The sequence below is a fragment of the Leguminivora glycinivorella genome, chromosome 4 (genome assembly GCF_023078275.1).
Source record: "Leguminivora glycinivorella isolate SPB_JAAS2020 chromosome 4, LegGlyc_1.1, whole genome shotgun sequence".
Taxonomy (NCBI): domain Eukaryota; kingdom Metazoa; phylum Arthropoda; class Insecta; order Lepidoptera; family Tortricidae; genus Leguminivora; species Leguminivora glycinivorella.
Genome location: NC_062974.1, coordinates 5193551 through 5265639, shown reverse-complemented (window position 1 = coordinate 5265639; position 72089 = coordinate 5193551). Strand labels below are relative to the sequence as shown.

The following is a 72089-nucleotide window of genomic DNA, read 5'->3' as shown; positions in this document are numbered from 1 at the left end:
TTCAGTCCCCCCTCAGTTGGGAGGGGGGTATCCACTATGGGACCGGCAAGAAACTCGGCGGGCAACTTCTTTTCAAAACATTACATCTTATAACTAACATGCATTAAATAACAAGATACAATTTAACATGCAAAAGTATTCATCAAAGAATATGAACAGACTAGGTACTCTATGGAAATTAATTTCAATAAATTATATTATTGCTTAATAATACGTCGTTCTTCTTCAGAGAAAACATATCAAATTGTCACAGAAGAAAAAGATAATATGAATCTCAATATCATTAAATATGTAATTTACCTACACAACATAAAATATAAAATATTTGATGTGCTTTCTTATCTGAACTGTGTCCTCTATACATAATACAATTATTTTAATTGCTATTCGTTTTTTGTAGTTTCTGGTTCGGGCCATGCATGTTTGTCTGTCAAATAGTCCTCGACTCTGTAATAAGCCTTTAACATCAATGATTTTTTTAAGTAGTTCTTAAGAGCTGGGAGGGGTAATCTCAAAGCAGTGTCAGGTAACTTATTATAAAAATGAATGCATTGCCCAACAAATGACTTCTGTACTTTACGGACACGAAACTTCTTTATGGCAAGCTTATTTTTGTTTCTAGTGTTATAATTATGGATATCAGAATTCTTAGTGAAACAGTCTAAATTCTTAACAACATAAATTATACTATCATAAATGTATTGGGAAGCTACAGTTAAGATATTAATTTCTTTGAAGAGTTCTCTTACTGATTCACGTGTTCCTAAGTTGTAAATAGAACGAATGGCTCTCTTTTGTAATACAAAGATAGTCTGTATGTCAGCTGCTTTGCCCCAAACCAGAATACCGTATGACATTACACTGTGAAAATAACTATGATACACTAGGCGAGCTGTCTCAACATTAGTCAGTTGCCTGATTCTCCTAACGGCGTATGCGGCTGAACTTAATTTGCTTGCTAGTTTCCTTATATGAGGACTCCATTGTAGATTTTTGTCCAATGTTAAGCCAAGGAACAGTGTTGTATCTACCATCTCTAAGCATTCATCATTCAAAAGTATTTTTGTATCGATTGGTTTAACATTCGGCAGAGAGAATCGAATACATTTGGTTTTCTTAGAATTAAGAAGTAAATTGTTGACAGTAAACCACTGCAGTACATCAGCTAACGTGCTATTAATTACATTGTAATCCGTAGATTTTCGGTCAACATTAAAAAGCAGTGATGTATCATCAGCAAAAAGTACTATTTCACAAAAGTTTTTTACTATACATGGCAAATCATATAAACCAAAAACAGGAATGGACCTAAAATTGAGCCTTGTGGCACTCCTAATTGGACAACAGTCCCGCTAGAGCGAGTTTTGTTAACAACTACTGTTTGTGTTCTATTGCTAAGGTAAGAAGACATAAAGTTTAGGGCATTTATAGACAAACCATAGTGTTCTAATTTCAAAATGAGCGTTCCATGATCCACACAATCAAAGGCTTTTGAAAGATCACAAAATATGCCAATTGCATCACAAGAATTTTCCCAAATATTATATATATGTTTAATGAGTACCGAAGCAGCATCGGTCGTGGAACGGCCCCTTGTGAAACCGAACTGTTTCCTTGTAAGTAATCTATGTCTGTTGAAGTGTCCCAGTAGATCATTTAACATTAGCTTCTCAAAGACTTTACTTAGAACAGGAAGTATTGATATGGGACGGAAATTGGTTATATCACTCGAATCACCCGATTTAAAAAGCGGTATGACTTTGCTACATTTCATAAGATCTGGAAAGGTGCCTTGTGAAATTGAAATATTATATATTACGGCCAAGTAAGGTGCTATTATATCTATGACATGACTAATTACTTTAACTGATGTTCCCCATAAGTCTTCCGTTTTCTTTAAATTGAGTGACTTGAATGTTTTAACAATATTTACAGAGTCTACTTGACTAGTGACATGTGACTCTATGGGAAATCTGTAGCTAATAAACCTACTTTGAATTCACGGAAGCTTCGCGAGATAATTCCTGGTAGCGAAATTGTATCTTTTGTAGTAAACCACATTATCGAATTAGAAATGTTGAAGCTTCTTATTCATGTCATGTGTTTAAGTTTAAGAAATCGTCGTCAAAAGGTGAAAACATATTTTCGTTTTTATCTAGTGCTCCGCACGAAACCATGTTCACGGTTCACTTACAGAATAACTTCGTTCTTATAACTCGGTCCAATGTGTATTTTATGGGAGACGCTTTAGCGAATACAAAATGTTGGTACAATGCTTATTATGCGATAACCAATACGCAACCCTTAAACTGTTCAATCTCAGTGGCAAATGTATGAACTTCTTCAGAATCAGAACATTTCGACAAACACGTTGTAACACAATTATTTCGTACCTACTTAAATAGTAAATACTTACCCCTTATACCATAAACGTTTACTAAAGTCCATCATAGGTACAGTCAGCAGCAGAAGTTCCGTAACGGGCAAGGTGTTCACAATGATCCTAACACGCTCTTATTGTCTTAAAAATTAGATCGTGTTAAGTTCATTTTGAACACCTTGCCCGCTACGGAACTTCTGCTGCTGACTGTACCAATACGTAGGAAACGGACAAACGATTTTTATCGGCTTGATAACTTTAGTGAACGCTTATGAATAAGAGGGTTTGTGTGATTCCCAAAACTCAATCGTACAATTGAGTCATGCAGCCCATTTTAAACCTGTAAGTATCGGTATCATCCATACCCCTAGTCACCTGACCTACACACATGATCAAATGTTATGACACTTATGACTATAGTATAGTACCTATACTGTGGCGTAGGCGCACATCATGTGACTTCGGTCTGTCGTGGGAATGTATAACAGTCACAACCAACTCATACCGGAAATAAACGAATCTACCAAAACCCAATGTAAGAAAGATGTTCTTCTACACGCTAAAAAACGCCTCCGATTTGTGGTGCCAAAACATGCAATATAACAATTATTATCAAGCGAAAGAGTCACAATCACTTAACCAAATGTTTATCCATAGTATGCAGCAAAGTACGTTCTGGAAGTTTCTTTTCGACGCCGACTCTGCAGTGCTCATATTTATAAGTTACTACGAACATTGAAGTATAATGTACTACGTACATAGTAATAGCTCAATGACTACGAATAGCTCTCTTTGAGGAAGAGCGCTAACAAAACAACACATTACTCATATACTTATAATTGGCAAGATGCATGGAGGAGTGGACAGTTTGTCATATTTTTTTTCTTTGACATACTTAACTAATGTTTTATTTAATGTATTATATGTTTGTAATGTATTGACATGTAATTTAAATAGTGTAAAATGAATGTATTATAGCTAATAATCTAACTTAGAGGTATAAGCGCGTGGTGTTTACTGTAAGCTTGTTTGTAAATAAATAAATAAATAAATAAATTAAAATTGAAATTATACACGTACGAAATCCTATGGCATGCCAAACCAGCCAGTCAGTTTAAACTAATTTAATGTTTAATAGGAAAATTTTCGTAGTAGGTAAACTCGACAAAAGGGTAGCGGTGCCAATCGTGCACCTATAGTGAAGAATTGAAGATCATTTTATAGTTTATCTCGTAGCAAAAGGTACACAAATTACAATTTATGAATTGCTTACTAACACATACATGCAGTTGTCAAGTTACACAAGCATGCGTATTGAACGCCTACGAATTATTGTCCAATAAATATGCTCGCCTGTATAATTACTGCGGAATATTTTACAGTCACTTAATAACAGATGTTTCCTTAAATAGGCTAGTTTCCTACTAGTCAAATCAGCTTCTTTTTAAGAACTGTCAAAACGATTTGCTAATATGGAATTACTATGAAATACTGAGGAGTGACGTCACGGTCAATTCATTTACTTTATATCTTTCTCTTTGACTTATTAAATGGAAATTATGTTTAAACATCACTACTGTCCATGTTTTTCTTATAATTATGTGGTGCTTTATTTCGTGCACTGCATAAAATATTTTATTTTAACTGTAGGAAACTAGCCTATTGTAGGTAAACGCTACATAACTGAACTTTGAACTTCATAAGGCATGTATTTTTAACCCCCGACGCAAAAACGGTGTTATAAGTTTGACGTGTCTGTATGTGTGTTTCTCTGTCTGTCTGTCTGTCTGTCTGTGTGTGTGTCTGTCTGTGGCATCGTAGCTCCCGAACGGATGAACCGATTTAGATTTAGTTTTTTTTGTCTGAAAGCTGAGTTAGTCGGGAGTGTTCTTAGCCATGTTTCATGAAAATCGGTCTACTATGTAGCGGTCGGGGGTTTTTTCAAAATTTTAATTTTGTGGTTATTGACTAAATATTTATTCGACTGTGGGATATGGATTCCATTGAGGTGCGGACGATGCGCGATGAGCTGGAATCCTGCCACTGCAATAACACAGTTTCGTTTTCTTTCAACCCCTTAATTCCCAAGCGTGGCAGTGAAACTTGAGCAGTTTCATGTGCTCTGCGTACCCCGTTTAGGTATTACAAGCATGAGTTTATGTACATTATGTTATCTTATGGCTTGCTATACCAATCAAAGTGGCAAATGATAATTAATGACCCTTTCCGTAATCGGGTAAAATACTTGAATTAAAATAGCATTGTTTTTTTCCTCAAATTTAATGTCTGTCTGAGTAAGCGCTATACACTAAAACAGATAAGATTTCACTAAAATATATGTACATACATCGAGTAAGATAGTGACTGTTTGTTTGTTCCCAGAAGTCATCCTGTCATTACAAATCTTTTATCGGATATAACAATAATATGCCTCCCGTGGTCGTACAAACCGACTAATTATGGGCCAGGTAGATTTTAATACATATTAGCAAAACAGAACTCTTTTTCAATTTTAGAGTACAATGGGAGACGATTGCTGACCTTAAAAGTAACCTTTATCACTAAATAATGAATTAATAAATCTAATGAGTATTTATACTGCATGCAGCCGGCAGATCTGTGCGCGTAATAAATTGTTTATAATCAAAGTACCGCCCCCTGGCTAAGTGTTCATTGAATGACCTAAGGCCTTAAACCCATCTGCGAAGTTCCTGTTGTAATAATTAAGGCAAAGATAGAAACTATAAATATTAATATTAACCTCATTTAATTTTTAAGCGATTATAATGACTAGTATAGGTACCATATACCTAATACTTAAATACTTAAATAGGCAGACTGTAAACATTGTGCGGACAAAAAAACAGAACCACAAAGTAGGTACCTAATACCTATACATACCGTCGAAAATAAAAATAAGTTAACGTGTAGAAAATCCCCGGTCGCAGGTATTTGAGTTATTTCCGATCTCCACGATCCGTTTTATATCAACAATGTACTTTCAATTTGGAATTAAAGTGGATCGAGATAAAGCAAAAGTACCCATTAAAAGGTAAATCCCAGGATTTACCTTAGATGATAGGTGATATAATACAAAATTTTTTTCACCAGACATCCCAACTTTTCCAGCAATTTCAGTGCAGCATGGTAGAAATAAAGGAATTCATGCACATATAATGTTTTTTAGGTAGATGATCAATTAAGGCTCATTTTACTGTTATTAATCCTAATTAACTATTATTCCAGCTGACTTCGGACCTTCTTCTTTATTCTTTTAATGCGACAATAATGCATCAACATTGCTGGAAAAGGTACGATGTCTGTTTATCACCTATCACTATATGTCTATCTATTTTGCACTATATCCATAGAACGTCACAGGCATAGCGCAAGCCTGATAATAGTAGATAATAATTTTGAAGAAAAAAAAACCGTCGCCTTTCGGGTTCTGGTGAAAGCTACTTGCGAATGTTGGATTATGTAGAAATGTGTAAGTATTTTTTTAAACTGCTTTTAATGCTTTAATTATTAGATGGCAACACAAATGAATATACGTATAACGTTAAGGTTTGAGGAGTTTCCTCAATTCCTCATGACTAAATAAATGTCACTGTTCTGAACTTAAGTAAATGCATGCTTCTCTTACAAAAATACCAGTCACTATAAGCACACCTCGGACACTGGCGATTAAATATATGAAAGAGGCGCGTTCCTAGCACACAGTCTAAGCTCGTGTAGGTGAACGCGTACTATGCTTGTATGAGTGACATATGACAGGTCGACTGTTCGCGTTTTTGACAGACGGTAACTGTGAGGTAACCGAGAGGGGGTGGGCGGCACTTTCAGCGGGGAGCGGGAGTGGCCATACTGTATGATAATACTCTTTATTATACTGTGCTATAAGTGTGCCGTTCAGATTTGAGGAGTTCCGTTCTGACCATCATCAGCAATTCCACTGCACCAAATATCACTGTTCTGGACGTAAGTGCATGCTGTTCTTATAAAAATACCAAAGTCACTATAAGTGTGCCGTTCAGATTTGAGGAGTTCCATTCTTACCATCATCAGGAGTTCCACTGCACCAAATGTCACTGTTCCGTACGTAAATGCATGCTGTTCCTTTAAAAACACAAAAATCATCATATGTATGCCTTTCAGATTTGAGGAGTTCCCTCGATTTCTTCAGGATCCCATCATCAGAACTGGATTCTGAGAAAAATGGGACCAATCTGTATGCATATACATTCAATCAAAAAAAAATTTTTCAAAATCGGTCTAGTAACGACGGAGATATCGAGGAACAAGCATTAAAAAAAAAAACATACAGACGACTTGATAACCCCTTCCTTTGAGATTTGGAAGGCGGTTAAAAATACAACCATGCTGACACTCCAAAATGTTGTTAACTGAGAGACGTTGTTTTGAATTATAAGATTTATAAGTAAGTACATTAATCCTTTTCTTCTCTTTATCTTGAATCAAGTGCCGTCGTGATTCTGGATAGAGATTAAAATAGAAAATCGCAAATCTAAAAAGGTGTGCTTTAAAATAGCTCTTTAAACTCCTTCATAAAGAACAATTTTAAGCATTCTTCTCAGAATAAATAGATTAGTAAGCAACGAATAGTTCTAGAGTAGATAAGCTCATCTATTAGTTATCTACACATTAGTGGCGTGGCGCCTACCTATCGCTGTCATTTCGGGACTACGTGCCGGCTTGAATGTACTCTGAGCAAAAGAATGGGAATCCGAAGTTTTCAATACGATATGAGTGCAATTCGAGACCGTCTCGATGGTACAGACGGATGACACCCCTTCATTGTTTGTCGGTTTATGTGGGAGGTTGACGTGACAATCTACAGCGAGGCATTTCCTTCAGTAAAACATTGGAATATTTTTTTAAAGAGTTAGGAGTCGAGTACCTTACTTCTGCTGACAAAGTGGGTTGACCAGAATATGTTGCCAATTTCTAGCTGGTCTTAAATAAAATTGGCTTAAGTGTGTCAAATTGGTAACCTCCCCCATTTTGAAGTCTGTTAAAAGCATGTTCCCGAAATGAATTATTTAATGATTTACGTGTAGGTACTTTCTATTTGCTTTGTCATTGTCAGCTATACATATACGTATTTGGGGGGTGGTAAGTAAGGGACAGCATGATGGCATTGATGGGTTTAAATGTTAAATATCAATTCGACACCCTTTACTACTACCATATTCTAACAAAATGGTAGAAATGTTTTGAAATAAACGCAAATTGGAAAAAGTTCTGCGTCGGGCGCCACTCGAACATTCAACAACGGTATCTTATTATCTATCTATAGCCGATAACTTTTTTTTTCTTTTCAGAGATACATTTGTAATTTACAGATTACACCATAGCGTCACAAACTTAGTTTTTATGTACTAGTTATCGCATTCACTCTTCTCAAACATTCTTACATCAAGCACGCTACCCCTAAGGTAAATAAAAATAAATCACAACGCCATTATTTACGCGGAGCCGATAATGTAAACAAATGACGTTCAATACTTTGTCATTACATTACCTAGCATTTTTTTAAGGAGTATCATGAATATATCATGATCAATTGGACGGTGTTATGGAATAGCGAACTAAGCGCCAAAATCCGAAAAAAAAGTTATGAATGCAGTTCGGATATAAATCTGATAATCTATAGTATTGATTATTTCTTTGTTGAAAAATCATGCTTACAGCCTTATTTTAAGGGGTAGAATCAAGCGACACGTTAAAATTTGTATGGCCCTGTGTACTAAGTCGTTACGTAAAAACGAATTGAACGCCAAATTTACTTTTACAAATTATAATAAGCGTATATTCTAAATCGCAAAATCGAGTTAAACGCCATAAAGATGTTATTAATTCGTTTTGGTTTAAAGTTTTGATGATTTATAAACGCAATATCGATTTAACCGCCCTATTGGTGTCGTTTAATTCGTTGTTACATATTTGAAATTGCAGGATATCAAGAGGTTTTGTTATATCATAATTATCTTATGTGTGTAATCCTGGCTAGTACTAATGAATTATTATTAGTTACAATGCCAATTTTGCCATATATATGCTGATTGTTTTGATATTTATTAAAAAAAGTTGATTGCAGAACAAAACTAAATTGTTAGACGGATTAGTCCTAATCATTGTGAAGGAAAACATTGTTGTTAATTTATTTACAATAGCACTATTTACTCAAATATATGGAATTTTATTTTATTCCAGTATTCACTTTACCTCTAACAATTTGCATTAAAGAATCAAGCGACAAAATATGTCTCATAGTACGCTACGGCGAAATAAATTAACGTCATCGCAGTATTAGTTCAATAAAGAATCAAGCGGAAAAACGTTAATAACTTCGAAACTTGAATAGGTATGGTGTTATTTTTTTTATCAATTTAAATTACGAACACTTTTATAGGTTCAATGTCAAAATTAACTTTTTTGCTTCATAAATGAACTTACAACAACTGATTCAAATTTCAAATCTTTCTAGCTCATTTTCTCGATTTCAACTAACTGTCGCTTGATCACTTATTCCATAACACTGTCCAATTGTTTTTAAAGGAGTATCATGAATATCATTGTTTTTAAAAACATAAATAAACTCACGAGTCACGCCACTTACGCCTGTATTCCTAAATGGGGTAGACAGATAACATGAAACTGCTCAACTTTCAGTGTCATTCATGGTAATTAAGACGATACAGGAGGGGTCAATTCTCTATGCAACGCTCTCGACTATTTCCTCCTTGGTTTTTGAAGATAGAGCAGAGATTTTTTCAAAACAGATTATTATTATTTTTATCTGTGTCGGACCGTCTTGATTTTTTTGATATCCTTATTTTTAAAGGCGCAAGCCTTCAAAATTTTCCAAAATCGGCGTTATTGATTATGGCGTAAAAAAAGGGTGTGGTACCTATTCAAAATTGGTGACAATTAGCCAAAAAAACTAAACGGTTCGACATAGATTATTTCATTGTTATTCAGATTCTCAAATTTCGTTACGATTTAATTAAGTTTTCAAGGAGGAAACAGTCGAGAGTGGAACCTCGATTTTAAAGATTTTTTTCGCAATATCTTTTAACTGAGTTGTTCTTAATGGACATTTTTTTTTAATTTCGATAAATCTACTTGACATTAGTATATTAAACTAGAATTCCTAAATTGAAAGGGGGGCTCCTTTCCATTTTAGCATTTTCGCTCATGTAGCGTCTTAAGGGCATGACATAAAAATAAATTGTGATATTACAGTTTGAACTCATATCCCAAAGTCGACTTATGATACATCCACGGGACGAAAGGGAGGTTCTTTTAGTGCGTTTTCATACGGATGTCGGACCCATATCCCATACATTACAGGCGCCATCGTGGATTTTTTCCATTGAAATCCTTCCGACATCCGATATCAGATTGGATAATGTGAAAACGCACTTACACACAATTTACTGTTATGAAAATGTTGGTTTAGAAAAGCTGTTGTGTTTTATATTTCACCCTGGCATTTATTTTAATTCGGGGGGCAACCCAAATATCCGGATATCGGGGATTTTATATCTAGTTCTAATCAAGGTATAAGTGGATATTAGTATCTGATAAAGCCTTTTGTAGATTTTTCAGCTTACATTTAATGGTGCAATTTGGCAAATAAAGATAAGATTTAAATGATATTCTACCTACCGTCAGCGGCGATGATATGAATATGAACCGATATTGGAGATAGACTTCGCAAAATAAATAACCTGTTGACAGACTTCGCAAAATAAATAACCGAAATAAATAACCTGTTGACAGACTTCGCAAAATAAATAACCGAAATTTGATATCTAGAAGCATGTAGCGAATCGGCATTTTTTTATTAAAGTTCAGCAGGGGATTAACGCAGGATGGATGAAATGGCGACAGGTTACAGGCACACGTGCGATCTCCGAATGCCTCTTAGGCTGAAGGGGAAAATGTATAAATCAGGTATCCGACCTGTCGTCCTGTATGGAAGTGAGTCCTGGGCCACCAAGATGAATGGTGAAGGAAGACTGCTTGTGAATTAAATGAGAATGTTGCGATGGATGTGTGGTGTGACAAGACTGGATAGGATTCGGAATGAGTATATAAAAGGAACTAGGAAGCCTGAGAGTAGCGCCAGTGATAGAGAAGGTGAGAGGAAGTAGAATAGCATGGTATGGGCATGTAATGCGGAAGGATGAAAGCAATGTTATAAAACGAGTGGTAAATATGAAGGTGGATGGATACAATGGTAGTGGAAGGCCTAAGAAAAGATGGATGGAATGTGTGAACAATGATATGAGAGTGAAATGTATTAGTATGGAAATGACAGCTGATATAGAGGAATGGAGGAAGGTGATCTGCTGCGCCGACCCCAAATAATGGGAAAAGGGCAATAGGGAATGATGATAATTAAAAACGAGTGATCAGTATCATTAGTAAATATATCCCATCATATAGTAGTATTTATCATTTCATGCGTATTTCAAAAATTATATATTTTTTTTAAATCCTTTAACAACAAAAGAGGAAGCTCATATCATCATCAATCATCATAATATCATGCTTAGAACAACAACCCATACAACCATTTCAGTCGCAAAATCTTCAAATCAGTAACTAACTGTCAAATGTGACATAACGCGTGGTAACGTCGTGCAAACAATGCGACCGTATTGATACAATAACAAAATGTAGTCGTCGTGTGCACTCGTTACGGTAACAAAATGTGTACGAATTTGTGGCTGTCAATGTCACTGTCAGAATGACTTTTAACGACACTTTATTAGTCGACGTTTGCACACATAACGGTAACAACATGTGGACGAATTTGTGGCTGTCATTGTCACTGTCAGAACGGTTTCTGACAGTGACATTGACAGAATTTGTACACACATGTGTAGGTCTGATTACCGAACTGCTCCTAAACCACTGTATCCGCAAATGACAATCTGAAATATGAAGGTTTCTCAAACTGTCTTGTGAAGTTGTGGACTGGTTGCTTTGAATCATTTAAATATGAGCGAATTAAATAATAATAAACGACGACGACCATTTAAGCACTCTTCAACATTTTATAGAAATGTGGGAAAGTTAAGAAAAGTGCAGAATGATAATACAAATAGATAAGCACTTTATATAATTTTTAATTCTTATTGATAAAAATGAAGTGTAGTGTTGCTTTACACAATAAAAGTAGGAATCAAATGAAATAGAGTATTTACTGTGATATTAATAGAATTTCTGTTGCGCAATGATAGTTTTTTTCAGTACAGATGCTGCTTTTTTTAACACAGTAGTGCGAGCAAATCAAGCAATGATTCATTTCTTGTCTGGTCGAAACTCTTAGCTTAGATTTAGGTACTGAAAATCGTCGTACGTGCGAAAAGGACATTCACAACTCGTGTCGATTTAAAACACTCCCTTCGTTCTTGTATTAATTTATCGCTACTCGTATCGATTTTCCTCTTTTCCGCACTCGTATCTACAAGTATTTTGTTTGGGTTACAAAAAAAAACACATTATTTACTCTACTACGTTTTATTTGTGTCTCTTTAACATTACAAATTTGTAGACACTTATCTATAAAAAAATCTTGACAAAAGAAGTACAGATCGCTGAAATTAATGTTGATAGTAATATTAATGACGACTACTTCAACAAGTGTCAATTGCGAAATGCCGCAAAATACTAGTTGATCTATAGAAGACCATAATAATATGATCCCCGATCCTTTACAACCCAGCAGCTCGGTACGCACGTTACAATTTTTTTTTAATCTTCTTTAGTGAGGGCAACTGAGTACGACGGCATATTTAATTGTTTATAAAGTTTGAGGATACCTGGAAAAAAATAATACAAGAAGCCATTTTGAAAATATAATAAATATTCACTGCTTTCGGTCACGCGTGTACGCTGCGACCATTTTGCGACCGTTTGTCGACCGTTTGGTGACCGTTTGGCGACTGTTTTTTACATGGAATATTACCGTCTTAATCCATATTTTAACAACTTTATTGGTTTTCTAGGCATTATTTTTATTATTTCAGTATAGTATATGCACCGGAGCACTAAAACTTCACCAATCAATATACATAACACGCAGACACCGAGTAGTCAATAATATTATTACTGGTTAAACTGAGGTAAATTGATGGCGCGTTGATAAATTTAGACTTATTTTATGAAATCACTCGAGCAATTTAATTGGCCATGGTAATTAGCCCATATTATATTACAAATGCAAACAATATTTATCTTTAACAAATTCTTACGCCATTACATTTTAATGTCAAATGATTTTATTTCTTTTTTACTTTGACGTCTCTGACAGTCGCCATTTGAAAAGAATGAAATGAACGAATGATTTTGGGAAAGTAGTCGCCAAACGGTAACAAAGTGTGCACGCGTGATCATGATGCATGTAACTGCTTTGAAATATCGGGAGCTCGACAAAAATCTTTTTTTTTTAATCAGAAACACCTGATGGAAAGTGCCGATGCAGTCTAGGATGAAGCATGTTTACCCAAAAATTTCTAATTCACTCTTGAACTTGTAGATTTAAAAAGATCCAAATTACAGTGGGCTGGAAATAGACATGCAGGAAGTGAGTTCCTGTTCTCGACTGCTTAGGTCTTCGCATGATAAAGCTAGACGCTAATCATTTAGTGCGAATCAGTGCTAAAGAAACGACGTAAGTACAATATAATAAAGAGTACTTTTTTTTACTCAAGGGTGAAACGCAAGTCCCATAAAGGTAATCGCAGTCAATACCCCAGAGTCTATATAAGATTTTCTTTTACTGCCCGATTGTCCGTGTGTGGATCAGAAGAGCCAAATCATACCAACCTTAGACGGAAAGTTACAGAGCGCTCAAATATCTAGGTCACAGTTCCCCACTAATTTAAGTACTTACTAGATATAATGCTAGCCCTCACACAGCTGAGAGCTAGCACGTAGGACTCCTAACTGGGTCAGGTCGAGAGATTTCGTTGCGACACACATTTTAATTACTGCAAGTCGGGTTACATTACATGTCAACTGAGCTTATCTATTTACTTTATTAAATGTGTTTCTAAGAGAGATTAAGTAAGTACTTAACTATAGGGACAAATGATATTAGGACTATTTTTTTTATGCAATAGGAGGCAAGCGAGCAGACCCGGGTATTCGGGTATTGATTGCCCGGATTTTCTAAGATCTGTATGCGTAGCCGAATGCACAAATGCTCACGATAATATCTCTTTCGTAGCTATCTATTGCTCTTGCGTATTGGCGCGACAGAGCCAGACTACTTTTCTGCAGTGTTTCGATTCCGTTTCGCGTCGCAGAAATGCCATTCGGCTACGAGGCCTGAAAATTTTAGCTACATTTTTCTGTCGCGCAGATGGAAGTGGCTCTTAAAATTAGTGCGATGAGGAAAACTGCAGTAGTACTCAATAGATAATACATGACACCCGCCCTAATCTTTCCTAAATTTCCCGAGTAATAAATTTGCTTTCAACAAATTATTATGTCAGCATCAATAAATTTATCGCACAGCTAAATGTTGCATGTTTATCCGTGTAGCATTATTAACAGATAGAGCCATATACACCGTGTTTCACTTAACACTAAAAACCTGAAAACAGTTTGTTCAGAATCGAGAGTAGAATCGATTGAGCTATATCTTGAAGGGGGTAATATTTTTTTTTTTAATGTGTATTATTAGTTATTTCTTACGTGCCCATTCTATTGTATTCGTAATACAACATTGTGTATATCACATTGTTAGAGGTTGTATACATACCTTTTTCAATATTTAGGGGTATTAATACTGGCTGGTTACTTGCGCGATTATTTTTTCCGCTACGAGTTTGACGTTGTTTGTCAGTTTAATCTTATTTACTTCGCTTCATGCTTTCACTTGTGGATTTGTTAAGTTAATGTATGTTAGTCATTCAACGTTACTTATTAGATATCAGTATTTAGGTACTTAATCCTTCCTTTGCCTTGTACTGGCGTGGATGCGTCCAAACGAAGGCAGTTTTTATTTTACCTAGCTAAAACCTTAGATTACTTAATTCAGCTAATTTGCTACGAGCAAATCTTATAAGCCCTTATCATTAAAAGCCAGAGTTAGCGGTTCCTCACTTATATTCGAACACGCGCCTTGTTCACACATTATCAAATTGCTACACGCGCGAAATTAAAAAAAATGCGTTGCTTGTACCAAGGACCATTTAATACTAGACTGATATAGCCCATACAAAAAAGCGTACCCCTGAAAAAAGCTTAGTTTTTGCTTTAAAACTAGATGGCGTTGTTTCGTAACCCGGGAGTTGAAAAAAACATATTTTCACACATATGTTTACTTGTTTTTATATTATACTATGAATAACTATCAAAAAACTTTATTTTAATATCAAAATATTGGCTCAAAACATAATTTTTACAAATTATATTTTTTGGTCGGCCTCGACGTAGTTGTGATCGCTTCGCTGGCTAAGTTTGTTCGCATGTTGTCTAACTATTGCCAAATAAAATGACTAGATGACGTTGGTGGACTAGGAAAATGTCACATCCGTTTCGTTGTTCATTAATATAATATACCTAGTGATAATAAACCTATATGTTGAGCTCAAATACGTTCAACAAAACGCAATCATTGTGCCAACAGATGTGACATCCAGTGACATCTGACATCCATGTCACATCACAAATGTCATTGTATGATTTATTGAATATTCATAATATATGGATATTAAATATTTTAGAATCGCAGCAGCAATGCGAGTAGAGATACAGAATTAATAACTGTATAAATTAATAATTGTATGACCAATGACCTCATACATAAAATTACCAGTTTAGGTGATAGAAGGCGAATCCAATTTGTAAACATTAAATTTAATGTGCTAAGGAAAAGAATCTTTCCGATTTTCAACGGGACACGGCTGAAGGGGCGAGCTGGTTTCGACTGCGCCCATGCATCTCAATTGTCCAGAAAGTTCATTCGAAGATCATTTTGCTTATAATAATCTGAGTAATCACAGTGAATGGTTTGACAGTATTTCAGCTAACATGTAGAGAGACTTGCTAGCTTCGTCGGTCAGGCTTCGTCTTGGACACAACGCCGATAGTTAGGCCGCCAGGTGTGGCACTTTGGATTACGTTTTTATAATAAATTAATGATAGTTTGTATTGTTTTGGTAATATATTTTCTACTCGTATACTATACTCGTTTGGTACTCGTATAAACCTAAACTGAGATAATAAATGAATAAAAGGAAATAATTAGTGAAACTCTGATATAAGTAATAATTAATGAGACTAAATGCGTTTTCACATTATCCGATCCGATATCGGATGTAGGACTGATACCCCATACATTACAGGCGCTATCTTGGATTTTTTCCATTTAAATCCTTCCGACATCCGATATCGGATCGGATAATGTGAAAACGGACTAAGACAATAGATACCTTGTTAGTGTTATATACCTATGCCTATGTATATCCCACCAAAAACATTCTGTAAAAAATAGCCGTCTCGATGGAGCTGCTTGTTTATCTCTAAAAAGTAATGAAATCTACATAAAGTTCCTTACTGCGATTTCTTTATTATTATAGTTAACTAGCCTTTGCCCGCGGCTTCGCTCGCGTTAAATTCGAAAATCTCTCCACAAACTTCCATCCTCCATTCTAAGGAAGTGGGGGATATAAAAAGAGACAAAAAGTAGCCTATGTCACTTTCCATCCAGTCAACTATCTCCACTTAAAAAATCACGTCAATACGTCGCTCCGTTTTGCCGTGAAAGATGGACAAACAAACAGACACACACACTTTCCCATTTATAATATTAGTATGGATGTTGTATGACTTGGCCGTTGAAGTGTAGCGGTGCTGGCGACAGATTGGTGCAATGGTGTCATGGAGCACCTGGTTATAAACTTCTTTATACCCTTGTGTATAAAGAAGTTTATAAGTTTCATATTCGATGGTCCGAGCTAAGGTTCGTAAAGCCATGAAGCCGAGCTGATAATCATTGACGCTAAACGCCGATCGAAACGCAGTCTGAAGTGGGTGATAAACGTACGATACGAGCAGGTATGCGTACTTATGGCTCGACCACCTTTTTCGATTGTGTGTCACCGTAAGTACGCGTAAAAACCGCTGCGCATAGTAGTCGACCATCCAACGCGTACTTGCTCGTACGCCTATCACCCACTTGACGTCGCGCCAACACTTTATGGAAAAAGCGGGTTTTCGACAACTAAGTACCAATAAGATTTTAGACATTCAAAAATCTTCAATAATACTCAACTGTTTCGGTCGCACTCGTTCAAATATAGGATAGGATTGGTATGAGCGAGACGGTCAGGAGATTGATTGTCAACATGATATCTATCATAAACACCGTTCGAAATGGCCTCATTAAAATCTAAATTTTAAATATATTGAAAGTAATATTACTAATCATTGACGTCACGCTCAAAATGAAAGAGATAGAAAATTTGACAGTATGGTACTCTTTTGCATGATTGTCATAATTCAAAATAAGAACGATGGTTTGCGTTGTAAACAGGGACTGAAACATGACACGGGCCCCTAGCGTCATCTATATACTTTTCACTGTATCACTTGTAATGCCGTTGAACTACCGCGTGCGTATTTTAAAAAAAAAAAACGACATTTTTATTCAAATGACACTCTTAGTGACATCTAGTGACATAGATTTACGGCTGCCAACGGGGTACGGTATTTAGTATGGACTCTGCTGGTCCTTTATAATCGTCCTTGCTTGTACAGTCGGTATACAAATAAATGCCCGATCCGCACCATACGAGTTCTATGCAATCATATGCTGCCTTATGAGTTGCGATGCATGTAAGTTTTTTTTGTTGTTTTTTTTATGTTTTAATATGTATATAGGCATCGAGGTCGCTAAGCTTTGAAGGGACTGGCGATTTAGTGTTACAGAAATACGCTTCAGGCATATTGTTGACTGGCTTGTCATATCTGCACGGGAAGCATGGTCGCGCGATAGACGATAAAATATCAGGCCGTCCCTATCGCACTTACAAATAGTGCGATAGGGACGGCCTGCTATTTTATCGTCTATCGCGCGACCATGCTTCCCGTGCTGGTATTGCAACCAAGAACGATTTAATACCGGAACAGACAAAGTCCATACAAAAAAGCGTACCCCTGAAATGTATGGCTTTTAGGCTTAAAACTAGATGGCGTGTTCGCAGCCTGGAAGTGGCCAAAATCATATTTTCCCCAAATATTTTTGCGTATTTTTATGTTTTATGAGAACAAATGACATATATCTTTATTTTAAAATCATGACATCACGTCAATACACAATTTGAAAAAAAAAATTGCAGGCACCATCAGTGTAGTTATGATAGTATTTAATAGGTGGCGCTAAAAAATCGAGGTACGCTTCTTAAGAAGCGCTTCTTCTTCTTGCTTCTTTTGAAGTATTTAAATCCTGTATAAACAATCCTTGTGCAACAGATAGTAAGTAAGTAATCATTTATTGTCAGATTGTGCAAATCAGTTTACAGATGTTACAATATTAATAAACAATTATAGCTTGTGTCACAATCAACCGTTTTACGGTATACAATATACATAATTATTCCTATAACTAAATAAAATTTAACTTAAATAATAAAAACAGTCAGGTACATTATTATATAGGAACTACATACTTACTAAGGAATTGGTTCGGGAAACGCCGGGGCAAGTTAACATGTTGCATACTCTTCCACCAAGACAATGCTCTCAGGCATACGTCCTGTGTGACAATTTTCTGAATTCGAACGCGTGAGACTCAAAAATCGGTCCCCTGGCCGCCTCCAGTCTTTAAATCAGATCAGCTTCGTCCATGTCATCAAATCATAATATTGCATTATCATCGCATTTATTTTATGTACGTTACACATCAACTTAATCGCAAATCTATAAATATCAAATCGAAAAATCGAAATTATCTTGCAATGGTAAGTAATTTTGATTGTCTTCGAAAATTAAAGTTTTAGTAAAAATGATTCAACGAACTGAGCCTTGTGTAAGCTTATTATTTTATAAACCAACTATTATTTTTGTATTCATAATAGGTATTATTTAAAACCTGTCTGTGTGGTGACGGGTTAAGAATTTCACCACCCCTTTCTTCTCGTGGGTGTCGTAGAAGGCGACTATGGGATATGATATGGGTTAAATTGTGGCGTAGCTAGGCGAGAGGCTGGCAACCTGTCACTGCAATGTCACAGTTTCGTTTTCTTTCAACGCCTTATTTGCCAAGAGTGGAACTGAAGCTGTAGTAGTTTCATGTGTTCTGCCTACCCCTTTATGAGATACAGGCGTGATTGTATGTATGTATGTATTATTTAAAAAAGTATTAAAGAAACACAAGGATGATAAGTGGGATAATCAATTAATCATATCATATCAGTCGGTTGTAAAAGGCTACAAGTAGGTACCAACGCACTTTTACGGTTCGATTCGAACTTTGAGATAGATACGTCGAGTTCTAAATAGTCCGTATCGTACGATACGGATAGGATATGTCAGTGTCAAAATAGTATTTTATACAATCGTGATATAATACAAAGCTTTTCAGTCGAGTACCAAGTTTAGGCCACGAAGCTTGCTGAGTGGCCTAATAGTACGGTACGAGAGTGAAAAGCTTAATCATATCACTATTGTATACAATACTTTTTCTATGAGTCATCATTTTCATAATCAATAGACGAAAATATCATTCAAAATTAATGTTAATAGCGTCGTTCACCGTTGTATCAACGTCGAATTCTCTGATTGGTCGATAACGCGATAGATTAAAAAAAATGTGTTTTAGATGCAGAAAAATTTGCCAGGTATCGCAAATTAGTATAGAACTTGTATTTAACGTTCTATTTTTGAATTTTTTTCAGTTAATTAAAGTGAAGTGTAATGAAATATTATAGTTGACTAAGTGTCAAAGACCACTGAAATGTCGGCACATATAGTTTAGTCTGTGGTGTTCTAATTGACAGATCAAAGTCGACGAGTAGAAAAATGACCTTATTATGTACATGTCATATCCTATCCACATCGCGTCCAGAGCTAATATTTTACGCATCTTAAATTACAAATTGCCCTTGCGTGTGTTACAAATATTATAACAGCTTCCTTTCAATTGAGAAAAATAATACTTAACAATATTGTCTAATAGTTATGCAATAATAAGTATATTTATTAAAACATAAAACGAATAAGTACAAAATGCCCATACAGTAAAGAATATTGAGAAAACTGGACCTATATTTTCATATGTGCGCCATGTGGTTCGTTAACAGTATCCTATGCTTTTTGAGCAAATACGGACCTTTTCTTAGAATTTCTGGCCAGACCTTTTTGCATTTAAATTACTATATGAACCCTTCTGAGGAAAATCACATATTAAAAACCAATCAAAATTCAAATATCGCTATCTATTAGCCTCAACGTCAGCAAACCGCGTTCAGCAACATCAGCCATCGCCTCTGTCCACAAGCAAATCTGAACCCTTATCGAAGAAAGGCGTTGCTACGTCACCGCGCAGTGGTGGGGCTAAGAAATGCTATACTTATATTCGTGATCGCGCGCGCATCGGGCACACGTTACTCGCTTCTCGCGCGAAACACATCACAAAAAATAAACAAAAAAAAATGTGTAATATGTGCACTCGTGACGTCACCGCGGACAGTGCGCCCCCGCCGCCGCCGCCCAAGACAAGTAACAGTTTGGAACGGATGAAGAGGAAGCATGGGATAGTCACGGACCCCGAAAACGAGGAGAAGCAGAAAGAGGTGGCGTACCAACCTGACCTGCTGGCGGTCTCCACGCAGTACTCTAAAGTGGCCTACGACATCTTCAAGTCGACGATGGTCCGCGTGCAAGAAACGAAGGCTTATGTGTAAGTTTTTATATTGTTACTGAGGGCTGGGGCCCATTTCGCGAAGCTACTAGATACAATTTACAAGTGGTTGTCAATGTCTAATATGACAGGTTGGAAAGAGACTTCCGCTTGTAACTTGTAACTTTCAGTTTTGAGAAATGGGCCCCTGGTGTAACGCGTTGACACGTTTTACAGCGGCGCGTCCGTCGATTATTGTTTAGTTTCTGTATTTATCAGTTGTTTTTTTACAGAAACTCTTTTTTAGGTACTATACTTCTGATAAAGGTAGACCAAATAAAAACAATAAAAATACTACAAAAATATTTGACGTAGGTCATGTAGTCATGATTCATTACATTAAATTTCAGCTATATACTCTTTCAAATCCATTGCTTATAAATAATTCATCGAGCTCTACATAATTATCATCAGGGATTTACATATTAGTTATATACATATTTGTTAGATGTCGATGTATTCAGCTACTACGTAAAAAAATCACGTGTTTGTTTGACCGAGATTGTATTCAATGACATTAATATTTAATACAACTCAAAATAACTTAGTGTTATTCATGTTTACAATGCCAAATGTCGCGAACAACACTGCATATTTTCGTGGAATACTTAGGAACGTGGCGCCAAATAAACCGCTTAATAAACAAATAAATACATTTTTTTTACTTATTTATATAAGACATTGAAAAAATACGGTAAATACAAAAAGTTTGTGTAACAAACAGACTATTTGTCGTTGTAGTTTCTATAACCAAACCCAAATTTCTTACCAAATAACAATTCGCAAATATGTTTCATTTTTTCTAAGTAGTGTATTCAGAAACAACATTTTCTTGTATTGAGATACTTGCCAAAAGTAATCCCATCAATCTACGCTTCAAAATATTATGGAATGGACTAAGATAACATTTCAGAGATAAGAGATTCATCCAAAGAGATATTGTCGCAAAATATATCTGTATCATGTGATCTGACCGCTATTAGCAGCAGGTTTTACTTTGCTTTTTGTTTTATCAAAGTTTTGTTTATTTTACTTTTAATAATTGATCACTTAGCAACCGCTTATCGGACATACATACATATTATACCTACCTACCGTAGCTGACCAAGCTATTAGCGTGTTATAGGCAGAAACACAATATGTGCTAGTAGACACGTGTCTCACACAAATGTAGGATTTCACAAGCAGAACGAGGTGACATAAATAAATATATGTTTAAATTAAAGAAAAATGGAAAATTCACTCCTCGGGCAGGACTCGAACCTGCGACCTCTGGCCTTGCCGAGATGACCCCGGTATGTAATATCGCTCGCAGACGTTTCTGCATGATAAAACATAAATAAATAAATATATCTATATAACAGACCCTTTAGCACAACTGACCTTGTCGCGCGAGTCCATACATCCAGCGCGACTTCATGTACGGACTTGCGCGCGACAAGGCAAGTTGTGCTAGAGGGTCTGATATAACTGAATAGAGAAAACTTTTTTTAACTGTGCCCTGACGGCTATGCTAACTATGCTCTACGGCTCCCTGGGGATTTCACCGGGTGAAGTCGCTGTGCGAATTAAGGAAGGCATTATATGATGCGGATACGCAATAATGTGTTATCCCACATGCAATTCGCAATATGATGTCAATTCAAAAATTTGACGATTAAAGTTGACATTTTATTGCAAGATTCATGTGGAATAACACATTATTGCGTATCAACATTCCTAGTTTTCTTGCAATTTATTTTATGTTACGTTTATAACGTTTCTAATTTCTAGGAAGTGTTCGAGTGTTTTTACATCTATTAGTACATTATGTATTACGAACTTTCGGAATGCGCTTTAAGTATATATAGTTCTATTTACATAATAGTAAATTTTGCACATGAAAAATGATAGACAGCATTTACCAAAATAAAAATTTAAATGATCATTGCATGCTTATGGCAGTATCTAACTTCCTGCAATTATTTTTCGCTCTTCTATTCGTATTTTATTATATGATAACATTGAAAAGAAGTTACAGTAGCTAAGGTACCTAGTACCCATGCTAATAGTCTACCTTGGCCATGGTAGGCTCGCCACCTGTCACGCCACATCTAATACTTATAATCTGAAACATCCTATCGCATAGATACTTCACTACTTGATAACGTCATAGTGACCCTGACTGTTACTAACACGATATTATAGGTATTCTGAGCTTGTGACCGGATCTCGACTTTCCAAATTAGACACTAATGATTCGCGAGGTCACTAGATTTTAACTTTACTCACGAAAGTCGACGGAAATGTTGACATTGATGAATATTTGAGGACATTTTAGGAAGTGGCAATTTTGAAACACAAACACAGATAAATATAGTCCACATAACTACTTCCGACTGTAGGTGTTTGGCGAAAAATTACATAATTACAACAACAACAAGTCATGCGGTCACACCCCCGTTGCCGTTATCGTCTATTTTTATCAAAGATTGTGACGATGTCATCATTTCTTACGTAACAAGCTGAAGAAAACGCTCGAAAACCGTAACTTACAAGCACATGTCACGTGTGATCGTTCTCACGTGCTGGTCATTCCTCTATTGCTCTTTCTACAATCTGACACCTAGATACATACCAATGCCTACATAGGTTACATACTATCTATTGTAATTGGGTCTTCGAGCTGTAATGACCCCTATTGAACAAACACTAATGTAAAAATATTACGACGTACTTAAATATTTCATTAGACTGGAGACAAATATAGCCCAGGCCATTAGCACACTTTAAAGCATTTCTGTTTATAGCGCGGCAAGGAAAATATTTACTTCCTTAAGTCTTCTTGAAAATAAAAGCATAATTTTCCTACTTTTACGGAAGTGAGTCATCAAATACGTTCGTAAATTGGATGTCACCCAAGACTCCTAAGTCACATGTCCAGGTACACCTGAACGTGGCTGGGGGCACGTACTTTCATGAGAACAAATACTGTTTATACTGTTCAGGCTCGATCTTGTAAACTAAAAACTTCAGTAATTAACTACAAGGAAAAATGCACTTTAGTCTTAAGTGCCGAAGTTGGTAATGAATTGGCGTGAGATACGGTAGTGATTAAACTGTTGAACGCGTGCGAATATCGTGGGAGAATAGTGATAATTTATACCTACATAATTCATTTAAATTTAAATGTTACAAAACAATAATGTTTAAATAAACTATGACGTGCTGAATATGACGTATACAACTATACAGTTATACATCAGCACAACAGGGCCTCTAGCCAAAACATACAATCGTTGACGCTCCGTTCCAACTAGGTATACGCTATTGGTAACGTCAATACATAAAAGCGACAGAGAAAGATATAAAGCCAAATTTTTCCAAAGCAGGAAAAAAAAAGATATCTACGAAATGTTACATGGCGTCGACGATTACACGCTTGGCTAGAGGATCAGATTTGTGTGGAAAAGTTACAAGTGTGTTATCACTAGAGTGATAATGTCTTTCACGATTTGCAATCACATACGGCGGTCACGTACGCAAATAGTTTGCGTATTTCTAACGCAACGGCACGATATTGCGTTAACTATTGTTAAATAAACATTATACAGATAAAGAAGAGTGTATCTCCATTGTTTTACGAATTGATTATCTTCGGAAAAAAGGTTCATACTTAAATTATCTGAAAACCAAAACGGTGACATTTATCTTTTCGGACACGTTAAGTTGTCATACAGGTTCATTCATGCAACTGTATTGTGCTGAAAAAGATGTTATTCCAGAATAAAAATAATCTGCCACGTGTGTTTTACGTATTTGACCTAATTCTAATATAGGTTAACCTACAAATTCATGGTCGGTAGACACTTTTATTGGCCGGCAATTTCTACCAACAATCAAAACAAAAGTTAGATAACACAGAGATTGGAACTTTTCGCGAACATTCTTATGGAAATATCCCAGTCAATATTTTAAGTGACTCATAATATTATCTTATAAAACATCCAGTCTAATCTGGAATATATTCAGAAAAAGATGACTTTTGCAAACCACTTCAGCGAGTTTTTTTTAAACGCTCAATCGTCAAACGTTTACATATACGAGTATATAATTGTTAATTGATCATATAATAGTGATTGATTGTATATTAACACTTCAAAGATAGAATCTTATATCTAAATTTATTAATTAGCGTAAATTATGATGAATCACAAAACTTCCTGCCCCGCACAGCTAAACTGTGGAATGAATTGTCGCCTGCGGTATATCCGGACCGATACGACCTTCAAATCTTCAAGAAAAGAGCGTACACCCATCTTAAAGGCCGGCAACGCACCTCCAACACCTCTGGTGTTTCGGGTGTCCATGGGCGGCGATGATCGCTTACCATCAGGCGACCTGTCTGCTCGTTTGCCTCCTATCCCATAAAAAAAAATCAGAAATCATTCGTGTCACGTGTGACGTATTTAATTATCAATGTATCGTCAGCGGCAGGTAGTTATTGAATGATCGGAGATGGAGATCGATAATGATATATCATCTCCACTCGTTTCCTAAGGCCGTTTTCACATTATCCGATCCGATATCGGGTGTCGGACCGACATCCTACACCCGATAAACGCTTCCGATAGTGTCGGATGTCGGTCCGATAAAACGCATTGTTCCAAATCAATGAAGTATGATTTTGTATCAAAAAATATTTTTAATCTTTTTTATATTTAATAATTATACGCACTACATTGCAAATATTTTATTGTAAAATTTAAATAACGATCATAAAAATACTCAAGAGTGGCAGCTAAAATAAATAATTTTACATTTAACTATATCTACTAAAAGATGAAAAAATACTAAAAGATGAAAAAATAGTATCCGCAATTCGGACCGATGAATACCAATCTTTTTTTTTTCAACAGAAATTCATCATTAACAACTGTTTAATAGACGCCATTTTTGTCACGCACACTACTACAAACGTATACCTACATTATATACGCACACATACAAATATTATCGGCCGACAGCTGGCGGGGGGTCCGGCATGCCAAAAATGTCGGAAGCGTCCTGCCGATATCGGCAGTTCGATGGTGCCTCGGACAAAAACTATCGTAGGATAGTGCGATCTGGATTAAATCCGCAATTTTTGCGTTTTATATCGTTTTTTTAGGGTTCCGTAGCCAAAATGGCAAAAACGGAACCCTTATAGTTTCGTCATGTCCGTCTGTCCGTCTGTCCGTCTGTCCGTCTGTCCGTCTGTCACAGCCGATTTACTCGGAAACTATAAGTACTACAGTGATGAAATTTGATGGGAATATGTGTTGTATGAACCGCTACAAAATTATGACACTAAATAGTAAAAAAAAAGAATTGGGGGTGGGGCCCCCATACATGTAACTGAGGGATGAAAATTTTTTTTTCGATGTACATACCCGTGTGGGGTATCAATGGAAAGGTCTTTTAAAATGATATAAAGTTTTCTAAAAAACATTTTTCTTAAAGTGAACGGTTTTTGAGATATCAGCTCTCAAAGTCGTAAAAAGTATGTCCCCCCCCCTCTATTTTTATAACTACGGGGTATAAAATTCTAAAAAAAATAGAGGTGATGCATGCTAATTAACTCTTTCAACGATTTTTGGTTTGATCAAAGTATCTCTTATAGTTTTTGAGATAGGTTGATTTAACTGTAATTTTGGTTAAGTTATTGGTTTATTATATTTGCTGCTACGGAACCCTTTGTGCGCGAGCCCGACTCGCACTTGGCCGGTTTAGTAATAATGATCTATCAAATACATAAATAAAGACCTGGAAGCGCATAAATCTTACATTTTACATCCTTCCTACATCCGATATCGGATCGGATAATGTGAAAACGGCCTAAGCGCCATAACTTTTTATTATCCCATACCTATGCATCGTACCCCAATTAATAATGAAATCATGGCAAAATAACTTAACAATACGGGCAGACGAAATCTAACTGATGATTAAAATAAATCTTCACAAAATAGGTTTGCAGGTGGTTCGGATCCGACCACTTATTTACTAATACTGGAATCGCAATAATGTTAAAATTGATATATGTTATGTATGTATTTTGTGACAACCCCAAATTACAAGATTGGCTATTGTCTATTGAAATATAGACAAAACCATTATTTGTATTAATGTTTGTAAAGTTATCTGTAGGTGGTGGTTGTATGGTGTATCTAAATTCCTGCAATTGTGTCTTGAAATATTCCATTGGTCGTTAATAACTTTAAGGTATATAGTTGTTTTTATAACATCCGTTTGATATCGGTCAATGTCTCAGGTAGATAAAAATAATGCAAAATCTATCCATTAAAACCATCCATAGATAACATGGATTAAGTGAAAATAACAAACAATTGCATAAATCAAACGTTCAGGAAAATGCCGTGAGCTTATCATTCGGCGTATTATCAGGCCTACGGCCTATAGTACGTTGCTTCTGGAAAGTTATGTATGAAAATGTTGGCATAATTAATGGAAGATTTTTTTTTATTGGGATATGTACATTATAGGCCGAAGTTATTTTTCATCAACCCTCCCCATCCCTCCCCCCTCTGCGTCACTCCTCTTCCCCCCCTTAAATAGCCGAAAATGCGGTTTTTCACGATTTCTGTCAAAACCGTTGAAGATACAGAAAAAGCGTGTAGTAACAAAGTAATCCTTAATAAATTTACTACAAATCATTCATTGATACTTTGGTTCTAGCATTTATAGTTTTCGCGAGATCCATCACGAAAGTTGGTCATTTGCTGCAATTTTCTTTAGTGAATGTTAAGTTTTCTCCCAAATTGCTTACGAAATCTGTTTGATATTACTAAAATATTATAAACTGAAAATGAATTTCAGGGGGAAAAATCGCTACCATGGGTGGAACTTGAACTCACGGCTTCTAGATTGATACTCCAGAGCTCTACCAACAGCTACCAAAAGCTCATCCCCAGTCATCGATATACTATATGGATCAATGGTACTCTTAGCGACTACTACCGTGAAAATATTACGTCTTAAATAGTTACTGGAATTCCACGACATATTGGAAATTCCACCCATGGTAGTGATCTTTCCCCCTTAATTTTATTTTAGTCATGAGTTACAATATTTTAGTCATATCAAACAAATTTCGACGATTTCGTAAGCATTTTGGGCAAAAACTTAACATTCATTAAAGAAAATTGCAGCAAAGGACCAACTTTCGTGACGGATCACGCGAAAACTATAAGTGCTAGAACCAAAGTGTTAATGAATGATTTGCAGTAAATTTATTAAGGATTACTTCGTTCCTACGCGCTTTTTCTGTATCTTCTACAGTTTTGTCAGAAATCTAGAAAAACCGCATTTTCGGCACTTTAAGGGAGGGTAGAGGAGTGACGCAGAGGGGGGAGGAGTGGGGAGGGTTGATGAAAAATAACTTCGGTCTATAACGTACATATTTCAATTAAAAAAAACCTTCCATTAATTATGCCGTAATTTTAGCTAATTTCCCTCTACTACTACGTCGCTCGCGGTCGCGCGTTAAGTACTTACCTACACTACACGCCAGCAGTTGCCTCGAGGTAACAAGTGGCCGAAAGGCGCCAGTCGGGACCCCTTTCTTTCCCATAAACTTTTTGGTCAGAATTTTGTTAGTCATAAGTTGTTATTCATATATTTTGTGGTCATAAACATCACTAGTCATAATTTTTGTTACGAATAATGCTTAATGGTACTAACATTAACAACCCATAATATTGGATGCCATAACCTTAAAAGTCATAAAGTTGATGAGTATAAAATTGAAAGGCATAACAATAATTATCCAGAAATATTACTAGGCATATTTTTTGAAGCCCTACTGATTGTTCTGCATACAGTTTTAAGGCATAAACCTCATAAGTCATAATCTTTGTTACGAATAACGTTTAATAGTTCTAACGTTAACAACCCATATTATAGAATACTATAATCTTAGAATCAAGAAAGTTGATGAATATAACATTTAAAACGGATCCCTTTGTTAGCCAGATTATCATTAGTTATAATTCTGAAACGGTTTCATTAGGGTCACCTATAGATAGGTTAGGTTAGGTTTGTTTTATGGCAATCCTGAAAAGTTACGCGTTTTTGAGAAAAACCAAATTATGACTAACGAAAATGTGGACAATCGATACATTATACCTTATGACTTTATTGGTAGTCCGCATTTACCTCGCGTCCATTAGAACGGAAATAGGACCCCTGCCCCCTTCTATTCGTTGACGAAGCCGAATACTACAAAAATCAGCATGCAAAGGAAGAAATGGCGGGAAAATCAGTGAGCTCATTGAGTATTTTAATCCTCATTTCTCAGCTAGGTTCGCTAGTTACCTTGTGTCATTCAGAGCAAAAATAGGAGCCCCGCATAGCGAGGCTCCGTCGAATCGCTGGCCGGGCCTAATATTCTTAAAAGCAACATGAAAAAATTAAACACATAACATGTAAAAGACGAAATGGCGGGAAAATCAGTGAGCCCAACGAGAAAATTTTCATTTCTCGGGTAGGTTCGTTAGTTACCTTGTGTCATTCAGAGCAGAAATAGGAGCCCCGCATGGCGGGGCTCCGTCGAATCGCTGGCGGGGCCTAATATTCTCAAAAGCGACATGAAAAAATTAAACACATAACATGTAAAAGACGAAATGGCGGGAAAATCAGTGAGCCCAACGAGAAAATTTTCATTTCTCGGGTAGGTTCGTTAGTTACCTTGTGTTCCTTATAATGAAAAATAATGTAGATCCCATTGAATGTTATGATTAAAGTTAATGTGGACAGTAATCATTATTACTTGCGAAAATATACTTTACGACAATTATGACAAACATGTTTATTGCTTTCAACATTATGTCCATAATACAAAATGCAATTTGATTATTATGCCAAACAATGTTTATGACTAACAATAATGATGACTTGCAAAAATCGGACCTCCAATTTCTGACATTCAACTTTATGACTAATGATAATATGACTATTAAAAATTATGACTAACAACGTTATGGATTGTAAAAATCGGACTAAAAAAATTATGGGAACCAATAGAGACCCGCGCCAGTCGCGTGGCACGTACCGACAACAAAATATATTCATATATTCTTCTGAGTTTTACGAAGTAACTTATTATTATTACTTAAATAAAGCGTAGGCATTTGTCATTTTGCGGGCAAGTGAAGGATCTGTTACGTTAGTAACTTAATAGTAATCTGCGGTATTATCTGTGAGCGCTCAATCTATGCGTATCAGCTATCTGTGCTGGAAAATACTGGTGCAAACCAATTCGAGGTAGCATGTGCCAGTTTTCTGATTGATTTTGATTCACTCTAAATTTTCATAGCCAATCACATACTCGTATTTGACCTAGTTCTTGGTCTGTGGTATGTGATAATGTGACTAACTAACTATTCTGTACGATAAAAGTAAACTAATAAGTATGAAATGAGAAGTCTTATATCTTTCACATCAACAGATAAGCTAATCACAATAGTTCAATTAGGTACTATAAATTTATTAAAAACAGTGCCACAAAATTTATAACTAATTTTTTTTGAATTTGAACACCACCTTCATTGCTCCATCTGTAACATAAATCAACCATTCTCTCGGCGGTTAGGTTAAATTAAATTAAAGAAAATAGTTACATAAAGGTTAATAAAAATTTACCAAAAATTCAAATATTATAATGTTTCTGATAGAACTAGTCCTATCTTTATCAATGAAAGATAGAATTGCAATTCGATATAAATACAATGCACATAATTATTACACCATTATATTGCAACGTCATATCGTGCGAATCAGCTATCACGGTCAGATAGGAATATTTATAGAACAACTGCATACACATAGGTATCTGTGCTTAATCAAGGCAACATTGATAATCATAGGATATGACGATGGTACCGTTAGGTAGCTATAAATACTAAAACTGAGCGACCGAACTGAGGACAAGGACGTTCCTATCTGTCTTGTCTTTCAGACAAGGACTTAACGAATGATATATGATATCAATGATCAGGGATATGACCGATTTATCTGTTGCCATTCTTTAGTATTTCACAACATTTTCAAAGTCCTAAACTAATGTTTGTAAGGTGTCATGTGTTCCATGTACCTATGTTATTATAACAAGTTTAACTTGACCATAGATCGAAATAAAGTATTACATAAATATATAATATATAATTAGTTATTAAACAGAATAATTCTGTTCAATAACTAATTATGCTAATTTAATTTTGCCATTTGACGACATCTATAAATCGTTCGATTACTCGGGATGTATTATAAATTCATACGCAATATTATCCATTTCCGATATACCTACCTAATATGACTCAAAAAGCTTTTTTACTAAAACGCTATTGCTACAATATGATAAATCTCATTAACATTGATCACGGGTAAAGACCGGTTAAGAGGGGGTCGTACGAAATCCTCGAAAAGTGCATTCGGCGTTTAACAAATGCTGCTCACATTTCTAAATTAAATGAAATAAAATAAATGTAGTTATTATCTTAAAGAGTGTGTCTACAACTTTTGACTATTCACAACCTCCAATTATTAACGGTGTAATAACTAAACCCACACAAAGTTGACCTAAAATGAGAAAAACGTATGTCGCCGTTTAGTAAACTTTGTTAAAAAAATTCAATACTTTAGTTATAACATTAAGTGATTCTAAAAGCCAGATAAATGGACTAGAAGTTTTGAGGTTTTTTATATTTTTCCTCTCAAAGGCAACAAAGAAATTTTACCTTAAATTTAAACTATCGTAAAATTTCCATACATTCGCCATTGCTGTCAGAATTCTCCTTTCGATTAGACGCCCTGAGCGGCTCATCGGAGGCAGACGTGTCGCCGGTCGCTCCGCGTTGACGTTTAAATTTGACAAATATTTTGACAGAAAATAGTGTACGTACACGAAAAACCATACCAGTGTAAAACTGTGCTCAAAATAAATAGGGTAAATCAATAATGTCAGGTAGAGATCCAATCTCATTTAAAGTTTAAAGGTGCATGGCTTGTGCATAAAAAATAAATAAAAATATATCACATTATTAAAGAAAATAACGAACACAACCGAATGAGTATAAATGATTTCATTCTAGTTCGGTTAAATTGAAAAAAGTTTCATGTTTTCTTTTACTCATCGGAATACATTTTCATTACGCTGGTATTAACAGTACGTCATTTTAAAAATATATATGACAGCACCTACGTCAAATTTTGTCAACCAAACTTCACAGGTTGTATGTAAACAATTACAATTTAATTTATTCATACATATATTCAGATACTTATTAACTGATTCTTACTTAGAATAGAAAAAAGGGGAATGCGAGCGGGTATAGGTTTAGTGGTTCTAGTTCAAATTTAATTGTATATATAAAAAAATGTCTCAATTTCATTAAAGATTTACTCTGTGCATACCACGAACACGTAACCGTAAGTTGAAAACAATAATAATTATAAAGTACCTAAATATATTGTTGTTTAGAAAGTTAACGCTCGTTTTGAATGGTACTTCTCCACTCAACTAGACTAGACCAAATATTCATGGAACAGTCACCAGCCTAATTATATGACTATGAACGGGCGTGCAAAAATATCTAATTTTCTATAAGGGACCATAAGTATATGACTACATATTCCCGGCAAAAATTTGTGATGCTCCGTGACCGGCAAAAACATCGTCTCTCTTTCTAGCGTCTCGCGAGCGTAGCGTCGGGCCAACTGTATGGAAAAAGACGCCGCGTCTGCGCGGCTTAGCCATACAGTTGGCCCGACGCTACGATTGCTAGACGGCAGATGTGGGGAGTGTCCTTATCCGCAGAAATATCTGTATGATCGTGTAGCTTAAAAATATTTGATTCCTTATAAATAAAAATCTAAATTACACTCTCACTCGCATAAATATCTATCCATTGTTAAAGCAAATATATATCTTACGGGCTAGAAATCATTAATATGTAATTAAAGTGCAATAACAAACCCTACCTTAGTTGCCTTAGAGCGGTAAATTGTATGAGGTGATTTGACATCTCACGAAACACGTGAAGTATTGTCAGTGCATATGTCTGTCTCATCTGTTGATAAACTATGACAAGTAAACTTATTACAAATCTGATATCAGAAGCCTTTTTACAAGCTTTTATTCAACTTGCCTTGTTAGTATTTATCTTAGTTTGGGCCAAAACGTAGAAGCTAAATTTGACCCGCTTTCCGATTTGCGATTGAGCTGAAATTTTGCACACTTATGTAAATCACGTGACAATGCAATATTCTGGTATCATGGAGGTGATCTGATGATGGAGCAGAAAGGTGGTCAGAGGAACTCTGTTATGAAACGTCGTATCCCCATTGAGTAAGTGGTATTTAGAGACATCTCGGAGAGCAATAGATGATTTTTGAAAGAAAGGTACAGTCGGCTAAGGTAAAGCCTGTGCCAAAAATGATTTTTTTGCAAAAACTTATTATAAATTGGGAGGTGAATTTTTATATTATTTTATATAAGAAAAACCGGCCAAGAGCGCATCGGACCACGGTCAGTGTAGGGTTCCGTTCCGTACTTTCCGACATTTTACATATTGACAATTTAATAAATACCGTAATTTGGGGTGAATAGGGTTCCCGGGGTATATAATGCTATTATATTTAAATAATATATTTTATGATTTATGTAAATAATATATTTACAGACATGAAAATGTCTGTCAAAGTAGGCATTCAAATTTATTGGATTTTTTACTCATTTTAACTTCATTTTTGTGTGAAATTTTGCTAAGAATTTGTTCATTATCCTTTTGAATGTAGTGTATACCTATACTTCTAAAGTTTATGTTTAACAGAAAATCATAAGACATATTTTCATTTTTATAATGGTTTTCATGAAGAAAGCGATGCAACTGTGTTGGGGAACTTTTACGGGATGAACAAATATCCGCGGCCTGAGGGGTGAATAGGATCAATAATGGGGGAAACGGGTCGTAAAGGGGTGAATAGGTTTACGAAGGGGGTGATTAGGGTCGGAAGAGGGTGAATTGGGATGTGTAGTCAATGGTTGTCAAATTGTATAAAAGATATATAACTTACCTAAAGTGATGTTTTTATGAATGACCTCTCTGTATATGGACGCAATTTATACGTCAATGTATTGCTTCGTAGTTAGACTAGATACAATAAATTAACATTTAGAAATGTTAATCACACTTCTGTCAACCACAAGTCAACGTTTCTACTTAAGTCCACAAAAATCACCCATGGTTGCTATAATATAAACGGATTACTTTAAAATAAAAATCATAAGTATGAAACTATACATCTAGGGAAGAAATAAAATTATTTTATTGAATAATTTTTGATTTGTTATTTTCAAGTTTATATAAATAATAAATTCTCAATTCGCTCAAAGGTTGGAAGAGATCCCTTATATACCTATAAGTTCTAAGTTCGCCTTTGTACACCATAACTATACTGTATTTTTATGTCCTAACTTGTCTTATGTACAATAAAGTGTTCACATACATACATACATAAATTGAAATAGATATCATACACGAAAGAAAAAACGATAAGGCCCACTGGTGGCCGAGCCGGGAATCGAACCCGGGTCTTCAGCTTACGCAGCTAACGTCATTACCACTAGGCCACCCGCCCGCCGTGTGGTACCCGACGAAATTTCTCTAGTGTATGTTATCTCTGATAGGCACATTTTGACCACCTCGTATATTATTATTATTATTATTATTATTTATTTATTCATAATAAACAATTACACTTATGCTGTACAATTAATGCGCCAAACGGGAATAACCAGTTTGTTGGCGCTGCGCTCAGTTCTAACTTTAATCCTTACTGGTTGATAGGTAACTGTTTACATGTTGTGTCTTATGAATATATGAATCTTTAAGGCCCTTTTGCACCAACCACTTAACTGAGGGTTAGTGGGCTGTCAACTGTCAAATTCCATGTAAAATGGTGGGTTAACCCTCAGGTTAACCCTCCATATTCGTTGGTGCAAGTGGCACTTAGAGGATTAGGGTATAGCGAGAGAGATGGCGGATTCGATTCCCGGCTCAGCCACCAGGAGGCCTTGTCGTTCTTACTTCCGTGCGTGATATCTATTTCAATGCATAAGTATGAAAACGGTTATGACTTTATTTTCAAGTAAGTAATTTTTGCTGATAAACTTTTTTTTTGGCATTCAATTTTGTAAGGTATGCTCCCAGCCGAAGATCAGCGCTGATGAAGAGGCACCAAAGAAAACACGTCCGTTCCATACAAGATTTATTAGCAGAGAGCGAAAATATAACCTATCCACAATCAGTCGGCGCCTAATTACTAAACTACCCACATTTGTCACAAATTTATTTCAAAAATACTTAAGTCATTATCAGTTTGCCGTTAATATTTGTGGGATATTAAATTGGACCAGGAGTGATATTTAAAAAAAACTATACATTTATAACCTTTTGAATTTTGGAATTCGGTTAAAAAATCCGGCCAAATGAGAATCTATTTTCGCACAATTGTAAAATTAAATTATCTTTACTACGAACGCTGTAAAGAGTTCGAAACGTCGGGATGTATTTTAAATTCATTATACGCGATTTAATCCGTTTCCATAGTTTTATTTCATGAGTAACTATCGCGGTAACCGAAGACAATATTATCTTTACTAGTTACCTCCAAAATACTAAATGAAATGACATCTATTGCGACTTAAGTAGTTTGCATAAATTAGTTACCCAATTCACCTAGGATGGCGCTGTACTTTGGGCTACTTAGTACATCATTTTCTGAAGATTTTGGGTTCATGGGGTCGGAACGGGTATGAACTAACTTAATTTGTGGTGAATAGGGCCAAAACCGACTTTTGAACGTCGATAGCAGTTTTTTTATATGTGCCATGATAATTTTTTACACAAAAAATCTTCCAGCGGTGTGAACTCCGGGTTGTCTTTGAAAATATGTCGTTTTATTTAGTAATTTTCGCTCACCCTAACGTTGGGGTGAATGGGGTCGGGAAGGGGTGAATAGGGAAAAGTGCTAGGGTTGACTTTTTTGGATTACGAACAAAACCTGACCTGTCACGAGCATATTATATTTATTTTATCAAAAAATAAGGAACTAATATGTTATGAGTAGTCGGTAATGTATTAATAAAATAAATTTATCGAAATCTAGACATATGATAACCCTAAACCAACCTTTATAGTTATATGGTGCTCTGACGCAGTGAACAAGTAAGTACGGTCGTGGGCAGTGCGGATAACGTGTCAAAATATAAGCATAGTTTGTTGCTATTTTTCATGTTTAAATAACTTCTAAACTAACGTAGTGGGTATTAAAGTAAAAGGTTCACAGTGAACATTAGCTTGCCAGACATGTGTTTAGCTATACCATTGTATTGAGTGTTGTATCATAAAGTCAAACTAGGCATTTATTACTAATTATTTACTATGTGGGGTGTCTTTGATCACTTGCATGGGGTAACATTGACCATAATGACACATAGTTGATTATTGTCTGATTATGTCACGGTACTTGTTGAGACTGATAATTTGATCTCTTCTTGTGATAAATATTGAAACAATTGCAAATAAAGTTGGTTTTTCGAAGATGGTAATTTTTATTTTTAATCAAAGTAACCCCAAAATAGCGTTAAAGAGTTGTAATATTTGACTCTGCGAACCGTTTTTTATCTTTTCTTGAGATAAAATACTTTTGTAAGGGATTACATTCGATTACCATTAAAAAAATACATAGGGTATCAAAGTAACCCCAATGTCAGTTTAAGTTTGATAACATCGTTTTTTTTGCGTACATTATTTTGTTACCTTTCTATATTTTTAGCAGGAAAAGATTAAAAAAGTTGATGGTCCCATTTTTTCTTTCTTTGTTACGTTACATTGACCAATTATGGAATTTATACTTCTCTAACTTCTACATTTAATGGGTAAAAATACCCATTAAATGTAGAAGCTAGAAAGTTTAAATTCCCAAATTGGTCAATGTAACCCCAGTTTACGGCAGACACCGTGAACCTTTTCTAATAATTCTCTTTTTATTTGAAAGAAAAATCGTTACGATACTAAAATATGCAATCTGAGATAAAAAAATGCTTTTCATATAGTTACAAACTTAGTTCAGAATTTTTTTCTGTAAAACTTTTATAAATTGTTCTACCTATCAAGTTCAAAATAATTTTCCTAGAAAGTCTTAATAAAGTTCTGCTTTTGAGATTTTTTCATATTTGAGAAAACAGCCCTTATTGCCTGAAATTCGGCGACATTGATATTTGCTTTTTCGTATTTTGATGGTATTTTGACTGCACTGTTGTATTTTTTGCCATGCTAATTTGAACCTTATCTCTGAGCGATGTTTTTTAATTTTCAGTCACGTCACAGATGTTTATGACATAACATCTAGGTATTTAGCCATTTAAAAGAAACTACAAGTGGCTTTACAGACGTGGCGACTGCAACTGGTACAGGGCCTAAGCCATAATTAAAAATTATATTGTGATTTTATATGTATTTGTGTTTTATTTAATGCTAAGTATGAGTTTCAACATTTTCAACTCAAGAAACTGAAATTAAGAGAAGAGACTAGGAAATTGGGTAAGATCAAGAGTCTGATGCAGATAGCGATGGCGGTATTGGATATGATAAGATATGCGTCGATATTCCCTGTCTTCCTTTGGGTCTCTGACTTGACTGCTGCTAGCTGTACTCTATTCATTAGGTTTTTATTTTATACACATGCTTTATTTTTGTATAAACTAAATGATAAAAAAACGAAGCTAAAACGACCAAAAAGAATAAAGAAAATATCTGATAGTCTTTAATACAACCCGCATATACGTAATGCACAGCTCAGGCCTCTGAAGACCTGCAGGGCAATCATGGTCGCGCGATAAATGATAAAACATCGGACCGTCCCTATCGCACTTACAAATAAAGCGATAGGGCTGATGTTTTATCATTTAGCACGCGACCATAATTGTTTGCCTGGAGGTATCGGCCTTCACACACGTCTTTGAAAAATGTTTGCGGGGATAGGCAGGCTGACGATTTTTAATCTAAGTATAGAAAAGTAACGCAAAATGAAGTGCAAAGTAATTTGAAATACACCTAGGTAAACAATCAACTGAGTAAGGGCCCATTTAGACGGTTCGAGAACTCGCATACGAGTTTTATTACATTGCGGCATTTGATGGCTGTGCAAAATTGTATGTACCCTCAACAGCCCACAATGTAAGTAAAATCGCATGCGAGTTCGCACGCCGTCTAAATCGGCCTTAAGGAACGTTATCTACATATTTAGGTAAATTAAAGTCACATGAGACATGGACAGAGAAGGAAAGCTAGATGACGCGTATTTTTTCTCTGTCTTCTTGTATGCTACCTTTTTTACAGTTTTAATTTCTCAAAGGAGGTCAGTAGTTGACTACAAACTCAAAATAACACTCTTGAAAAAAATTAAGGGTCACTGACCTTTCACAGTAAATTGAGGTAGTGTGAGTGAAGGGTGTTTGTGTGTGTAATGGGGTAATTTGACAGATTCTGAAAATTCTCCCTGCTCTACCCCCTCTTAACACCAAACCGTTGTTTGAGTGATTGATGAATGAACGACGGATGAGAATGAATCGAAGGTCGTCAGATGTGTTTTCACGCGTCATTTATTTATAAGATATTCAACGTAATGATTTACTTAAGAGAACCATTCAATTATTTGCTGCAGTAATCATAGCAATTGGCTCGAACGAATGATATCTCTATCGTTAATTCGCATTGAACTTTCATTGGATTTTATACCAAGGTTTTATTTATTTGCACACTCAAGGTTCTTCATAGCGTCCGTATGCGTTATTTTATGCACAAGCAATCGTTTTTAGATAAATTAAACTGAAGAACAAAGGAAAATTTACACCTCCGATAGGAATCAAACCTGCGACCTTCTGGATCACCGATCTGGTGATTTTTCAATTTTTCTGGAAGTTTAAAATTTGTAGTATCATCGCTCGCTCTGCATGATGAAATACGATATAATTACGATACAAGTGCGTAAAAAAGGAAGTTCGAAACACGACCGAAGGGAGTGTTTTAAATCGACACGAGTTCCGAATTTCCTTTTCGTACGTGTATCGTACGACGTTTTTCAGTACAGATGAGCCTCCGAAGTTTCGACCTGGCATATAAATGAACCACTTCTCGCACTAGTGCGTAAAAAAAACACCATCTGTACTGAAAAATACCTTTTAAGAATTTGAAATAGTATTTTTCACTTGTAAATAAGAAACTTGTATGACAAACTCGACAATTAGTAGTAGCTGAAATAGCCCACGCCTACACGTTGGCAAGAAGCGTGGTAGGTATGACTAGTACCTTCCCTTCAACACTTAGCTATGTTTTTAATGCAAATCTACAGAGGTGTTGAGATTGTTGCTACGTAGACTATATTTATTAAACTAAAGCTTTAGAACTACGCACGATGCTAAAATTGTCTTCCGCGCTTTACATTTATATAAACTTCAGCAATTAAATATTACATTTCGTGTTTATTGCCACTGTTACTTATCGTAAATATAAAGGAACAGTAAATGTGGAATAAGATATGGGTGTACTAATGCAACGAGGTTATGCATTTTACACTGTTATAATGTTTCTAGTACTTTCGTAGCAACAGCAACCAAGAATATTTGGCAGAACTTCAGTTTTCAGCCTCTTCTTTCATTTTCAAATCGGGTTCATACAATTCAGTTCCTTTATTTTTTATTGCGTAAAAGTAAAATTTAATATGCAATGAAAAATTTCATTCAAAATATACTCAAACTTCTCTTTATAGTCGAGTTAGTTTTCACGAAATTCAACTTAGGTACTTTGCTAGCTTAACAGTTTACAACTCTATCAAGTAGTCTATCAACACTTTTATGGTCGCAAAAGCAATAACGCTACCGAGCATGTTTGTTTTGCATTTTTTCCATATTTACTATGCCAAGTACTAAAAATACATATACATAGTTATCGTAAAATATGTAACTATAACTACCTATACTTTGTACATGTAGTAGCAACCGAATTATTAATAAACTTTTATGGCTGTATGTATATTTACTTTTATTGTACAGGTCCATTGATTATCGAGTTTGCATTATTGCGTTAAAACTTGATTTCTACTAAGGAAAATTATTTAAATAAATATTTTAATTTAGGTATACCTATATGTATAACGTATCCACTTACTTATCAACCATCTGTTTAATTGTTTAACTAATCATTTACCACGAAATCATTTCTCTTCACTTACCATCTCATAAATCGCTGTCACAACATACCTTGGTAAGCACTGCAAGTTAAATTAAACCTTTTTAAAATCCACTAATGGCCAGGTTACTCGATAAATCATCGCAGTTATTTTAAGTACAAAATACACCGAAAACTTTAATTGGGGAACATAAAGTAACCGGTAAGATTGAATCACAGTCAAGCGAGGGACTTTTCTTTGGCCTTATATGGAAGTGGAATATCGACCCCGGGAATTTTTCTTGATGATAAATAATGATAAGAAGTTGCAATCTTGACAGATATAAATCTCAGGAATTTCTTTAAATACTTCCATAGGCATAGGCACATTACAAGTAAATGTGCCGTTCTCAGATAAAATAAGTAGGTACTTAGTGTGTAATATTGCCACGCATAAGGACATTAAGGACGCTCTACAGCCTGGCAAAAAAATAGTAAAAAATAAAAAATGATAAAATATATCTTGACCCGAAGGGAAGTAAGAAATGCACATTCACAAAATATAAAAGATCAAAAAAGAGTTTTACTACTTATTTCTAAAAAGGAGTGTTTACATAAAATATGTGAAACTTTTGATTCACATGTGGACAATGTCGCAATCCCATGCTGAACAGCTGTTTCTGTCAGCTGTGTAAACTGACACGTCAAGTTTGCACATCGGCGCACGTCATTTGTTTGTCGGCTTCGGATTACGTCGAGACTTGTACTACTGACGTTAGACGTTGTAAAATGGTCGCTCTGCGCATACATTTCACTGCCAAAACCGTGTGTACTTACACAAAAATATCACTGCAAAACTTTCATTATGACATGAATTGTCACAAAGAGGGATGAAAATGAATAAAAACATTTCTCTGGAGAACTTTTTGTATGTTCAATACCTAATATCATATCGTCCTTAGAAAAAGTAGAGAATACTTTTTCCATAAAAATATAGATTCAAACATTTCAAACCCCATTCCTAAAATTTTGATTTAAAACTCCTATACAATTTGAACTATAAAACTCCCGTGAGACTCATACATATTTAGAAATATTTTAAGCGGGTTACTCACGTATTAAGTCGATATAGCGTTCGACATGTTTCGATCCAATTTTCGAGGATCTTTCTCAAGAGTAGCGACCCCGCCTTTACGTGTCGAGAGCGCGACGCTTACCGCTATATCGACTTAATACGTGAGTAAGCCGCTTAAAATATTTCTAAACTCCTATACACTTATCATATTCAAAAATCACAGCGCCAAATAACGTGAAACACCAAGGATGATTCTAGAATTTCTAGAAAATAACAAATGACAGACGCACAGTGCAAAATGTAACATGATGGACACCACTGTGACACCACTGATATTCTACACCTAAGCTGAGGTTAAACATTTGTTAGCTAAATGCAATATCTGCCTGTCAGGAGTCAAGGAACTCTATATGTATATGTCAATGCGGAGTGTTGAAACTGTTGAAGCAACTACATTGTTATTTATTCATTAATTCGTAATTCTGATCTTTTGTGCGATATATATTTTTAAGAAAATATGATATCCATTTAGAAGGTTTGGGTTTCCATTTCATAGAGTTTAGTACTTACAATGTATAAAGATCTACACAGGAAAGTTCGATTATCGTAGTTACGTAGGTACGGTACGTGCAAAATATTGGTAGCCTTAAGTTTGGTTCGCAGTTGAAAAAGTGAGACATTCTCTCTTGGTCTCGATCTGAGCATCTATCATATCCTATCATATATGTATTAATTACGTATTCTAAGACGTCAAAAAATTATGGTAGAGCCTCTAAGGTAACAACCTGGGTGGCTTCTCACATAATTAGTTTAAAACCCGACTGCATGTATCTTTTAACGTTGTAAGTCACATTCCTGCGGTTCGCAGAGGGGCCGGCGCAGGATCGTAAAACAAGCCGGGCCAGGCCCCGTAGCCGAATGGCATTTCTCCGACGCCAAACGAAAGCGATACGCCGCTGGCTCTGTCGCGCCAATACGCAAGCGCGATAGAGATAGATATCTACTAGCGCTTCGTTTCGTGAGCGTTTCGTGAGCGTTTGTGCCATTCGGCTAGCCACCCTGTAGCCAAGAGTACAATTTGCAAACGATAGCCAACGGGCTCTGTCGCACCTATATGCCAAAGAGAGAGATTAACTACTACGATACAAAGCGTCAACGATTGCATGTGAACTAACTTATTTCAGTTCTACGCGATACCTTATCATTTGCGACTGGGCAGAATTACGTAAACATGCACTTGGAGTTAGATCTCAATGATCTCATTAACTATTTCTTAGTACAAGGTAGTCTGGTCATACAAATATTTATTCTTAGATTTTAAAATTACTTTAATTGGCATCAGATAATTTACATTAATTTATGCATAGTGTCATACCAAACTTAATTAGCAACAATTTTGATACCACATATTGCAAAATATCAAATATCTTTATTTTGCATAAAATATGGTACACAAGGTGGACTTATTATAATTTAGGACATGCATATTTCACCAGCAGCTGGCATGCAAAAACACAAACATAATATATACAACTCTAGTTTTCTAAGCGAGGCTAAAATTTGTAGGTACATGTCAATTCTTATAATTCCCATGCTAATAAATATTCAATATGTCATACTTAAACTAATTTCAAATTACAATTGTCCTAGTCTAAACTAAAAGGTTTAGTTTTTGACATAATTTCATGAGTTTGACCTTTTCACTGGCGAGGCTTCCATATAAGTACCAACTTATATTGATACTATTTACCATGATGAGTAATGATAAGCTCCAAGAATAGACCCCTTATGTGTCATATTGGATTAGTAGGACACTTTCAGTCAAATTCCGACATTCGCGAGAGGAAACGGAATGGCGCTCTGCTACATGAGACTTCTAATTCCAAGTAAATGAGAACTGGCAGCCTTGTTACTTCCTTCTCGGGAAGCATGGTCGCGCGATAGACGATAAAATATCAGGCCGTCCCTATCGCACTTACAAATAGTGCGATAGGGACGGCCTGCTATTTTATCACTTATCGCGCGACCATAATTGCCTGCCTTGTCTATTTATAATTTCACCGTTGTATTGCGGTTAAAGTTGTACTGCTTTGCTTATAAGGCCGAAAGTTTGATTCGCGGCAGCGTCATATGTCTGACAGTCATAGTATTAGCCAGAGGGCCGGTTTTAGAATATCGAACTCAAGATTTTCCATCTCAAATATCTCAATATCCCGTGGAAAATTGCGAGATGCCATTTTTGAAATACGAGCGCTAGAAATTAGGGATCCTGTGGACTTGTTTATGATATAATTGAATATATTAATTAGTGGAATTTAAATTGACAGTAGTGCATGAATATTAGATGTTAATATTGCGGGTGAATTTAAAATCTTCCCTAGGTCGTCTACTCACCTCAAATCAAATTGCTTATTCATCTAATTATTAGACTAAAATTTCCAAGCACTGACCTATATAATACCTAAATATTGAGTTACAATAAAATTTGAAAACATGAGCAATACGTAGTAGTCGCAACGCAAACGCATATACGCAATTACCTACGTTTATTAAACTTAGCCGGTGTATAAGCAAGTAGTTTCTTGGTCATATAACGTGCACTTTATACGCTAGGTTCAAGATAATAAATTAAGCTTATCTTTAAACATCGTAGGGCATTCTCATCGTGTAATCTGCCTAAAGTGCATATAAGAAAATGTGTTTATGTGACGACAGTTTCTTTCGTAGCTGATAAGCTAGTAAACTTTTAAATGAAGTGTCTACATTAACCGCCCCTAAGAGCACTATGCGTTAATAGGATTATACTGATACGGTCGGTTATAAGTAATCTCAGTGCATGGAACCAATAAACTTACAGATTTTATTATCGTTGACCGACATATACCTATAACGTTCGTAGGTAAAAAGTACCACATTTTACCACAGTAGAGCTTGGTAGGTATTTTATACGTCCTTATGCTTAAGCGGCAATGTAATATGTATACCTTTTGCTTGAGAACGGCACATCTATTCTGTAACGTAAATAAATATTAACAGGAGAGGCTGAAACATTGTCGTTTACTGGGTCATGTAATCAATGTAATCATCCTAATCGGGCCATACAACGACCATTCATCACGCACCGAGGCCACAATCTTGATTAGGTATCAGGCCTGCAATTCATAAACTTTACCGATCACTTCATATCACTGTCTAGTATAGTACTTCCAAATCAACATATTTAAGAAAACAGAAAAGATTATTTTTAGCATCCTGTAGTTAGGTGGCATCACGACCACAGGAGTTACTTCAATTTTATCACCACTCGCTTGCATTTTACAAATAGGTCAGCCCATATTCATTAGTTTCATTACAAATAAATCATTTAGATAAAGACTCACAACTATACTGACAAATGAAAACACTTTGTGAATAGTTTACTACGTGATCGCAGGTTCGAGAAACATGCTCTAGAATTCTAGATACTTTGGCAAAGGGATGATTGCATTTCTAGTTTTAAATCTTGTAGATATATCTCAATAAACTTTTTTGTAACAACAAAAGGACACAGTTTTAGGATAGAGTTTGTTTATTTAATATCTTTTTTTCAACTTCGGTTCTGTATTTTTATCAAGACGTTGTATGAGTTCTATATTTATTTAGCCTTATAGAGGTAAAAATCCAATAAAATTTAAACTTGCCACACACGTTCACTGCAGTCCCTTTTGAAGTTCAAGATCGATTGAATCGTAAATCGCTTTCTCGGTAAACGACTGCAAGTAAAAAGTTAAGAGTCTGTTGAATTAATCAAACTTTGTTTAATATTCATGGGAAAACTTCAATGTATTCAGTTTTTTATCATTTTATAGTCTTGAGATTTTATCCTTGAAATTTTTTCCGTCACGTTCTTTAAAATCTGGAGAGATGTATAAAATGTAAATAACTAATTAGGTATTTTTTTTAGTTGTATTTCAGAAACTGCACCAATGCTGCAAAGATTCATTTTACGACATCGTCATACATGCAACCTCTTTACTCATAATGAACACTAATCATATTCTCGTAAAGTCCATGTGATATTGAAGATAAAGCTATACATATGTATAATAGTCGTTCCGTAGCTGATATGGTGTTAATGACGAGTTAATAGACTTTGATAACGGTCGTTGGCTTTTGACTGTCACGCGCTGTCGTAACCCGTAATTAAACATCACTCGAACGATTGGCTGAATGCCAGTGCCAAAGTCAACGATGACGTAGGTACCTACTGTACAGACTTTCTTTCGATTTAAAAAAGAAAGTCGGTTTATATTTTGTTCAGGTTATTACAGTATTAACGAAACGTCACCAGCCAGCCTAATCGTATTTATGCGTACCTATTTACCTATAGCTTATCGATATAATATTTTTATAATTAATTAACAATTATAACCTAACCACAAAATTAAAATTTTGACAAACCGCGACATAGTGGTGGACCGTTTTTCATGAAACTTGGCTAAGAACACTCCCGACTAACTCAGCTTTCAAACAAAAAGAAACTAAATCTAAATTGGTTCATCCGTTCGGGAGCTACGATGCCACAGACAGACAGACAGACACGTCAAACTTATAACACCCCGTCGTTTTTGCGACGGGGGTTAAAAATATAAGTAGGTAAAGCGAGTTACTTAATCATTGCACGACGAATCACAATGAATGATCTACACTAATTTAGCATTTCATTCATGAATTGATTTACATACGTCATTGCAGTTATTTTGGCAATAATCTACAATAGTCGTCCCCTGCCTTATCAGGCTTCGCTTCCAGCCACGTGCGTTTCGGCACGTCGACCACTGGCTGTTTGATAACAACCTTTGCCAATTGTGAAAAAAAAAGAATTGCATTTTTTTCTTGGTTGAGTCATAGAAAGTTATCTTTATCTTAAGATATAATGCCAATGATTCATTACTTGCCAAAGTGTATGTCAGGCCTCAAAAGTACAATTTCATTGAGTGGTCTCCATACAGATGACCGTGACTAGATAAGCCTTCGAAACTCTTTGCTGACTGTGATCATAATTATCATACCAGTATTGACAGAATTTAGAAAATCGTGTACCTACATTTTATGTGTGACAAAATCATCAGCGAGTCTTCGGCAATACTTATCTTATTTATTTCTTACATTTTTACCAGTATGTGAATTATGTTAATGATTTTTTTATCACGTTTTCTGTTTAATGTATTTAGTAACTCAATAGCTGTTTACTGACTTGTCATTTGACGCCTCCTGTTATTGACAGAAGAAATCCTAACAACTACTAAATAAATATTAGCATTCCTTACCTGTTATGTAGCAAAACAACACAGTACGTGCTTCCGAACCGTGTTCAGACAATCATAAGTATTTGTTGTTTATTTGCTCTTTGTATCAATACGCCAGGATCTGAAAGACGACTTACAAATGTGTCTAGACATATGTACCAAGTTGTAATTGTCATATCGATGTATTGCCTATGCATAAATTAGTACAAAGTATTTAAGTATTAAATGAAGTGCCTATTTATTACTCTATTAATTAATGTAAAGAGCCAAGTTCCAACTATAATAATCTTTAATCTAGCTTGGAGGTCTAAGCCTTCTACGCGACGCTATATATTCTAATTCAGTATTTTAACAAAGTAAAAATCTAGTAAGTAACCTAGCTGTCACGCTTGGACTTGAAACATCGCCATAACTTGCAATAATCAGCGATATCGTGCTATTCGTGCTGTAGCTACACTACACGACGCCGCTACACGTGTAGGCTACGTAGTGGAACCAACCAATTATAATCTCTAGGCAAGCGTAGACTGTAGGATAATGTGCACTTGTTGCAGTTATAGTAGCACGATGCCAATAAAGTTTATGATGGACTTGGTTTTATAGAATGATTAAAACACTCGTTAAATATATGGCAGGGTCGATGTATCTAGTAATTGAAGAGCTTGGTCGTATATCTTTACTGTGTACTTACGTGTAAATAAGTGAGTCGTGCGGTATTCTGTAAATATGTACGCGCTGACAGCTACCTTATTTGTTATTTATATGAAAATCAAGGGCATTCACCCTACCTAATGTACATATTTAAATTGTACAGTCATCTGATTTAATATGTTACTCTTCCAAGGCCGCAAAAATATGTGACTGTCTTATAGCTCCACAAATACGTGTCAAATATTTTTGCAACCATCAATGTGTCACATATTGTAATGTTCACATTAACTTTAAATGATTTAAGTGAGTATTTCGTGAATTTGATGCTGTGAATTTATATTATTAAGTGAGGGCTCTCACCGGGTCACCCTTAAATCTCTGCGCGCGGAACGCTGCAAATAGAGCAATATGGCGGGAAACCATTAAAAAGGCAGCACAACGACCCCAATGACCACGACTACTCTGACAAGAGTATACGACTAAGAAGAAGAAGAAGAATTTATATTTCTTTAATATTGTCCACAGGATCCTGACGCGAACATCACAACCCTTCCACCTGGCGCTAGCAGCGCTAGTGGTCCTGGCCTGGCTGGCGCGGCCCGGCAGCACGGGCAATCTGCGCGGCTGGCGCGCGCTCTACGTCATCGCCGTGGCCATCCACCTCGGCTCGCAAGTCTGGATGACGTTAGTCTCCGGTGAGTGTGCACTAGAGACAAATCCTTGATAGTATACACTTGATATTATCTGACGCAAACAGAACCGTTCCACGTGGCATGGGCAACCTGCGGGCGCCGGGCTCCGGTCAGTTAATGGAAGAGACAAATAATGATATAAGTGATAGGATAGGAGCCGTAGTTGGTGGTGTCCTGATGCAGCTGTGATGTGACCGTGGCTTGAGCGCCATCGCCGTCGTGTAGCACGTCACATTGGTTATTGTATATTGGGATTGGCCGCGTGCGTCATCAGTTGATGAGTTTGGGGGTCAAAGATCGCTTCTTTGATTCTAAACTGACGGTCTCAAAGTCTCAACTGATGCAAGATTGTATCAGGGTACGTAGCCAAATGCTCAAACGCAATCTTTGTTTCGTAGCTATCTATGTCTATCGCTCGGTGTCCTGCCGTTTCGCCAAAAAATGTTTCGTCAAATTTCATTTCCCAATAATCATATCGCAATAGTTTCATTTCCCAAAGTATTGTTTGGCAAAGGTATGTTTCGCAATGAATTTGTTTGGTCAAATTATCATTTGGCACAATTTTACTTAGTCAAATTTTATTTAGACAAAACTTTATTTCGCAAACGTTTTTAATGGCAAAACTTATATCCCAAAAACATGTTTGGTCAAAATTTCACATCGCAAATTTCGAAAATATTTAGGCATTTGCATTTTCATTTCTACGGGATTAATTTAATTTACCGAAGATTTTTTTGCCAAATTTAACTTAAAATTGTCAAATGATAATTTCAGTTTTATTACCAAGGCTTCAGTTGGACAAGAAAAGTTTGCTCAACTTTATTGTTGTCAAATTAATTACTGGACAAAATTATTTTGTCAACTATTTTTTTGTCAAAAAATGTTTCTACAAATTACACCATGCAAAACCACGTTTGACAATAAATATTACAAGGCATAAATGTAATGTAATAATTTTATTAGTATTGTAACAGAAAACTCGTGCGCGACAGGGTCAGTTTAGGTGCGACGACGAGCGAAGCGAGGAGGAGCGTGTTAGGTTGACAGTGAGCAAACTGGAAATGGCTTTTTAAAGTAATTAAAAATTAATAGAACATAATGGCCTTGAAAACATAAGGTTTCTTTTTAATAAAATGTATCCGGACATGTAAGTGAAAATGTCATCCTTGACATTTGCAGCAGGAGGAAAAAAAGTACGACATACACATTATTTCACACAAATCTTGGACACAAGTATAAAATCAACAAACAAATTTCTAGTGCGCCATTTAATTACAATATATTGGGAAATGGAAATTTTGCCTAACAATACCTTTGACTATATAATATTTGGTAAAATGAAATTTGACCAAGTAAATATTTTGGGAAACAAATACTTGCCAAAAAAAGTTTTGCTAAATGTCAATTTGCGATAAGTTGTTTTGCCAAACGTTTATTTGGGAAATGATAATTTGGGAATAATAGTTTGGGATGTGAAACTTTGGGAAACGTTTTTTGGCGAATCGTCAGTAAACCCTATCGCTCTTGCGTATTGGGCTATTGGTGGGGGCGGGACAGAGCTAGACTGCATTTCTGTCGGCGTCTGGCGTCGACGATTGCCGTTCGGCTACGCGCTACGCCTGCTGGACGCGTAGAAAGGATCTCATAGGTACTTACTATTTATACGTAGAGTCACAGTGTATATTTGTTTTTCTGCGTGATTCCCCCGATTGCGTAGATTGCTTTTCTCTGACTTTCTAAATCTGATATGATATTAAAGATGTGAAATGACGCATCTGGTAAACCCGTGGTACCTTTATGAGAAGTTTAATCTTAATATTTGGTAGTAACATTTTAAATTAACAACTATAATCACCGTGTATCCATGCCGATTAAAACGTGACAAAATATAAAACATTTAAAAATGAATTAGGTAAGTACATCTACAATAAGAATCCGAATTGATCCAATTAAGCCCGATCGTGCCAAAAGTCTCGTAGCCGATTTAAATGTAGGTATTTATGTAAAACCTCTGGAAACAGCCCTTAACTTCTATAGGATGATTAGGATGTAATATCTTGTAAAATATCCCTAAATTACCACTTTCTCCTTTTTAAGCACATAGTTACGTTTATTTTTTCGTGATTTCGTGATCAAAAGATCCATCACGAAGCTTAGTATAAGAGTTGGAATAATTGTAGGTAATCGCCAATTTGAACTTAAATATTACATTTATGAAAATCGTGTCATGACTTTTCGTTAGCGTTCTACGTCTGTCACTCAGTACTCGTTTCAACGTGCGAGTCATAATTTTCATATCGATACATTGAATGATGAGTATGACGTATGAAACACGATCTGTTTTCGTGGTCTGCGATCAATTGGATTCGCAAATTGGCAACGGCAGGGCGTCGACTGAGGGGGACTCTTCCGGGTCCTATTGATATGACCTTCATTGTTATTGCGAACAAATGACGTTTTGTTATTGTAATGGCATGTTGAACTCATATCGGAAAACAAAAAAGTACTAGACTATATTTATGACTAAATGCGTCACGCCAGAGGGCGCTACTAGTCGAGGAATTCACTCGATTAGGGCCGAGTTACGAAGGTGTTAATCTCAGTAGTGGTTCAAGCGAAGGCACGCACCTAAATATACCAGTAGAAAAAACTGCAGACAATGGATTTTTAATCTTAAATCTATAATCATACCCATATATGTTTAGCCATATACTCGTACTTCATATGTGCTCGGGTACACCCAGTGAAATCTATAAATGTCCAATAAAGTATAATACCCACTAATAAATGTTGAAGATTGCACTGATACGCAAATACATGATGATAGGCTTTTATTAGTTCCGTTTTCTTATAAAATAGATAAGGTTTGTTTTTCATAAATTACTTATATAATTTCGCATCATTGACGTTTTGTTTTTCAGAACTTGAACTGAAACAAACATGTTTACCTATTTATTTTGAGTGTTTTACCTATTATTGCCCATTATCTATTATAGTAGGTGCACTTTACCTATTGAAATGTCTATCGCAATAAGGTTCATTCGATAACCGTGGTTAATACCAGGTGATTATTGTGACATTTTTAAAGATTTTTAAGAATTTAACAATTGCGCAAGAAGTAAATAATGACATTGATACGTAATATACTCGATAATTAGATTTAAACGAAAGTTTACCTCTTGCCTACTTTGTAACTGGTAATACTGGTATATATTGTAAGAGAGACGGCCTATTGGTGAAGGGCATCCATACATTTAAACCACACTTCCAGCCAGTCAGCAAACATAAAAATGCTGTAAAAGGTTTCATTCCGTAAGTGAAACCTCTTACAATATACACTTACGAAGGTATTGCGCCAGAGCAAAATATAAGTTGTCATACATTTTCAATATTTAAGGTTCCCAAGGGATAAGTATTTTTGTTGCCACATGGACTTCTTTATTTATATTACCCTCACGTTTTTGTACGTCCATTTAACTCGTTAGGTAGGTACTCGTGGTACAAAGTGGTCTGACGGGCGCGTGGGAACTGCGAAAACGATTACTCGGAACCAATTTGCACGACGAATTCGGCCCTTTTATTTCATTCGAGTGACGTAATCGGAATTCTTCGGTACGTTAAGAATCGATTATTTCTTGATTTAAAGCAATTAGCATAAATTAAGTAAGTTTCGGGGGATATGAGTAGTTTTAGCAAAACTGCACTTTTAATAAAATAAAAAAATGCCAGCAGTAATTTTTTTTACCGGATTCATGATACCTAATAAGAGCTTAACTATTGAGATCCAATACAATGATAGTGGCACAGTATAATAAAGAGTACTATCGTACAGTATGGCCACTCCCGCTCCCCGCTGAAAGTGCCGCCCACCCCCTCTCGGTTACTTCACAGTTACCGCCTGTCAAAAACGCGAACAGTCGACCTGTCATATCTCAGTCATACAAGCATGGTACGCGTTCACCTACACGAGCTTAGAATGTGTGCTAGGAACGCACCTCTTTCATATAGGTATTTGATCGCCAGTGTCCGAGATGTGATAGTGGTACCACAGTATATTAAAGAGTACTATCGTACAGTATGGCCACTCCCGCTCCCCGCTGAAAGTGCCGCCCACCCCCTCTCGGTTACCTCACAGTTACCACCTGTCAAAAACGCGAACAGTCGACCTGTCATATTTCACTCATACAAGCATAGTACTCGTTCACCTATACGAGCTTAGACTGTGTGCTAGGAACGCGCCTCTTTCATATATTTGATCGCCAGTGTCCGAGGTGTGGTAGTGGTACAGACACCCGTAGCGGGCTGTGTCACAACTCACAATTATAACGATAGCTATATATCATCACTGTGACAATTTAGACGGTACGAGTACTCGCATACGAGTTTTATTACATTGCGGTATTTGATGGCGGTGCAAAATTGTATGTAACCTCACAGCCCGCAATGTCAATAAAATCGCATGCGAATTCGCACGCCGTCTAAATCAGGTCTTAGAATGAGCAAGGCGTAACCTACAATTTACCTCTAGAAGACAACAATAATTTTCGGTTTGCCTTTTACAATTTTAGATTAATTATAAACCCTCCATCCGATCATAATTCATAGCACTAAATGTGTTGAAGACAATATAAACTCTGTTTCCTTGTTCTGCAGGCATTGTGCTATACTTCAACCTGCCCCGGCACGAGTTCGGGCGCGTGCAGACGACGCTGTTCCCCGTGTACTACGCCTTCAATGCCTGCGTGAGCCTCGTCGCTCTGCTCGCCTACTTCCGCACGCAGACCATCACGCGGTTCGAGACCACTAGCTGGATACAGGTGAGCTGAGGGTTAATACTTTTTATTCAATGCCGTTACCTTTTATTCACCAAGTAGATCTTCATCAGGCAGTGGTCCCACCGCGAGCTAGTAGTAGCTCATATTACCTTACTAGCTCGCGGTGGGACCAGTGCCTCATGCTATTGAGCTAGGCTAGACTATATAAACAGTGCCAGATAGGGCGACAACGGTTTTCATGGCTGTATATATAGCCAATATGAGAGAGACCAACGCAACTACTAACTTGGGAGTGGAAAATGTAATGTACCAGTAGGGAATAGATTCCATGCTGATTAACCTTAGCTGGTTTTATTGCGAGCGCTTTAAACACAGCTTCATAAAACAAATAAGATATGCGGATCTCCATTTTTTCAAAGGACCATTTATTTAAATCGTGGCATTTTGCTTAACCCTGCGATTCTGACTTCCGACAGTTTCAACTTTACGAGTCGGAACTCTTGGAAGTTAGATTAATCGAACTCACTCTTTTACCGCTTACCCGTTAAATTAAAAATGCATTGCATATTAAATGCCAAATTAAATCTGCATTACCTTTTCAAACACAAGGTCTAAAACGTATCATATTCAGAGATAAGGCGACAATTAAACCGAGTCCTTTCACCTCACCGCCATTGGCCTTAATTTGCTGACCGATAAAACTGATCAACTGTATTGAAAACTTTCAGTTCTGTTATTTAAAAATATTAAAATTGTCACAAATGTATCGCAGATGTAAAGACTTAACTTGGCTGATTGATAGAGAATATCATTTGGCATTAAGTACGCCATTTATTAATTGTATATCACAGTCCAATAAGTTGAAATAATCTGTGGCCAAGGGTAAGCCCATTTTTGATTTTTTTTAAACTGACGATTCTAACGAATTCTTAGGTATAGTTAAATGAATTTTACAAGACTGAAGTGGATTTTCCAACACATCGACACAAAAAGAAACAAATAAGGATGAACTTTATAAACACATTAAAAAAATCTCGTATTTGCAAAACATCGCGACAACATAAATGTTGTACTTTTAGAAATCCACATATAAAATTATTTTGGCTGTATCACGTCACGTGCATGATACAACTGAGCTTTACATTTTTTTTAAATTGGCTGCTGTACAACGTTTTTTTACGAATTTATAATTTACTCTAGTCAGCTGCTGATGAGAGCAAACATAATACATTTTATTATTAGCAAATTATAAATCTTTTTAAAATAAAATATTGTAGCTGATTGATATATATTTAAATAGATTGACTGATTATTTCAATGGTATTATAACATAACTTAACATAAAATAGGTAAACAAAACTTAGGGAATACAATTTATTACGCGAGTTGTTTTGCACAAATAAAAGTGCACGAATCAGCCGCGTGCCCGTCGGAACACAAAGACGATAACGGAAACGGTGATATATCGCCTGGGAGATTGCTTTCTCGCTGATGACGTCACAGTATAGGTAATAAAACATCTTCAGTATCACGTACGAAACTTTCCGGTGTAAAACTTAAGTCTTTTAATACAAAACAACACTATTTTTGTGCATTGAAAGCTCATTAACCGACCTTAGGGCCTATGCTCTGGGTAAATCATTTTGAAATGAATGACCTTTCATAAGGTTGCATGTAGTCGTCTTGGCAAATTCGCGCTTTTCCAAGGTTTACCTTGTGATATAAGAATGTGCAATGATGACTTGCATCTCATTGCATTTAATATTTTAATGATGTAATGATTGGTTTGTTAGCATTCGCAATGATTCATGATTCTTTCTATTATCATTGCCAGTGATCAAAGAATGTACTCATTTAGCCTTGGCGTTCGTAATCATATTACATTAATCACAGACTTAGATAAACTATATTTGTTGAATGCAATTAACAATAGTTTTTAAACCTTCAAATCTTCAAGAAAAGAGCGTACACCCATCTTAAAGGCCGGCAACGCACCTCCAACACCTCTGGTGTTTCGGGTGTCCATGGGCGGCGGTGATCGCTTACCATCAGGCGACCTGTCTGCTCGTTTGCCTCCTATCCCACAAAAAAAAAAATTGTTTAACCACCGGCAATTATCCTTTTTTTTAACTACTCAATGTTAATTTAATTTAAGATTACACAAGTGGTGTTTGCCTATAATTAGTTGTGCAATAAGCTTAAAATGCTAAGGCATGTATACCTAACCATGTATCATTGTAACCGCTGTTGGCAGACCTTAATAAATAAAAATAAAAATAAAATAAAATCATATTTTGAAGACTTATAGGTAATATTTGCTAAATTAATTGATAAGGCATTACAGCAACAGATCTATTCGTGGGTTTCTTTATCTAGATTATCACCCCCATGGTCCGTAAATACTGTTCGGTGTCATCCATTTGTCTTCTAGTAGGTGTTTGAATTCTTGCACAGTTGGTATACCTCTACTGCGTTCAAAATCTCCCATCCACCATTTCACCACCACTATATGTTAAACCTAGTGGAAGGTAATAACCAGACATCGTAACTTTTCCAACAATTTCGGTCCAGCATGGTAGAAATAAAGGAATTCATGCATGTATTTTCTAAGGAAATTCAATACAGGAAAGATTTGCGCTTTGGTCATGTCATATCCAAACTCAATGCAGATTAGATGCACGGTGCTACAAATGTGCCAAAAAGCACCCAGGCGAATCCTGCAATGTTGCTCCAGAGAACTATTCCAGCTGTAGGTATATTCCTTTAAATCGACAATGCTGCACCAAAATTGATGGAGAAGTTACGATGACTGGTTAATACCCACAAGTTTTTATAGGTTTACTTACATAAATTTCTTATTGCTTGTTTCAGTTCGCGCTGCTGACGGCGGTGTTCGCGATAGAGGCGTACGTGCGCCTGCGCCTCGTGAGCCCCATGCTGCGCGCCAAGCACATCAAGACCTCCATGGAGGAGGCTGCCGGAGGCGGCCAGGAGGTTGGTATCCATATTAATTTTATAAATGGGGAAGTGTGTGTGTGTCTGTTTGTTTCTCCCTCTTTAACGGCAAAACGGAGCGACTAATTGACGTGATTTCTTTTTGTGGTGATAGTTGAAGGGTAGGAGAGTGGCATTCAAAAGAATCCAGCTTCAGAAATTTTTGCTTAAGTCGATTTCAACTGTAGAAAGGTGTGTCAAATAATTTCTTCCACTTTAGAAAATACATACTAATACCTTTCTCTAATTTGATATTTGCCATTTGATATTTGCCAGTCGCTTTTCGGTGAAGGAAAAACATCGTGAGGAAACCGGACTAATTCCAATAAGGTCTAGTTACCCGTCGGGTTGGAAGGTCAGATGGCAGTCGCTTTCGTAAAAACTAGTGCCTACGCCACATCTTGGGATTAGTTGTCAAAGCGGACCCTAGGCTCCCATGAGCCGTGGTAAATGCCGGGATAACGCAAGGAGGATGATGATGATGATGACCTTTCTCTAATTTATAGTCATTAGATAAAAGCAAACAACCTAGTCAGTAGGCTTAATTAAATGGACATAGAGCATAATAAATAAACATATTAAACATAGGTGCAAAGTACCTATAATCTACTTGGGTTCATCACATAGCAACCAATGATGAAATCAGCGACAAGTTTAGTAAATAAATTAAACTATTAAAACCGTATGTTAATTACTGAGTATTGGCAATATTTACACGTGCCAGTGAAATGGCGATTCAGCGCCATGACAGGTGCATTATTGTGTAAGCAATGAATAGGTATTGTGGCAACGGATGAGTAATATCGGGCTCGAGTTACAGTATCATCGAATTATGTGGGCGGTTTCTGAGAGCCACCCTATTAGTTCATATACCTAACCCGTGAGCTATTAAATTAGTGAACTCTGAATACTTTGTTATTCTTAGTTACATAGGAGATACGCAATATCCATAAATCATCTGAAATAGACGCTAAGGCCAGTAGGAGTAGGAGTAGTAGTGATAGTTTGATCCAATTCCATATATCTCCAGAGTATGGTTGTCTCAAACCTATCACACAACTTAGGGCCAGTTGCACCAAACCGTCTGTCACCATTAAAGCGTTCGATAAACATTGAATGAAAGCTCCATATACCTCTGCTGCGTGACGTTGATATGTATGTGGTTGATACAACAGGACCTTATTCAAAAACTTTATGCTAACATCCGCGTGTGTTTGTTCCAGGTTGGTCGCCTGATCCTCGGCGAGCTCGCGCACTGTCCGCGCTACCTCCGCGTCCTCAAGGCGTTCCGCGCGTACCACTCCACCATCGCCGTCGGCACCATGCTGACGCTCGGCTGCTCGCTATACTCCACCATGGTGATCGTCGATACCATGTGCCGCTAGTCCTGGACGCTGTGATGACAGTCACAGACACCCACGGATGAAAGCACGAGACAACCTGCTAGTTTAAGTACGGGGCAACACTATGTATAAAATGTTTTTTAAAGCTGACTCAATTGACAAAACCAATGGTAACATGCGAACAGCGCAGTATTGGTCAGATTTTTTTATAGTGTTGCTCAGTAGCTAAATAAATTTATCTGTTACTATAATCAGATGTAAAATGATAAATCAAGTAGTTTTGATCGGATTTTCGAATGTAAAATCTAGTCAAAATCTACCTCAAAAACCACAACTAATAACATATCTATAACTACACAAATGTTATACGTTTTCATCATAATAAAAAGATAATGTAGTTATTACAACGAAATCAGTATTCCTATTAATAATATTGTTAATTATCTAAAAAGCTGTATAATTAAAGCTTAAAATCGGTTAAAAATAAAAATCTTATTACTGCCAAGCGATGCTTGTGAATTTGCCAATTATTATTTCGGTAGTTTTTAGTAGGTATAGGTATTTAATTTACAATTGTATTATTTAAGATTAATTTGTATTTAATTAAAATAATGCAAAGTAGGTAGGGGCTCGGGCTGTGAAGTCTATATTTTTTAGATAGGAAATTGACGAATTTGTGTGATGTAGAAAAGATACTCTGGAAGCGCTGGTCGCTCGTAGTTCGAAAAAAGTGTGAAACTTTAGTTCCAAATTGTATAGGCTTAAGGCTCATACACTGTGGTTGTGAATTTGAACGTTTACATTTATGTAGCTCATTTTAAAATATACTTTTCACGAGCTACAAAAATGTAGACGTAAACAGACATTTAGGTAGTCTACCTACGGATCTTGCCAAGGTCTGAACGACCTATTGTATTAAGAATTTGCAGCCGGAGCCATCGGAGCTGCTTGATGTTGAAACTCTAGTTGTTCGCTCTCTAATTTCCTGCAAAGGTACTGCCATGAATAATTTTAAGTGTAGTGTACATATATGTATTAAATAATGTTTTGGCGAAACTGTAGTGTTGCCAGCGTTGCGACGATCCTAGTGCGCAGGAAGTTAGGGCTGCAACTACGCGCGATGGCGCCAAAAGCAGTCACTATTTCGATTTTGCACTGTCTCAGTAAAGCTGTTCATGATGTTCATGGATTTACGAGGTGTATATAAGCGCGATGTGATACAGGAGCAAGAATCTTGGCGTTGACTGCGTGTGTTTGGCGCTTTGCGCGATATTTTGTGCAGAATGCGACAGAAAGGTCTAGTCGTGCGAGAGTGTCACAAATTACTCGCACGTCGATTGTGATGCGCTGAGCATTTGTATGAAAGTGATTAATAGACCTTCCCGTAGCTATCAAGCAGCATAAAGAATTAACAGGGGGTTTATTTAATTCCATGCTTACTTCTAAAAGTAGAGCTACTCGTCATTTTGTCTCGGTGTGAGAAAAATAAGCGTTTGCTCTACATTTATAAATAAGCATTAGCCTTATTACTGTTGTAATTTATAGTTAGTCTAAGTTTATCAGAGCTATAAAACTTTGAATGCTAACGATAGATAATAAAAAGATGATATTAAACCTTTAAGTCATGTACATACTAGACGAAATGCATCAATAAAATATATAGTATCCTCAGTTCCAATCATAAAGAACCGATTAGATCTATTACCCCTAGGAGGCTCTCTGTGACCCCGGCCGGATTATCGAAGATCCACAACTTTTATCTGGATTCAACGCAATAGTTTTCAATTCCAGAATATATTAACTGTATTAGACAGGAATAAAGTACATATCATTAATTGCCAATAGTGTTTAATGCTTGATATTTTTGCATTTGAATTATTTTGTTACGTTGTGATGATATTTCGTGAAACTGAAAACGACTCTTGCTCGGGCTTTACTACGGGCCGGCCGTTAAAGGAGTGGATCTAATTTGTTCTTTAATATTTTATTTTTAACAATGATCTGAATGTTAGAATGTAAGTTTTGTTATTTATTTGGAAGAATGAAAAAAACTATTCAAATACAAACCTATAAAGAACTTGCCGTGTTATTTATTTTGAGTAACATAACCCCATAAATTCACAAGAAGACTCAAATAAGTTTGTTTTTTATCGTATACCTACGCAGATAGATTATATATGTATATCTTTATAGAGAAAAAGTAATAGCCCATTCTCAAAGCAAGCATCCTAGATGCTATTGCGTATGGCCCTGAAATCGCTCTTACCGCAACTACCCTTTACAAACTGTGGTGATCTTTCTCTTTTACTCAAGTTAAGGAGTTAGGCACCTAATTAGTAAAATTACATAAGTTGTAATACAGTAACTGAGAAAAGTGTCTGCAAAAGTATGGTATTATCAATATTAGCCACACAAAGATACTACGAAGATACTACGTATATATTAGCCTACCCCCACCTACAGATAACGAAATTGTAAGTTACAATGCACGGACGAGAAGTTTCCAAAGTTGCAGAACTTTCCTCGTGAGAATTTTCGGTAACTTCTGAGAATGTTCTCGAGAACTAGAATTTATCAGAAACTTCGTAGTTTATACCATGATTTCGTCGGGGTCAGCAAGTCAAGACGTAGTCCCGTGGTAGTGCGCTGGCTTCGTATGCCGATGTTCTCAGGTTCGATCCTGACAGCGATCTTTTTGTTTTTTGACGTGATAACGTCTAATAACTCGTTACTACGGGCTGCATGCACGAAAAAGATGACGTCATTGTCCCGTTCCCCAAGGCCAGCAAGCGAGAGCGCGGCACGAAAGGTGGTTTGTGTATGGACCATTTTCAGCCACACGCTAGCCGTTCCGCCGGCGTAACAAGTGGCAGAGGAGAGGGCCGCGAAACGCCCGCCTGTATAGTCGCGCAGCACGTACTGCTTTTCTGAGTATTACGTAATACGTAGTAAGTTCCGTAGTCAACTAGGAACCCTTATAGTTTCGCCATGTTTGTCTGTCTGTCCGTCCGTCCGTCCGTCCGTCCGTCCGTCCGTCCGTCCGTCCGTCCGTCCGTCCGTCCGTCCGTCCGTCCGTCCGTCCGTCCGTCCGTCCGCGGATAATCTCAGTAACCGTTAGCACTAGAAAGCTGAAATTTGGTACCAATATGTACATCAATCACGCCAACAAAGTGCAAAAATAAAAAATGGAAAAAAATGTTTTATTAGGGTTCCCCCCTACATGTAAATGGTGGATATTAGTGAAAACATACATACATATAATCACGCCTATATCCCCTGCGAGGTAGACAGAGCTTGCATTTATGTGACTACACTACAAAGTACGTATATGTATTTTATACCTACCTGCCTAAAGTCTAGGGAAGGTAAAAAAGTAAATGACCATTTTATAAAAGTAAATCATAAAATTCATAAAATATTTTTGCATTTTATTTCATTGGGCCGACCGACCGGCGCGGCGACCCTAAGTGCGTTTTCACATTATCCGATCCGATATCGGATGTCGGACCGATATCCCATACATTACAGGCGCCATCTTGGATTTTTTCTATTGAAACCCTTCCGACATCCGATATCGGATCGGATAAATTTAATGTGAAAATTAACGGCCTAACGTATTAATCACACCGGCCGCAGTCATCGCGCCTAGCCTAGCATAAAAGATACACGTGAACTCAAAGTGAAGTGAAATGTTATTGTGATTTTCATGTGTGTTCAATACAATTGAGGCAATATAGATAAGTAATTCTTGGATTTGAATATCTCATCGTTTAATCTATACCTCAGAATATATAATAGTACAAGTACAGAAGGCCCACTGCTTTGATGTTCACGAAATGCCGCCTTTTGAATGCCTACAAAATTCTAACAAAGAAACGAGCCGCACGTGCGCAGCGTCGGACGATAGGGTTGCCTATGAATTAAAACGATTTAATACTCAGATAAAATGCTATTATATTCAAGTCTTGGGTACTTTCTAGGTCCGTATTTATATATTATTGTTGAAATCCCAACATCACAAGCCTTATTGAACTTTTCTGTGTGACTTAAGCAATAGTAGATCTGTGTAATATTGTCCTATTTTATTCATGATGTTTATTTAACTAAGCATTATAAGCCATTCACTTTAAAAGAAGCTTTAAAAAACTCGCGACGTAAAGTAACAATAGAAAGTGGGAACGTGAGTTCCGTGAAAACGCACCGCGCGCCACTCATTATTAGGCCGCGAACTCGCGGCCGCCAGCATGTACTTTGTAGCGCGGCGATAGAATCGCGGAGTGAGCCGCCCCTGTCTATACTACTTTAATGTTTGACGTTATCACGTCAAACTACCGTCCGTAAACCGACTTTACAGACAACCAACTTATTTTTTATATTTTGACATGACCAAAGACAGGCATCAAGAAATAATCGTTCGGTACCTAATTTAAAAAAACCGGCCAAGAGCGTGTCGGGCCACGCTCAGTGTAGGGTTCCGTAGTTTTTCGTATTTTTCTCAAAAACTACTAAACCCATCAAGTTCAAAACAATTTTCCTAGAAAGTCTTTATAAAGTTCTACTTTTGTGATTTTTTTCATATTTTTTAAACATATGGTTCAAAAGTTAGAGGGGGGGGGACGCACTTTTTTTTCCTTTAGGAGCGATTATTTCCGAAAATATTAATATCATCAAAAAACGATCTTAGTAAACCCTTATTCATTTTTCAATACCTATCCAACAATATATCACACGTTGGGGTTGGAATTTAAAAAAATATCAGCCCCCACTTTACATGTAGGGGGGGTACCCTAATAAAACATTTTTTCCATTTTTTATTTTTGCACTTTGTTGGCGTGATTGATGTACATATTGGTACCAAATTTCAGCTTTCTAGTGCTAACGGGTACTGAGATTATCCGCGGACGGACGGACGGACGGACGGACGGACAGACAGACATGGCGAAACTATAAGGGTTCCTAGTTGACTACGGAACCCTAAAAATCAGGACTAAAACTGTGAAGTCTGAAAGTCGAAATGTTCCCTGAAGTATAGTGAGAATTTAAGCAACTTATTGGTAACTTATCACTTATCAACAAAATAGATAACTGTAATAGACAATATTATGTGTATAATAACATATAGTTTTATATTATGCCCATTGAAACTTTATTTCAAGTATATTCTCTCGTTTAAACAATAAATTTCATGTTGCAGAAATGTTCTGCGAACATTCTAAAGAATGTTTCCGCTTTTTGGGAATGTTCTGCAATTTCTACATTCCTAAATTTGTAACATATTATCATATTTCGCCATAGGGATCGACTAGGAATATTCGCAATACTTACCTACCACAAAATTAAGAACAAGTAGAACCACACTCCCCTACCAAAGTTAGTCAAGTTTATAATAGCCCACAGTTTAGATATCTATTAGGTCTATCGTTTAGTGAAGAGAAATAGTTAGTTAGTATAGGGGGCAAAGTTGTATTTTAACGCCGAGTGTGGAATTGAAAAACGAGCAAGTGAAAGGATTCTATAGTTGAACCACGAGCGAAGCGAGTGATTCAAGAATAGAATCCTGAACTTGCGAGTTTTTTAACACACGAGAAGTAAAATACATTTGCACCCGAGTGTAACACAAAACTTTTCCCCTCACTATAGCGAGGAAACTACAACGCAAAAAATGCGTTTATCACTGCTTGCAGTAGTTCCACGGGTGGTAAGTCATCTTTATTACTAGATTCACCAACTTTTATCAATTTTAGCAGTTATTTTGACTTTATTCAAGGTCAAATTACTTTACCCACTAGTGGATAAAATGCGTTTTTACCCGCTGGTATTAAAGGACAAAACACGTGTTTCCGAGCTAGTGAGGGGAAAACATATTTAAACGAAAATGAGACTATATCAAGGACATACCTACAAACCTTCAATAGCAGTAGTTTTCTCGAGGTTTTCTCTGCAACTCTTACCACAACCACAAACGTAAATATATTTCTGCTCAAATAAATATATTACAATATAACATCTTGAGATAACGTTAAAGTAATAAAAAGAGTTAAAATTACTGCTAGGTAAAAAGTTTCAAAGAAGAAAAACTCAAAATAACTTTTTTATGCCGCCTAAACATGCCGCCATGTTGTCCGTCAGTGTTGCTGCTATAAAAAAAAATAAGTGTACTCTATTCGGGTCGCTGTGTTCTACTTGGCTCAGTATTTTTTATAAGGCTTGAATAGGTTTGATGTCAACAGCTGTCGCTGTCAAAACATTTCTCTGTCATCAAACCATGGAATAGGCTTGTGCCGTTTCGTTCGTTGATCGGAGCGCTCCGATCTCGTTCAATCGCTCCCATGAACTAGTTCGCTCTTTTAGGTCTTTTGCTCATTTAGTTCAGCCAGACCAGCGATCACTGCGGTCGGAAAGATCAGAACGAATGGGACCGAATAGTGTCAAAATTATACGAATAGTCCACAGGTAGTAACATTCCGGGCCGAAAGGTTGTAAGTAACCGAAGTTTAATATGAAAACTTGACTTTTTTTGTTGCTCTGCTAAGTAGCTCTCGCTCTCGGTCGGCGCAGTCACACATTCGTTCTCGATCCAAACCGCTCGCGCTCGCCGATCCTATACTGAACTAAATGAGCAAAGACCGATTCTCAGACCACGGAAAGATTCAGTTCATTTCGGTCATTGATGGGATTTTATTCCTAACAGTTCATAGTTCGTGAACGACACAAGCCTACCATGGAATTACGTGGTTTCACATTATTAGCGCTCTCTAAAAATTTTAGCAATACACGATGCAATCTAAATTCTTTCCAGTGATTGACTCACAGATTTTATCACTCTGCAGCAGATATTTATTTCAGTGCCATGTTATTCATAGGTAGGGCGCCGAAGTGCGAAGAAATGAAGTGCAGTGATACAAAAGAATTACACACTAAAATGATTTTAGAAAGGTTTAGAACGGTGTTGATATGGTCTATTGTGGTGTGTACGTTGGCTGTGGTCGTCTCTTTGCACAAGTTACTTACATATGAGGCAAAATACTCCAAGCCATTCTTTCCTATACCCATTGGGTTGTATGGTAACTACCTGGAAACGGTTTCCGAGGACACGCCGCTGCCGTCGGCCAAGTCTAAGGACACCGTTCGAGATGCCGAAGCTGTGGTGTCCCTAGCAGCTGCTCTAGAGATGAAAAAACATGGGAAAGCTGACAAGGCCTTAAAACTCTTCCAACACGCATTTGCACTGTCCCCTAAACACGCCGATGTTTTAAACCACTACGGGGAATTCCTAGAAGACACAAAAAAAGATGTAGTCAGAGCTGACCAACTCTACACATTAGCATTAAATAATTATCCAGACCATACAGGGGCTTTGATGAACAGACAACGCACAGCGAGTATAGTTGAAAACTTAGACAGAGAAATGTTAAGGAAAATAGACGAAAAACGAGATGCACTGTCATCCATACCCGAGAACAACTCTGCTTTGCGGAGAGCTAAGAAAGAGGCTTATTTTCAACACATTTACCACACAGTTGGTATAGAAGGGAACACAATGACATTACAGCAAACAAGGAGTATATTAGAGACTAGAATAGCTGTTTCAGGCAAAAGTATTGATGAGCATAATGAGATTTTAGGTTTAGATGCAGCTATGAAGTATATTAATTCAACATTGTTGTACCGCTTGAGGGATGTGACTATGGGGGACATACTGGAGATCCACAAAAGGGTTTTGGGACATGTGGACCCGGTGGAGGGAGGGCAGTTCAGGCGCACACAGGTGTATGTCGGGGGGCACATCCCGCCCGGGCCCTCTGAGATACAGAGACTGATGCAACAGTTTTTAGAGTGGCTGAACTCTGAAGATGCCTTAGACTTACATCCAGTGAGGTAAGTGTTACAATGTATTGCATCATAATATTCCTAATATAAGCATTCTGATTTTTTAATAAGCTATAAGGTTACACCCACATTGCATCTGTTATGCTAAACTAAATGTATGCAATAATCTTCAAACAATATGTCTGACTGAAATATCATATTTTCCTATTAAACAACAACTCGACTGTAATCACTGTAAATAATGAAGACATCAATCATGGTTCAGTGAGTTATTTACTCCACTTAACTTTGTTGCTTAGCAATTGGTGTTCCGTAACATTGTAATCTGACTTGTTAAAGAAAATTATTCAAGCATTTTAGAATATTGTAAATTTTATATGGGGTTGGCCAATAGAGATATTGTACAGGTGGTACTCACTTAACCTCCTAAGTCCCCGCGTACTTGTATAAGTACAAATTAAATTCGAGTTTTGAACTCTTACAGAAATAAAAGAAAGTTCCAAATTCAAAATCAGAAAAATTGGCCTGGGACTTACAATGATACATTGTCATTCTTACAAATAAATCAAACCTCATATTCAATAGGTACTATCTTGTGTCATCTATCATTGGGATCATTTGGTATGTAACTATCTGAGAAGTATGACATTGTGGATGGTATTGACCTCAAACACTGAACTAGCCAGCTGGCAATTATTCAACAAATCTTGACCTAAACTTATCGATGTAGACAATATTATTTATAGTAAATTAGTCACCTTACGATGTTGCCTATGTGTGGTAGAAATTACAACAAAATATTATGTCACTGATTATAAACTCCTATAAAATAAATTCTGTTGTTTATTTCGAGTTGATGTAGTATTTTGTTATCAGCATAGCAAAATTGTTATCTTATTTCCCACATGAATAAATCATATGTTATGTTTGTCACAAAGACATATATAACTCTGTATAGACAGATAAAGTCTAAGAAAAAAACGTACCTCAGTACCATACAGAAAAAGGTACGGTGGCCTAGATGGCATTACACCTTTGAGGTACGCTCAGCTAAATAGATGGCGCTAATATTAATATTTGCAGGGTGTCCACTTTCTGGAAAGTCAGGGAAAAGTCAGGGAAGCTCATAGTGGTCATGGAAAGTCAGGGAAATAATTTGGAGGTCAGGGAAAAACTTGGCACCAAGAAAAAAAATCAAAAAGTATTAAAAAATAATATGATTTCTTGGGTTGACCACATCCATGACAGCAAAGATCGATTCCCGGTAGTGATTTTAAGGCAACTTAAAATTGTCACTTTAGACTTTTCATTACATGTATAGTACCTGGCCTCCATCCCAGTGATTGCTAATGAGAGATGTCAGAGATATCTTCATGCTCTAGCTGACCTTATCCGGCCCAAAATTGTAAATGTGGAAAAATCCAGTTTTTTTTTTTACATTGCGTGCCCTACCCACATATTCCAAAATGGCGAAGGGGGTCGGGAATAAATTCAGTTCTTGTGATTCAGATTAACTGGAAAGTTGCACCACAATGTCACCATATATAACATTCATAATTTGCTTTTGCTAGGGCGATCTGAAAACGACAAAAGTTACGTTGCTGTCCAAATTTAAGTATCTATCAGACAATCCAAAGCGGAGTTCCTCATAAAGCCAATGGCGCATAACGTCACATAGAGGCGCAATTTTGTATGAGTCAAAGGAGCATAGGAGGATAATAAGCGTGACGATGAGAGAACTTCAAAACACTTGGAAACCTAAAGGCATGTAGTGGCAAAACACCTAACTGGGCATCCCGACGCTGACAACAAAGAAGAAATTTCGCGCTCGCTTCGCTCGCGTTTAGTATTTTCCATTTCATCGATTTCAATTCCCTTTATTTTTCGTGAAAGTTTCATGAATTTAAGATTTTTTGGAAAGTTTCCGCAACTTGCTCATAACCTATGTTATGTACATAATAACTACTATCAGCCCCAGGGACGTATAAAAGTGGAAAAATTTTCGCGCTCGCTGCGCTCGCGATGTTTTTTCTAGCTTAGGCTGCCCAAGGGCGCCGAAACTCAAACTCACTCTACCCTGATAGAGTGTACGGGCCGGCACTGGTATAGCCAAAAGAAAATGGCGATAACTTTACTACCAACTACAGATTTCGTTAATGTTAGTTTTATAAAACCAGAAATTAAAGTTTAATACTTAACATAAAGATAAAAAAACCGTAGGTATAAAAGTATGAACTGCCTTGCAAATTTTACTATTTCGTACTTTAGAAAACAAACATATTCCAGAAAAAAAAAACCTGTGACAGACGGACAGACAGACGCACGAGTGATCCTATAAGGATTCCGTTTTTCCTTTTTGAGGTACGGTAAAAACTTATTTTTTTCAGGTTTTTTTTTTCAAGACAGAAAAAAAAACAACCGTTTTTTTGCAACTCTAAGCAAAAGTGGTAATAGTTGAATGAAAATTTGGTCAGGGAAATTTTCTTAAATGGTCATGGAAAGTCAGGGAAAAGTCAGGGAATTTTTTTTGGGTTTAGTAGTGGACACCAGGGATGTAACGGAGTTCTGCTTCTGCTTCCGTTACTGCGGAACTTCCGTTTTGTTTTACACATCCGCTTCTGTTCCGGTTCTGTTATTTTTCAAACGGAAGTTATAACGGATATCTGAAGCTAGCGCGACGGTGGGACATGAGCGGCGTACATCAAAGACCAACAGGTCTATACCTATCATTCGCTCATCTCTCCGCTTGCCACGTGCTGCGATACTAAACATTAATCGCTTCATTCCATTGCGCGCCAATATTTGTCCTGTCCACCTAGTTAGTAGCGAGTGAACAACTATTCAGTGGTGCAGGGCTTATCTACGATCCCCTTAGAAGCTCCCCTTAGATTTGTTTATTAAATACAGTTTACTTCTTTTACAATCACTCCATTTAATTTAAAAATTTAATTGTGTGCTAACAATTACACATATAATTTTTACTGGTTAGTTTTGGATTGTATTATACTACCTACGAGTAAGTTTTCTTTTCGTTTCTAAAACCTTTTACGGCATAATAAAGGTTTAAAAGGATTCTTATGTGATTTTTAGTGATTACCTAAACAACAAACAATCTTAAAGTTCAAGGTGATTTAAATTTTTGGATTGTAATGAATGATATACTTAAGATAAAATATCAGGTTACTTTTCTTTTCGTTTTTAAAACCTAAGTGGGCCTAAAGGCTGATTACACACTGCTGATTACAGGCTGAACAGTAAACACCTAAAAGTTCTAGGTAATTTAATTAGTTTTGGTTTATGTTATACCTATGTGGTATTTTTTCATTTCGTTTTTAACATCTATAACTTCCGCTTCTGATTCCGGTTCCGCTTCTGCTTCCGTTAAACTAAATTCAAAACTTCCGCTTCCGCTTCCGGTTCCGTTAAAACCACATCCGTTACATCCCTGGTGGACACCCTGATTTGACATTTTAAAACATATCAAGCTTTGAATATGGGCCAAATTGTCAAAACTGAGGTTTAAAAGTTTTAAGCTTGTGTCGAGAGATGGCAGTCTATGCACAGTGATTACACATTTTACTTTGACAGTAACTCACTATAATACGAGTATTATATCCTCTTTAGTTTGTCAGAACTAGGAAGTACCAGTGGCTTTAGTAAATGGCGTAAATGCTAAATACCACATGTTTAACAATTTACATTTAGGTATCTTATTTTTGGGTATGTTAAAAGAAAAAAAAAAAACAATACTGTTAACGAGCTAAGTAAGCTGATACCTAAATCATTTGTTGTTTGTTGATAAAGTTTATCAAAACAAAGTGTGTCCAATGTTGAGTAGAGTCCATTCATGAAATTCCAATTGGTATAAAATATTTTTTTTAATTTTTACTTATATGGTTAGCCAAGATATCGCAAATATTTTCATGTAATAGGTACTTCAAGGTCAATTAATAAATTCTGGTGTTTGGGTGTCCACGGCGGCAGTGATCGCTTATCATCAGGTGGACCTTTGCCTCGTATTACACAAAAAAATAACAATGAAACTGACCCCTCTATTATTTAGTAAAAACAGGACTTAAATACAGAGTAAAAGTGTTAAACTTCAATGAACCCAGGAACCCTGTTGAATTTTCTTCCCATTTTTGAAAACCCGCGGTTATAAAAACAATAAAATACATTTTCAGGTACGCAGCCCTAGCGCACTACAAGCTGGTCCACATCCACCCCTTCATCGACGGCAACGGACGGACATCGCGTCTGCTTATGAACCTACTGCTCATGCAAGCGGGCTTCCCGCCTGTCATCGTGCCTAAACAACATAGGCACTTATACTACCAGCATCTACAGACGGCTAATGAAGGCGACGTGCGGCCTTTTGTCCGGTAAGACATACGGTGGAGCCGTTTTATGAGAACTGCTAGTTATTTTCATATACTTTAGTCTTTCTCACTCGTCTGTTGATTTCAAATCTGTACACGCTGAATACATTTTATAGGTGCTACATACCAGTGGCGGCTGGTGAAAATTTCTGCTAGGCAACACTCATGAGCAAAAAGAAACCAACCCTTACATTAGGTACTTTACTAGTAATCAATTTTAGGCAAGCCGGTGGGAATCGGCTTGTATGGATCAGCCGCTGCTGCTACATACTATACTTGTCCCGTAATTCCCGTAAACCAATATTTCAATATAACTAATGAGGATTACCTAATACTTCTCAATAAACCTACTCATATTTAGCACACGCAATTTATATCGTGCCGATGCATATTGCAAGCTGCACTAAAACTAAAAAGGATATTATAGTAGATCTTAGCACTTCTAGACAATGTCTGGCCATTTCTGAGTGTTTTTCATATACATACATACATACAGTCACGCCTGTATCCTATAAAGGGGTAGGCAGAGCACAAGAAACTACTCAAGTTTCTGTGCCACTCTTGGCAAATAAGGAGTTGAAAGAAGAACGCAAAAACGAAGGGGTGTTATAAGTTTGACGTGTCTGTCTGTATGTATGTCTGTCTGTCTGTCTGTTTGTCTGTTTGTCTGTCTGTCTGTGTGTGTGTCTGTCTGTGGCATCGTAGCTCTCGAACGGATGAACCGATTTTGATTTAGTTTTTTTTGTCTGAAAGCTGAGTTAGTCGGGAGTGTTCTTAGCCATGTTTCATGAAAATCGGTCCACTAGGTCGCGGTCGGGGGTTTTTTCAAAATTTTAATTTTGTGGTTAGGTTAGGTTAGGTTATTCATATAGTAAAACTTAAATTGTAACGTAATGTTTCAGATTCATAGCGCAATGCACGGAGCGCACGCTGAACTTGTACCTGTGGGCGACGAGCGAGTACTCCCACATGGTGCCCGCCATCGGCGACCAACACATCCTGGCCGGCGAACTCGAGATGGAAGACCCGCTGTGACCGCATACAAACATAGCATTATACGCATTCATAGCTATTCAAAGTATGGTGGAAACTTTTTAATTGATTACATGTACAAGAGAAGCGGGGAGTGATCAATACGATATGGTTCGCAGTTGCTACTGTCAAAAATTCGATTGATGATGCTAGCATGGGTTTTTCTTGCGATGAGATTTCGTGTCGCATGGATTTCCAGAAAATACGGAAGTATTAGATTAACAGAAAATCCTATGCTGGCGACATCTGTAAAAAAAAATTGAACCTTACTATCTCGATCGCGTGGAGTAGGTAGATGAAACGGAACCGAAGGCTGCATGTACATGTTGATGTATTAAAAGGCAAAATACCGACTGTTTACCCTTGCTCAGTTGAAATTAGACTAGGTAATTCAGTTATTCTTTGTCTATTGTGACCGAGATTGTTCTTTATAAATTCCTGTTTAAGTCAGGCCATTTGTGCCTTTTAATCTTATTTGTGTAGTGCTCTTGTTTTGAGTGTTCGATCTGGCGGTCTAGCACAACTTGCGGTCTCGCCCGCGGGTCCATACTTGAAGTCACACTTGATGTACTGGTATGTACTCGCGTGCGAGACCGTAAGTTGTACTAAACCGCCTGCACGGAAGCATGGTCGTGCGATAGACGATAAAATATCAAGCCGTCCCTATCGCACTTACAAATAGTGCGATATGGACGGCCTGCTATTTTATCGTCTATCGCGCCACCATGCTTCCCGTGCTGATGTAGATACATTTAACTAGAGTATACCTAGACATTATTGGTCGTTGGTATTTAGTGACCATATAGGTCGTTGCACGCTATTGATGCTGTCTGTGTCACATTTTATATTGAAAGTTTCATAATAATTTTATTTATGTATTAGGGCCCATTTAGACGGTAAGAGAACTCGCATACGAGTTTTATTACATTGCGGTATTTGATGGCTGTGCCACATCTCGGACTGGCGATCAAATATATGAAAGAGGCGCGTTCTTAGCACATTCTAAGCTGGTGTAGGTGAACGCGTACTATGCTTGTATGAGTGAGATATGACAGGTCGACTGTTCGCGTTTTTGACAGGCGGTAACTGTGAGGTAACCGAGAGGGGTAGGACGACACTTTCAGCGGGGAGCGGGAGTGGCCATACTGTACGATAGTACTCTTTATTATACTGTGGCTGTGCGAAATTGTATGTAACCTCAACAGCCCGCCATGTAACTAAAATCGCATGATAGTTCGCAAGCCATCTAAATCGGGCCTGACTCGTGTGACGCTTCCAAAACGAACCTGCTGGCGGGTTCTACTGTAAATAAATTATTGTAAATTGTATAAATTATGTACTTGTTAAATTCGTGAACGACACAGCATTTAGGTAGTAAGTTAAGTGAACATTTTTATTGGTTGTTAAAAATTATCGTATATTAGTGAATAAATTATTTAACGCACAGTATTTTGAGGTTGCTCAAGGTAGAGCGTGATCCAATATTTTAATTACATTTTGTTATATGGTCAGTTACTTTTACGATTCTATAATTGTGATAATAAGTACAGGTATACAGATGTAGTGCGAAAAGGATTTCCTTCGTATTTTTCCGGATACGTTCGTATTTGTCATGCTAGTTCAGTCAATGTCAGTACATCTTGCACTGAGACTGACTGAAATAGCATGACACGTTCGTACGTTTCCGTAACGATACGAAGGCAAATCTTTGGGCACTACATCTGTACTTTACCTACTTACTCAATTTGATGACGTTAGTCTTTTAGTTTCCAGTCTTGCAATTTTACTCCAATTAAAAAGTTGAATACGCATTTTTAATATTATTACTACTTAGAAAAAAAAACTCATTTCTCACTCTACCACTAAAAATTTAGTTTCAATTGTGATAAATACACCTGTCCATTTGTATGGGAGTCCCACGTTTTGCTAGATGAAACGCAACATTTACGATATCAGTTTATTTCTCAGTAGTGCCGATATTGCCACACCCTTACAAACTTTTGATTATCCTGCTATACTTACTATTTAAGTTATTTTTATTTTGACCAAAGAGTTTTATTTTATTTGATAAGAAATAACACATCACGTCTGTTCTAGTGCGATCTTTCTTCTGTGATACCGTTCATATTTATTAGGTTCCTTATTTATTCCCATTATGTATCAATTGTGTGATATTTCTTGAAAATATTTTAGGCCTTCTTAAACAGTCAGCAAAAAATAGTCTGAAATGTCTAAATATTCACATTATTGTATAGAAATAAAGGCTCTGAACAACTTTTTAAAGATAATGTCCAGGGGAAAATACCTCTTCAACCCTCAGTTTGAGAGATCATTAATTGGGTATTACCAATGCATAGACATGTGTAAGCCTAGGTCAGTAATTCCCGAAAAGTTTGTACATTTTCACGTCTTCGATTTTGACAATTGCTCAG

General features: G+C 36.5%; 2 protein-coding genes across 2 annotated transcripts; both read left to right on the top strand.

Moving 5' to 3' along the window:
- Positions 1 to 20015: 20015 nt before the first annotated feature.
- Positions 20016 to 58493, top strand: LOC125225207 (transmembrane protein 205). Its single transcript, XM_048128808.1, has 5 exons — positions 20016 to 20330; positions 47138 to 47307; positions 51958 to 52121; positions 54951 to 55073; positions 56297 to 58493. Exons 1-5 carry the CDS (start codon positions 20083 to 20085, stop codon positions 56456 to 56458), a joined length of 867 nt encoding a protein of 288 aa, XP_047984765.1. The 5' UTR covers positions 20016 to 20082; the 3' UTR covers positions 56459 to 58493.
- Positions 58494 to 63110: 4617 nt separating this feature from the next.
- LOC125225206 (protein adenylyltransferase Fic) lies at positions 63111 to 70605 on the top strand. Its single transcript, XM_048128807.1, has 3 exons — positions 63111 to 64294; positions 68431 to 68628; positions 69528 to 70605. The coding sequence occupies exons 1-3, from the start codon at positions 63267 to 63269 to the stop codon at positions 69658 to 69660; spliced, it is 1359 nt and encodes a 452-aa protein (XP_047984764.1). The 5' UTR covers positions 63111 to 63266; the 3' UTR covers positions 69661 to 70605.
- Positions 70606 to 72089: the final 1484 nt, after the last annotated feature.

Bases quoted from the DNA above. Each gene is read 5' to 3' on its own strand.
- LOC125225206 (XM_048128807.1), top strand. From the start codon at position 63,267: ATGTTATTCATAGGTAGGGCGCCGAAGTGCGAAGAAATGAAGTGCAGT. The intron at 64,295-68,430 runs GTAAGTGTTACA...ATACATTTTCAG, and splicing joins TTAGACTTACATCCAGTGAG to GTACGCAGCCCTAGCGCACT. The intron at 68,629-69,527 runs GTAAGACATACG...GTAATGTTTCAG, and splicing joins GACGTGCGGCCTTTTGTCCG to ATTCATAGCGCAATGCACGG.
- LOC125225207 (XM_048128808.1), top strand. From the start codon at position 20,083: ATGTGTAATATGTGCACTCGTGACGTCACCGCGGACAGTGCGCCCCCG. The intron at 47,308-51,957 runs GTGAGTGTGCAC...CTTGTTCTGCAG, and splicing joins CTGGATGACGTTAGTCTCCG to GCATTGTGCTATACTTCAAC. The intron at 52,122-54,950 runs GTGAGCTGAGGG...TGCTTGTTTCAG, and splicing joins AGACCACTAGCTGGATACAG to TTCGCGCTGCTGACGGCGGT.